Consider the following 72,089-nt stretch of genomic DNA (forward strand, 5'->3'; position numbering starts at 1 on the left):
GCCGGGTGATACGCCAGTATGGCGATGAAGAATACAAGCTTCCAATGTGCGTTCACCGCGATGCCGCCAAACACGTATGCGACCATCATGATGCTGTAAACAGAACCTGGATTCATCCGAAAAAATGACGTTTTACCATTCGTGCATCTAGGTTCGTCGTTGAGTACACCATCGCAGGCGCTCCTGTCTGTGATGCAGCGTCAAGGGTAACCGCAGCCATGGTCTCCGAGCTGATAGTCCATGCTGCTGCAAACGTCGTCGAACTGTTCGTGCAGATGGTTGTTGTCTTGCAAACGTCCCCATCTATTGACTCAGGGATCGAGACGTGGCTGCACGATCCGTTACAGCCGTGCGGGTAAGATGCCTGTCATCTCGACTGCTAGTGATACGAGGCCGTTGGGATCCAGCACGACGTTCCGTATTACCCTCCTGAACCCACTGATTCCATATTCTGCTAACAGTCATTGGATCTCGACCAACGCGAGCAGCAATGTCGCGATACGATAAACCGCAATCGCGATAGGCTACAATCCGACCTTTATCAATGTCGGAAACGTGATGGCACGCATTTCTCCTCGTTTTACCAGGCATCACAACAACGTTTCACGAGGCAACGCCGGTCAACTGCTGAATGTGTATGAGAAGTCGGTTGGAAACTTTCGCCATGTCAGCTCGTTGAAGGTGTCGCCACCGGCGCCACCTCTGTGTGAATGCTCTGAAAAGCTAATCGTTTGCATATCGCAGCATCGTCCTCCTGTCGGTTAAATTTCGCATCATCTTCGTGGTGTAACACTGACACCTTAAATACAGCTGGACGAATTTCTTTATTTTTGAAGTTGTACCTCCGTATCTACTGTACAGAGTTTGATCATCGTTTTACCCCCAGCGGGAAGATAAAGCAGGAAGCCGACGCACTTTGTTCGTTCCGAAATCCAACCTCTGCCCCGACGTCGGGTCAAAGATCGACGCGCGTACGAGCGGCGCCGTCGAATAGACCCGTTCCCGTTATGTACGGCTGTGAATCGGAGGCGAGGCGATGACGTAGAGCATTTCCCAGGCGAGCGATTCTCGATAAACATCGCACCAGCGCCCGGCATCGACGGCAGCGCCTATCGAGCGCCCCCCCCCCCCCCCACTCAAACCCCTTTCACACCCTGCGCGCCGCCCAAGTATTGTTTGCGCTTCCGAATTCTGGCGTGCCATCGCCCGCGCAGCAAAGGCGGTATTCGCGCCGTGCTGCCGGCTTCCGCCAAAGAGGGCGCCTTTGGCAGTACCGAGCTTCGCGTCGCTCCTTTAATCTTAATTCCCTTTACTAATGAAGAGCTCTCCTTCCCGTTGTATTTTCTTCGTTGATACAAAGCAAACCTTTGTCGGACTTCGAAACAAGACAAATGCCCTTAAAATTAAGATGCTTGCTGCCTACTAAAATTACCTCACGCAAATATTTTTTCACCATTCTTGGCGATATGTTCAGTGTCAGCTGGCGAGGCTTCCTCCAACGTAACTCCATATGACATTACAGCGAGGGACGGCAGAGTGCGGTTCTACAGTTCGTGTGTGCTGTCGCAGGTGAAATCAGATGTGCAGGTGTCAATATGTAGAGTGGCTTCGCGCAGAAACATGGAACCTCATTAACAGTCTATTAACATTGATTAACTGTACAGTGCCACAGAATGAGTTTACATTAACGTATTTTAGGTGCAGTGAATTTTCAGACGAAGTACTTTTATTTGTTTTGATTGTGTAGCAAACTTTCAAATATCTGACTAAAGAACTCAAATGGTTCAAATGGCTCTGAGCACTATGGGACTTAACGTTTGAGGTCACCAGTCCCCTAGAACTTAGAACTACTTAAACCTAACTAACCTAAGGACATCACACACATCCATGCCCGAGGCAGGATTCGAATCTGCGACCGTAGCGGTCGCTCGGTTCCAGACTGAAGCGCCTAGAACAGCTCGGCCACTGCGGCCGGCTCTAAAGAACTCTTGGGTATTATACCATTCAATTTCATCCATGTCACATCTGTCATGCACCTGTATTTCAACCTTTAATAATGGCTATATAGCTAAAAGTGTCCAATAATGAAAAATTGGAAAGGGTATTCAGATCCACGCTACAACAGCCTGTGAGGCAGACTATTGCTAACCAAAGGCTTTTATTTTATGGCAAAATGTAAAAGTCGCAAGGTAAGCTGCTGCAAATAGCTTTATAATACCTGAAAATGACTACTAGACCGAGACCGAAAGAAAAAAAATATTTTAACAGCAGCTGTTGATATGCAAAGCGATCTTTTGCACACACTTCGAATCTTCATACGATGTTTCTTATCATAGTAGGAAGTACTATTAGTGTTTCGTTAATCATTCGCCTTTGACGCTGCATTAAGCACTAGGATGAGATGGGCTAGATGGTAAGTGTTAACTAATTTTAACCAGTGATTTAGGCTGTCGAGTGCGGAAACAGCCGGTATACTCTATTTCATTGAAATTATCCGAACGCTTACTACCGGACATTGATGTGGATCTGTCGATCGTCCGCCTTTATTACGGCTTGAACTCAGTGGGGACACTTTAAATCATGAGTCTGAATATCTGTGGGGGAATAACTACCCATTTTTCTCAAGAGCCGAAAGCAGAGGAGGTAGTGATGTTGGACAGGGTCTGGAGGGAAGTCGATGTTCTGTATCATCCTAGTGATGTTCCACTGGGTTCAGGCCAGTCTATTTTAAGAATACTACTGTCCACTAACTATTGCCATAAGGTATAGCGTGATTAATCACTCCAGATCACTCGTTTTCAGTCAACCACACTGACTACAGGAATGGATGGCTAACGAGCAACTGATAGATTAATCTATCCGATTATTTGAATTCACTGCACACAGTTGCTGCACTAGCTGGGCTGCTGGTAGCAGTTAGAAACTCACTCTCTCTCTACCCGTAACTACACAGTTTTGGTGTGGTTGTATCTTCCCTTCTCCGCTTCAGAATCACGTCACGAACAGTCGACTTGGGCAGCTTTAGAAGGACTGAAATGTCCCAGTTTGATACGCAAGGGACATTCTATGACTAGTCCACGTTCTAAGTCAGCGAACTATCCTGACGAACCCCTACTGCTGTTGCCGCTTTTTTACTGGCAACATAATACTCTTCGCCTCCTTTTACACTGGCGAATAAGCCTCTCGATGATCTAGGGGTAAATTCGACATTAATTGGGGGGAAGGAGGGGGAGGGGTCCGGATACTACTGATAAGATAGCGTATTTGGTGAAACGTGCCACCATCCAAATAACATTTTATACTAGTAAATGACAAATCCACAGAAAACTGTACATAATTATTACACTTCATAAGAAGGTTAAGATGATCCCTGTTTTGAATCCTGTCAAATCCAGCCCTTATTGGATACTGCTATGAGCTTTTTGAAAGACTTATATATATATATATATATATATATATATATATATATATATATATATATATATATATATATATAGGAATAAATAACGCTATGCTAGAGCAAATTTCCACTGACCAGGTAAGATTCAGAATAAGGTGCTGTTGTTGCGACCAAGTATAGTCGTGTGACGAGGGCCTCCCGTCGGGTAGACCGTTCGCCTGGTGCAAGTCTTTCGATTTGACGCCACTTCGGCGACTTGCGCGTCGATGGGGATGAAATGATGATTAGGACAACACAACACCCAGTCCCTGAGTGGAGAAAATCTCCGACCCAGCAGGGAATCGAACCGGGGCCCTTTGGATTGACAGTCTGTCACGCTGACCACTCAGCTACCGGGGGCGGACACCAAGTAGTGTCTTACATCCTTCTTACATCCTTCATAGAGAAAGAAAACCAAAAGAAGCTGAAAACATCCGTAACATCTTCTGACTTAACTGCTGCCCTCGACACTGTGTGGAGGGAAGGGTTTAGCTACAAATTCCTTCGTATCAAAAAATGCATTGCGGAGGCCCAACTGGTTACCAAAATGCTATGTAATTCGACCTTTCTGGTAATCACTGAAAGCAAGATAAGCATGTAGAAGAAGCTGAAAAACGAACAGCCCCAACGATCAGTTCTTTCGCCATTGCTGTTCAGCTTGTATCTATCTTTCATGATTTTACATAACATTTTTGACCAAGAGCGGTGTGACAAGTTAAGTAAAATTAGTAAATACAGTCTCAGTTGCACAGTCATTTATTAAAATACTACCGGTTTCTGCAGCTAGTAGTAGACATCTTCAGACAATGCTCTATAGAGGTAAAAATTGAAAGCACTGATTCACAGAGAGAAGTCACAAAACGTTAAGAAGATTTTACACTAAAATTACGTATAGTCAACATCATCAAGTCATGTGACTCATGGGCTCCCTCTTTCACCCTAATTAACCATGGCTGCTCAGCCATTAGCAGAAATTTTGCAACTGGGGTCAGCATAGCTGTTTCAGCTGTCATCAACGTCAGCCGGACTGGTAACGATACGTCATTATAATGTAAGGTTTTTTAAATGTTTTCTGACTTCCCAGTGTAAACCAGCACCTTTAATTTTTATATTTACAGTGCCTTATATAAAGATCGTCTACTATGAGGGGCCGTAGCCGGTCATAATTAAAATAAGTGGCTGATTTTCATTAATTTCATTTTTTGTCTCTCTGACACTCTGTCCAGAAATGCCGACAAGCTGGGTCTAGTACCAGGAAATGGAGACGACATAAGAGATCCTGACCAACGACTTGTCTATACTGAGCAATTACATCATAATCTGAGTACTTCAACCCAGGGTAAGTAAAGCAGAGGTGTCTGACTTCCATTTAAACAATCGCTTGGCAATCGTGAATTCGAACGTAAATTTTAAAGACAGAATTCTTCGTGACAGTTGCTGTCCAAAATATCTTGGTGTCGTCTTGGGCAGTACACTATCCTTCAGACAGCATCTTCTGAACCTGTCTTAGAAATTGAAGACTCGAAAGAACATCCTCCGTAAGCTATGCAGAACTATCTGGGGATCTTCAGCAACCATCCTTCAGCTTTGGGTTTGGTATACTCAAGTGTTGAGTTTCGTGCACCTGTTTGGAAGAACAGTCACAATACAAGGGCTCTTGACACCTAGCTGAATACTATATTGCGCATAAAATCGGGCGCAATCAGATCTACTCCAGTTCATTGACTTTGACTGCTAACCTGCATAATGCCTCCTGAGCTACACAGATCTAGTGCAGTTATGAGAGAATTCCACAAGACCTCCGAGAATCCTAGTCTACCCACGCATGGATAGAGAAGATCCAAAGAAGAGCGGCGCGTTTCGTCACAGGGTTATTTGGTAACCGTGATAGCGTTACGGAGATACGGAGATATTTAACAAACTCAAGTGGCAGCCTCTGCAAGAGAGGCGCTCTGCATCGCGGTGTAGCTTGCTCGCCAGGTTTCGAGAGGGTGCTTTTCTGGATGAGGTATCGAATATATTGCTTCCCTCTACTTATACCTCCCGAGGAGATCACGAATGTAAAATTAGAGAGATCAGAGCGCGCACGGAGGCTTTCAGACAGTCGTTCTTCCCGCGAACCATACGCGACTGGAACAGGAAAGGGAAGTAATGACAGTGGCACGTGAAGTGCCCTCCGCCACACACCGTTGGGTGGCTTGCGGAGTATAAATGTAGATGTACATAGTGACCTGCGACTGTTGAATCTAAAATCGCGCCGCTCAATCATGCGTGATACTGCTGACATGGATGCCAAGGATTTAAAAAACCTGTTAATGAATGGGAAAGTCGGTACGAAGCTGTAACAGCTGAGCACCCGCTTATCATCTTTACATGCTTTACACTTCCAAATGGATCCCACGTACGACGTAAAACCAGGACGGCCGTAAACAAAATCCGCACGGGTGGTGGCCGGTGCAGAGATGCTCTTCACAAGTAGAAAAAGTTGCCTAATCCAGACAGTGTGTGTGTGTGTGTGTGTGTGTGTGTGTGTGTGTGTGTGTGTGTGTAACAACTGATATGTCTGCCCTATCCATACGTTAAATGATAATTCACTTAATACCAGTACACCTTTGCACGTTACTAACACGCGTTGTCATTGGAGGCACGACCTTAAAATGTCGTGCTTTATGTTCCTCAGGTTAGTAAAGGACTCTCTTCTTTCTTACCCAGCCGGTCGCAGTCCAGGAGAAAGCAACGCTTTCTTACAAAGTAAAGCGAAATGTCTGTTGTCGTGGACTCAGTTCAGTTGTAGCTCCCAATGGGAGATAAGGAAAACTGGAACTGGTGCAGTAGTTTAGAAATTACGAGGTGCATTCAAGTTCTAAGGCCTCCGATTTTTTTTTCTAATTAACTACTCGCCCGAAATCGATGAAACTGGCGTTACTTCTCGATGTAATCGCCCTGCAGACGTACACATTTTTCACAACGCTGACGCCATGATTCCATGGCAGCGGCGAAGGCTTCTTTAGGAGTCTGTTTTGACCACTGGAAAATCGCTGAGGCAATAGCAGCACGGCTGGTGAATGTGCGGCCAGGGAGAGAGTCTTTCATTGTTGGAAAAAGCCAAAAGTCACTAGGAGCCAGGTCAGGTGAGTAGGGAGCATGAGGAATCACTTCAAAGTTGTTATCACGAAGAAACTGTTGCGTAACGTTACCTCGATGTGCGGGTGCGTTGTCTTGGTGAAACAGCACACGCGCAGCCCTTCCCGGACGTTTTTGTTGCAGTGCAGGAAGGAATTTGTTCTTCAAAACATTTTCGCAGGATGCACCTGTTACCGTAGTGCCCTTTGGAACGCAATGGGTGAGGATTACGCCCTCGCTGTCCCAGAACATGGACACCATCATTTTTTCAGCACTGGCGGTTACCCGAAATTTTTTTGGTGGCGGTGAATCTTTGTGCTTCCATTGAGCTGACTGGCGCTTTGTTTCTGGATTGAAAAATGGCATCCACGTCTCATCCATTGTCACAACCGACGAAAAGAAAGTCCCATTCATGCTGTCGTTGCGCATCAACATTGCTTGGCAACATGCCACACGTGCAGCCATGTGGTCGTCCATCAGCATTCGTGGCACCCACCTGGATGACACTTTTCGCATTTTCAGGTCGTCATGCAGGATTGTGTGCTCAGAACCCACAGAAATGCCAACTCTGGAGGCGATCCGTTCAACAGTCATTCGGTGATCCCCCAAAACAATTCTCTCCACTTTCTCGATCATGTCGTCAGACCGGCTTGTGCGAGCCCGTGGTTGTTTCGGTTTGTTGTCACACGATATTCTGCCTTAATTAAACTGTCGCACCCACGAACACACTTTTGACACATCCATAACTCCATCACCACATGTCTCCTTCAACTGTCGATGAATTTCAATTGGTTTCACACCACTCAAATTCAGAAAACGAATGATTGCACGCTGTTCAAGTAAGGAAAACGTCGCCGCTGGCGGTAAAATTCCGTCTGCCGTACGGTGCTGCCATCTCTGGGACGTATTGACGATGAACGTGGCCTCATTTTAAAACAATGCGCATGTTCCTATCTCTATCCAGTCCGGAGAAAAAAAATCGCAGGCCTTAGAACTTGAATGCACCTCGTAATTCATAAAACTAATTTCACAATATAGGTAGGTGTGATTCATTTTCATGTCTGCCAAAATGAATGGATAAAAGAAGTAACATCGGTCAATACTGGGTAATCAGCTACTGAATAAATAATGTTTCTCCTTTACGTGTGTATGCAGGCAATCATCGTAGGTCGTACCACTCGCTCCTTCCGGCTCCTGGATTTCTCCCTTACTGTCTGCGCACGTCCTGTCCGCCTCACCCCCACCCTCACCTACCTTGGCCTCACCATTGACCGTCACCTCACCTGGATACCTCATCTCCGCTCCATCCAGTCCAAAGCCCACAACCGCCTCCGACTCCTCAAACTCCTCTCTGGCCGGACATGGGGTTTGCACCCCTCTACTATCCTCCACACCTACAAATCCTTAATCCGTCCCATCCTCTGTTATGCCAGTCCCGCCTGGATATCTGCTCCCACCAAATTCTATAATTCCCTCCAGATCCTTGAGCGTCATGCGCTCCGCCTCGCCTTCCGTATCCGCCTCCCGTCCCCCACGCGGATCCTCTATGATCTCATTCCTTTCCCCCATCTGCTCCTATTCCTCGAACATATCCGCATCCTCTACACCTCCCGCCGTCTTGAACCTCCTCACCCCCTGGTTGCTCCTCTCCTCTCCCATCCCCGCCCCCTGCCACGTCTTCACCGTTGTGTCCCCCCTACCCTCCATCTCTACACCCTCCATCTCCTTTCCCAAGGTGGCTTCCGTCAACTCCCCCTCCCGGATGATGCCCTCTCTCCCTCCATTTATCCTTCCTATCAACTCTGATCCTCACTCTCCCTCCTTTCCTCTGTCCTTTCCCTGGGCTCCCTCTTCCCCCCCCTCTTCCGTCCTGTTTTCTCCCCACTAAACCTCTCCCTACCTCCCTTCTCCCCCCCAGTCCTTTTGTATTCCCCTCCTCTGCCTACCCCACTCCCTGTCGCGTCTGCCCCCCACCCCTCTTCTGGGTCCTCATCCTCCATCAGCTCCTTTCCCGGTTCCCCCCTTCGCTTTTACTCTCCTTTCCCCCCTTTCTTTTGTTTTCCCATCTTCTGTCCAGTTTCCCCCCACCTGCTCGCGACTGTGGTGTCACATTTGCCAACTTTTTAGTGCAGTGTTCCAGTGACTATTCAGTGTTGTTTGTCTTTCTCGTGTTGCGAACAGAAACCATGCTGTCGCTAGGTGTGAATTTTATGTCTTTTGCGAACAGAATCCAGACTGTCGCCGTGTTTTTTAATTGTCTATTGTTTTCCCTGTCTGCTTCGTATGTATTTTTATTAGCATCATCATCCCTCTGTTGTTGTTTTAAGTTCCACGATTTCTTTTCGCCTTGTTACTCTCTAAGTCTCCGATTTTATCGCCTGTTTTGTTATTATTTGTTCTCTTGATCTTTGTCACAAAATCTGTCGGCTGAAGAGCGGCATACTAAGCTGCTGCCAGCCCGCCCCCTTCGGGGGGAATTGAAATTCAATAAAGGAAAAAAAAACAAAAAAAAGTGTGTATCTGATGTGGATATCCTTACACATTGTATTCTCTATAATTGCCTGCCAATGTTGTACTGTGAAATAAAATTGTGATGTTCCACTTCACAATACAGATGGAATGAGTAGGGACAGGAATAAATGTTAGAGATGGCCAGTCACTGGTAAATATGCCATCGCCTTAGATACTGTCATCTTGCAATGTTCTTTACATTTTCTCTCAATAAGTGTTGTTTTTAACGTACGAAACGTAGTAAAGTATGGTAATGGCACATAAAATACTTATTTGAAATGTCGTCTCCGCATGTCATTAATAATTCCAGTTTTCATAATTTTAATTAGTACCCTCTCTAGAGACTGTGTCGCAGATTTATATTCTCAGTTAATGATTACCTGAACGCTCTATGAGTAACAAAATTAAACAAAAATATTTCGAATACACAGTGGGTATTGACGTGAGGATATAGTCTGAAGAAATGAATTTACGAGCAATTTTGGACGGTCATAACATCGGGGATTTCCTACAACTTTCATTGTTTTGATTGCGTTTCAGTCTATAAAAGATTTCCTAAATAGGTTCGTATGTGGGTAACGGAGAATAAAAAACAGATGTATTTAATTTCTAATCGTACAGAAAAATTTTATAAGTAATGTGAATGAATAAACTGCCGCAAATAATGCACACATAATTGGCAGATGGAGAAGCCACACAGAGGACGAAGGTTTTTCGTACGGTACTTATTACGAACCGTGCTCAGTTTTCTTGCGTTCGCTATTACGTGTACTTTACAGAAACATAACTCTACTTATCTTGTTTGCAATCCACAATTTAATTGATGATAGAAGAAAATATAAAAATGCAATAAATGCAGCAAGCGAAATATTACAAATGTCTCAAAAATGGGATTCACAGGAAGTGCAAAATGGCTAAGCAGGGAGGGCTAGAGGACAAATGACAGGATGCAGAGGCATATTTCACAAGGGATAAGATAGACACTGCCTACAGGAATATTTAAGAGACTTTTGGAGAAAAGAGAACCACCTGCATAAATATCAAGAGCTCAGATGGAGAACCAGTCCTAAGCGAAGACGAGAAACCACAAACGTGGAAGGAGTACATTTAGGGTCAATATAAGGGTGCTGTACTTGAGAGCAATATTATGGAAATGGAAGAGGACGTAGATGAAGATGAAATGGGAGGTATGATACTACGTGAAGAATTTGACAGCGCACTGACAGTCCTAAGTCAATAAAAGGCCCCGATAGAAGACAACATTCCAAAAGAACTACTGATAGCCTTGAGAGAGCCAGCCAACACGAAACTATACTAGCTGGTGAGCAAGATGTATGACACAGGTGACATACCCTCAGAGTTCTTATAATAATTCCAATCCCATAGAAATCAGATGTCGACAGGTATAAAAATTACCGAACTATGGCTGCAAAATACTAATACGAATTCTTTAAGATGAATGGAAAAACTGACTAAAGCCGACCTCGTGGGAGATCAATTTTGATGCGGCCCGCCACGAATCCCTTTCCTGTGCAAACCTCTTCATCTCAGAGTAGCACTTGCAACCTACGTCCTCAATTATTTGCTTGACGTATTCCAATCCCTGTCTTCCTCTACAGTTTTTGCCCTCTACCGCTCCCTCTAGTACCATGGAGGTCATTCCCTCATGTCTTAGCAGATGTCCTATCAGCCTGTACCTTCTCCTTATCTGTGTTTTCCACATATTCCTTTCCTCTCCGATTCTGCGTAGAACCTCCTCATTCCTTATCTTATCTGTCCACCTAATTTTCAACATTTGTCTATAGCACCACATCTCAAATGCTTCGATTCTCTTCTGTTCCGGTTTCCCCACAGTCCATGTTTCACTACCATACAATGCTGTACTCCAGACGTACATCCTCAGAAATTTCTTCCTCAAATTAAGGCCGGTATTTGATATTAGTAGACTTCTCTTGGCCAGAAATGCCTTTTTTGCCATAGCGAGTCTGCTTTTGATGTCCTCCTTGCTCCGTCCGTCATTGGTTATTTTACTGGCTAGGTACCAGAATTCCTTAACTTCATTGACTTCGTGACCATCAATCCTGATGTTAAGTTTCTCGCTGTTCTCATTTCTACTACTTCTCATTACCTTCGTCATTCTCCGATTTACTCTCAGACCATACTGTGTACTCATTAGACTGTTCATTCCGTTCAGCAGATCATTTAATTCTTCTTCACTTTCACTCAGGATAGCAATGTCATCAGCGAATCGTATCATTGATATCCTTTCACCTTGTATTTTAATTCCACTCCTGAACCTTTCTTTTATATCCTTCCTCGATGTACAGATTGATGAGTAGGGGCGAAAGGCTACAGCCTTGTCTTACACCCTTCTTAATACGAGCACTTCGTTCTTGATCGTCCACTCTTATTATTCCCTCTTGGTTGTTGTACATATTGTATATGACCCGTCTCTCCCTAAAGCTTACCCCTACTTTTTTCAGAATCTCGAACAGCTTGCACCATTTTATATTGTCGAACGCTTTTTCCAGGTCGACAAATCCTATGAAAGTGCCTTGATTTTTCTTTAGCCTTGCTTCCATTACTAGCCGTAACGTCAGAATTGCCTCTCTCGTCCCTTTACTTTTACTAAAGCCAAACTGATCGTCACCTAGAGCATTCTCAATTTTCTTTTCCATTCTTCTGTATATTATTCTTGTAAGCACCTTCGATGCATGAGCTGTTAAGCTGATTGTGCGATAATTCTCGCACTTGTCAGCTCTTGCCGTCTTCGGAATTGTGTGGATGATGCTTTTCCGAAAGTCAGATGGTATGTCGCCAGACTCATATATTCTACACACCAAAGTGAATAGTCGTTTTGTTGCCACTTCCCCCAATGATTTTCGAAATTCTGATGGAATGTTATCTATCCCTTCTGCCTTATTTGACCGTAAGTCCTCCAAAGCTCTTTTAAATTCCGATTCTAATACTGGATCCCCCACCTCTTCTAAATCGACTCCTGTTTCTTCTTCTATCACATCCGCCAAATCTTCACCCTCATAGAGGCTTTCAATATATTTTTTCCCACCTATCTGCTCTCTCCTCTGCATTTAACAGTGGAATTCCCGTTGCACTCTTAATGTTACCACCGTTGCTTTTAATGTCACCAAAGCTTGTTTTGACTTTCCTGTATGCTGAGTCTGTCCTTCCGACAATCATATCTTTTTCGATGTCTTCACATTTTTCCTGCAGCCATTTCGTCTTAGCTTCCCTGCACTACCTATTTATTTCATTCCTCAGCGACTTGTATTTCTGTATTCCTGATTTTCCCGGAACATGTTTGTACTTCCTCCTTTCATCAGTCAACTGAAGTATTTCTTCTGTTACCCATGGTTTCTTCGCAGCTACCTTCTTTGTACCTATGTTTTCCTTCCCAACTTTTATGATGGCCATTTTTAGAGTTGTCCATTCCTCTTCAACTGTACTGCTTATTGCGCTATTTCTTATTGCTGTATCTATAGCGTTAGAGAACTTCAAACGTATCTCGTCATTCCTTAGTACTTCCGTATGCCACTTCTTTGCGTTTTGATTCTTCCTGACTAATGTCTTGAACTTCAGCCTACTCTTCATCACTACTATATTGTGATCTGAGTCTCCTGGGTACGTCTTACAATCCAGTATCTGATTTCGGAATCTCTGTCTGACCATGATGTAATCTAATTGAAATCTTCCCGTATCTCCCGGCCTTTTCCAAGTATACCTCCTCCTCTTGTGATTCTTGAACAGGGTATTCGCTATTACTAGCTGAAACTTGTTACAGAACTCAATTAGTCTTTCTCCTCTTTCATTCCTCGTCCCAAGCCCATATTCTCCTGTAACGTTTTCTTCTACTCCTTCCCCTACAACTGCATTCCAGTCGCCCGTGACTACTAGATTTTCGTCCCCCTTTACATACTGTATTACCCTTTCAATATCCTCATACGCTTTCTCTATCTGTTCATCTTCAGCTTGCGACGTCGGCATGTATACCTGAACTATCGTTGTCGGTGTTGGTCTGCTGTCGATTCTGATTAGAACAACCCGGTCACTGAACTGTTCACAGTAACACACCCTCTGCCCTACCTTCCTATTCATAACGAATCCTACACCTGTTATACCATTTTCTGCTGCTGTTGATATTACCCGATACTCATCTGACTAGAAATCCTTATCTTAGAAAATAAATTATGGAACGGGCAACCTCCGCTTACAGGATTTGTAGACTTTGAGAAAGCTTTTGACAGTGTTGACTTGAATACTCTCTTTCACGTTATGAAGGTAGCAGGGGTTAAATACAGGGAGCGAAAGGCTATTTAGACATTGTACAGAAACCAGATGGAAGCTATAAGAGTCGAGGGGCATGATAGAAAGTGTTATTGCTCATCCCCGATGTTATTCAATCTATACATTAAGCATGTAGGAATTAAAATCCATGGCGAAGAAATAAAAAATTTTAAGTTTGTCGATGACATTGTAACTCTGTCAGAGACAGCAAAAGACTAGCAAGATCAGCTGAACGGAATGGACAGTGTCTTCGAAGGGGGATTTACGATGAATATCCACAAAAGCAGGTAATGCTCAGGGAATTAGATTAGGAAATGAGACACTTGAAGCAGTAGATGAGTTTTGCTGTTTGGGGAGCAAAATAACTGATGATGATCGAAGTACGGAGTATACACAGTGTAGACTGGTTGTGGCAAGGAAAGCGTTTCTGAAGAAAAGAAATTTGTTAGAATCGGGCATAGGTTTAAGTGTTAGGAAGTCTTTTCTGAAAGTATTTGTATGGAGTGTAGCCTTGTATGGAAGTAAAACATGGACGATAAATAGTTCAAACAAGAAGAGAATAGAAGCTTTCGAAATGTGGTGCTACAGAAGAATGCTGAAAATTAGATGGGTAGATCACGTAACTAATGAGGAGCTACTGAATAAAATTGGGGAGAAGAGGAATTTGTGGCACAATCTGCTTAGAAGATATTGGTTCGTAGTGCACATTCTGAGGCATCAAGGCATCACCAATTTAGTCTTGTAGGGAAGCGTGGTGGGTAAAAATCTTAGAGGGAGAGCTGTAGATGAATGCACCAAGCAGATTCAGAATCTTGTAGTTTGCAGTAGTTACTCGGAGAAGAAGAAGATTGCACAGGGAAGAGTAGGATGAAGAGCTGCATCAAACCAGTCTCGGGACTGAAGACCACAACACCAACAACAAATCCACTTCAGTTATTGACTGTTCGTAAATTATTGAAAATTGACAGCAAATATTTGGTTTGAACATTTTTCACATATAAATTAGAAATCCATACGGCGTACGTTTTAACCATCACGTTTGACCGTCAAGTGTAGCGGCTACAGTATTATCTCAGACCTTTCTCTCGCATACTCAGTCTTGCATTATGCGTGCAAACATATTTCTCAACATTTAACGAACTGACGGGCCACATTTAACACTTTAGAGAGCAGCGGAAGTTCGTGGAAATGGTTACTGAATGTAGAACAATCTCCGGGATGTATCATGGAAATTTCGCTCCTATTGCTGCCAGAACCTGATTTGTGTCTCAGAAACACGGCTGCAGAATTTATACCGATGTCCGACTATGAGGTGTTTGCTGAAAAGTAATGCATCCGAATCTTTTATTGTGTTCTATCACTTGAAGTATTACAAACCATGCATATTACTCGCTCGACTTTTCCGCTTGGCTGAGGCAAATAGTAATCTTCTGCCGCTTGAGGGCTCCGAAGTGTAGCGTGTAACATGTCGGTCTATAATGTAACTATTCTCGCGAGAGAGACACAGCATGCTGTAACCGAATTTCTAACCGCAGAAAGTTCATCCACGCACGAATCACCCTCTTCATCAGGTTGACATGGTCAGACCACACGCGAGAGCTGCGACATTTGCAAGAATCCGACACCTTGGGTTCATGCTATCCATCACCCTACCTACAGCACCAACTTGCCTCCATCACAATTTCATCTATTTCCAGAACTTAAAGAACATCTTCGAGGACTCCACGTTGATAGTGACAAAGCGATGCAAGCATAATTGAGGTAGTGGCTTCGTCAGCAATGTCAATCGTTCTATAATGACGGTGCCAAACACCAGTCTCTGTTGGGAGAAATGTAGAACGTTGATAAAGTTTCTTATTTAAACAGCTGTAAGAAAATTCACATAAAAAATTCAGATGCATTTATTTTCAACATGCCCTCCTAACTTCTCCACTACCATTGCAAAAAAGTCAAAATACTACTCGTTTCCGCACCAGTTGCCTATATGGCGATGGATCATACATCAATTATGCGTACAGCATGTATCATAATTGTATTTGATTTGACATTTCTGTTAAAGTTTCACTCTCTCTTGCAGTGCCTACAGACTGCCACTCTCGACTATTATTTTAGTTTTCTGTTCTGCTCTCATTGCAGTAGTGTACGAGAAGGGCAGTGGCTGTTTTAGAAAGTGATGTTTCCTCCTAATGATCCCATCGTGCTGTCTGTGAGGATGTGTGAGTGCTTGTGGATCAAATGTTGTGGCTACACGCGCCGTAGGGGCAAACATTTCTTCAAAATTCTTAGGGGTCCGCACTGACGAGAATTTAAATTGAAAAAAAAAACACATTTAGGAACTCCTAAAACAACTTAGTTCAGCCACAACTGCGCTTAGAATCGTTCCAAATCTTGGGGAGAGACAAGTCAGTAAGTTGACCCGTCTCGCCTGTTTTCATTCGGTAATGTCACGTGAAATAATGTTCTGGGGTAACTCATGTCTAAGAAAAAGTTCATTGCTATAAGAGTAACATGTGGTGCTCACCCACGATCATCTTGTATACATCTGTTTAAGGAGTTGAGTACTTGACTACTCTCTCAAGTATATTCACTCTCTCATGATTCATGAGTCATGAAGTTGGTTGCAAATAATCTACTAAAGTTCAAAAGGAACAATAAGGTACATAATTAGAATACCAGAAAGAAAAATAATGTTCATTACTCCACGTTAAGGTTGTCTTTAAAACAAAAAGGGGTGCACAATGCTGTAACAAAAATGCAACGTGCCAGAGAATATAAAATGTCTGACAGGAAGCAAAATAATATTTGATACCAAACTGGAAAAGTTTTTCCTTGACAATTTCTTTAGCTGCGTTGAAGAATTTCTATTACCGTAATGTGTTAAAGGTGGTGGACAGGAATTACTAACTCATATATGTATATCTCCTTCTAAAAAAAAGCTTAGAAATGTTCAGAATGTAACCGTATATACAAATTAATTTTTGATGTGAATGTAAAATGACTCGCTTCACATCATTATGATGTATTGTGCAAAATTTTCCGTCGAACGTGCAACTAACTATCTAGCTAAAACTATATCTGACCAGTTCGTTATACAAGTGAACGTGGTATCACGCCATAAGTTCATCGACTTTGGATGTGGAATCTTAATCGTTGTAAGCTGTACGGTTACACAAGAATATTGACTTGTAGTTATGGAATATTCTGTGGCAGTCATCTCATGCATACGCACACTTGTGTGTGTTTTATTATTCGACTGCAGCTCACTTATTCGTGGGAGATGTTAACAACAATCACGAACTTCAGTTTCCACGTTCCTGCCGTCGTAAACTGTAGCCTGGTAAAAGGTAGCTTCAAAAGCAATCTTAGTCTACCTGTCAACAGCTTCAGAACTGCATAGAAAATTGCGTTATAGGCTGATCACTCCTGCCACATTTCCAGCTACTTTACGTAAAACATCTCATTAGGTTCAAAATGATGGATCAGCAGGATTTTACGTTTCTGAAATCCATAAATTTCATATATATGTTGACATATTTTACTCTCTCGTTAACAAACGTAGTATCTTTGTGCTATTAACAGCTGCTTTTATCTGTGGGAAATACTAAGCAGATGATTTTTCATTTGAAGTTTTGTACGTTTCGCAATGTGTCTGTGATCTAATTAGTGTACTTGTTATTTTTTTTAAGGCACCATTGTTCGTTGCGCTGGTTCTTGGCCTTCCATAGACTTTATTTTGTTTTAATTTTGGCTATCCTGAAACCTAGATTTACTGCTCATTCTATCTCTAACTGCACCTTTACGTTTCTTATCAAGTAGGATTTTTTTTAATTGATGAAAAATGAGCCCATTCTGCTTCCTCTGGCAAACTAGATACCTTGGATGCGTTTAATTGTTGAAGCGAAAGCTCACATACATACTCCTACGTTGGCAGGATTCCGTCGTATGGGGATTTTAACCATCTGGTTTATATTGTTTGAGAGCCACACAAGAATCTTACCTCCTTGAAACATATCTGAAGGTCCAGGAAGCTGAATATCTTATGCGGACCGTGACCTGTGATATTGATCAGCACGCACATTATCGACTGGAATGTGGAATCCGCCGCGGAATGTCAGCGACCACGTTGGACATTCCACGAGCAGTATGGACGCCTATAACGTTATAGCACACAGAGATCACATTACGGCTAACCAGCCCTAAGCCGCCTCCCTGTAACGTCTACGGTAAGTATGCTCCTGATTCGTTAAATGTGGCCTCCAGATTGGTGACTGATCATTACAAATGAAGAGTGTATTCCACCTTACAACTAAAAATTACAGTATGCAACTGCAGTACGGGAATGGTCGACTCCTAAATTTCATGTTATGGTAGTACTATGGTATGCAGAGGCTGCGAGTGTTGCTTGAAAGAGCTGTAAAGAGATAGGACACTTTAACTTTGTGTAATGGTAGCCGCGATCCATCTAAAGTATGCTGGCAAGTATGACTGTAAGTATGTAAATTTTCCAAGAGCTCGTTGCCTCTTCTAGATTAAAGACTTTTCTCGAGGTTTTTGTAGTCTTTTTTATGATGCAGTCAATGAACAGAAGCACTTAATTGACTCTTCATAATATATTTCTCACTACCTAACATTAATCGTCTGCAGAAATAACAAAGTATGCTACTGAAATGTCGCAGATGTCAGTTCTGTCAACAGTCTGAGTCACATTGACAGGCTGACAACTGCATACGTAACACACGCGTTTACACGACGTTTCCTGACCTGTGATTGACGGTTGAAGCATTTTAATCCATAGTTCGTGACGTCACTTTTAGAACGCCGCTGCATTGAGTTTTAATTCAAGTTTACTGTAGTTATTTTTAGCTTGTCCCGTGAATGATATTAGGTGAGTAGGTTTCCATTTTCTCCATAAAATAATTACGAGCTGGCCATTTACAGAGATGGATATGCTTTTAATGTATAACAAAATTTTATAAATGCATATGAACCACGTACAGATACCAAATTCATACATGGAGTAGTAATTATCAAGCATTAACAATTTCCATTTGATAATCCCATTATCCGCCAGCACCTTAAATTCCCAAAAGAAGTGGTGAAATAATTTGATGGTAGCACATTTCACTCCTTCCTGTGACAGACTAAGGCTGAGTTGATGACAGTGGAGGCTACTATTTTTCCGAGTGTTTTATTTATGCATTTAGCTGTTATTTGGAAACAATGTCCGAATCTGCACAAGTGACTTCGTAAGAGAGTAACTGTATTATCTGGCTGTTGAGAGCAAGCCAAATTTTTTAGTGTCCTACACACTGTTTCAGAATGGACACCACATTTCAACCTTATTTTCGGTTTATATGCAATCAGCACTTTCTGTATATACGTGGAAACTCCACAGAAAATTATTCCACACAACCAATCAAAGAAGTGTGCAGCCAAGCCAATTTTCTTACCCTTTCATCTCAAAATCAGCAATCACACTTGGAACTCAATGTGCGACTTAGTGATTCCTATAGCTTAATGTGCGATTTTGTGATTCATAGCACGAAATGGCTGCTTGATATGTATGCCAAATGTATTTACAAGATACTGTGTTACATTGGATAATATGAGCATGGTCGTGTTAAAAACAGCGAAAATGGTTGAAATGGCTCTGAGTACTACGGGACTTAACATCGGAGGTCATCAGTCCCCTAGAACTGAGAACTACTTAAACCTAACCAACTTAAGGACATCACACATATCCATGCCCGTGGCAGGATTCGAACCTGCGACCATAGCAGCCGCGCGGTTCCGGACTGAAGCACCTAGAACCACTCGGCCCCCCTGCCAGCTAAAAACAGTGAAAAGAAAATTTATCATTGTTGAATGAAATGAAAACTGAGAGAAATGTCATAGTTTTGCGTATTTTGCAACTGGATTTGCACTCCACAATTTGAAACTAAAATCAGCTTTTGTTTGTACTACCTGTACAAAGAGAGTCTACGTTTTCATAGTGATGCTTTAATTAAGTCATATAAATTAAAATGTTTTGTGTTCTAAACTAGATGTCTAATTTAATTTTCTTTAACTTTGTACACGGGTAAATGGCAACAGTAGGATAAATTGACTATATCTCTTGTGGACGACGCACTGTTCACTTACCTCGGCTACCTCTCTCTCTCAAAGCTGTTGCTCTTGTGAGTTCTCGATTCGCGCAGGGGGAACAGCATCGATAAAGACTGCTTACAAGTCGATTATGAAGATGTCTGAAATCAAATTCTGTAGTGTTCTCGTATTATAGGTTTAGTAAAATTAACTATTCGGTAGCTGTGCCTCGGAAATCCTTTGTCTTACTGCTATTTAGAGAGATGATTCTTACTCTCAGTTAATGTGCTCGGCATTGGGCGCGTTTTCTAGAAACGAAACCAAATGCAAGAACTGGAATCAAATAATGATAACCGGTTCAGCCACTAATGTTTTTTACAGATGCCTTTGTCGTATTTGATAGATTCATGAAATTTTACCTGTTTTGACTGTAATGGATTATCAACAGAACCACTACGAAAGTAACACGTCACGATCTCATTAATCGCAGAAATATTTGTTGATTTGCAGGACCCACAATCATTGTCAGATGACAATGTGTTACTTTCTTAGCAATAAACCGGCAAACTATCTCAAACCAAGCAAAATAAATCAAGACAACTGTGAAATTTTTTTTCAGATACTGATCGTGTGCTTCAGTTGGACGACGTAAAATTTCATTGACTCAGTTAATTGTAAAATGACTGGCATGGAAAGAAGCAGGAAATTTGCCGCAGTCTTATCCTGTAGTCTTAAACAGGAACGAACTTGTAATATGTGAAACTTTAAGTCAGAGATCGACTACTTCCTAACGGTCTAGGAATAAGAGACACGTAATTTCACATTGCGTGTAGATTTTCTAATGCGAATGTTGTTTATACAGAATACTTAGGTTGTGACTATTTTTATATACACTCCTGGAAATGGAAAAAAAGAACACATTGACACCGGTGTGTCAGACCCACCATACTTGCTCCGGACACTGCGAGAGGGCTGTACAAGCAATGATCACACGCACGGCACAGCGGACACACCAGGACCCGCGGTGTTGGCCGTCGAATGGCGCTAGCTGCGCAGCATTTGTGCACCGCCGCCGTCAGTGTCAGCCAGTTTGCCGTGGCATACGGAGCTCCATTGCAGTCTTTAACACTGGTAGCATGCCGCGACAGCGTGGACGTGAACCGTATGTGCAGTTGACGGACTTTGAGCGAGGGCGTATAGTGGGCATGCGGGAGGCCGGGTGGACGTACCGCCGAATTGCTCAACACGTGGGGCGTGAGGTCTCCACAGTACATCGATGTTGTCGCCAGTGGTCGGCGGAAGGTGCACGTGCCCGTCGACCTGGGACCGGACCGCAGCGACGCACGGATGCACGCCAAGACCGTAGGATCCTACGCAGTGCCGTAGGGGACCGCACCGCCACTTCCCAGCAAATTAGGGACACTGTTGCTCCTGGGGTATCGGCGAGGACCATTCGCAACCGTCTCCATGAAGCTGGGCTACGGTCCCGCACACCGTTAGGCCATCTTCCGCTCACGCCCCAACATCGTGCAGCCCGCCTCCAGTGGTGTCGCGACAGGCGTGAATGGAGGGACGAATGGAGACGTGTCGTCTTCAGCGATGAGAGTCGCTTCTGCCTTGGTGCCAATGATGGTCGTATGCGTGTTTGGCGCCGTGCAGGTGAGCGCCACAATAAGGACTGCATACGACCGAGGCACACAGGGCCAACACCCGGCATCATGGTGTGGGGAGCGATCTCCTACACTGGCCGTACACCACTGGTGATCGTCGAGGGGACACTGAATAGTGCACGGTACATCCAAACCGTCATCGAACCCATCGTTCTACCATTCCTAGACCGGCAAGGGAACTTGCTGTTCCAACAGGACAATGCACGTCCGCATGTATCCCGTGCCACCCAACGTGCTCTAGAAGGTGTAAGTCAACTACCCTGGCCAGCAAAATCTCCGGATCTGTCCCCCATTGAGCATGTTTGGGACTGGATGAAGCGTCGTCTCACGCGGTCTGCACGTCCAGCACGAACGCTGGTCCAACTGAGGCGCCAGGTGGAAATGGCATGGCAAGCTGTTCCACAGGACTACATCCAGCATCTCTACGATCGTCTCCATGGGAGAATAGCAGCCTGCATTGCTGCGAAAGGTGGATATACACTGTACTAGTGCCGACATTGTGCATGCTCTGTTTCCTGTGTCTATGTGCCTGTGGTTCTGTCAGTGTGATCATGTGATGTATCTGACCTCAGGAATGTGTCAATAAAGTTTCCCCTTCCTGGGACAATGAATTCACGGTGTTCTTATTTCAATTTCCAGGAGTGTATATTCATGAGATGTACTTGTCTACTCAAATATGTGGATAAATTCTCTTATCTTTCAGTACGCTTTCATTTTGAAATGTTATTTTCCGCATCTTTAGGAGTGAGTCACAAAAGAAACGGTATTGCCCACTGTCCAAGTGCCGAAAGAGATTTGCTCTCGCAAACGATGTAATTATGCAACAGCACGTTAGGTGTCATTTTACTAGAGAATGTGCATTTTCATTTCACTCTCCGTATACTCGCCAAAAATCATGTTAATGAGGATCGCCATTATCGCTTAGAACCATGAGAAATTAATTGCTGGTTCCTCCAACATCACGGGTTAAAACCCTGTCACTGTATTAACACCTCTTGTAGAGCTTCATGATCCAACCTCCGACCAAACTACACCACGAAGACTCTTATACAGACACATAAAATAGACCGTCAATTCTGTTGCAGCGTGTTGTCTCCCAGTTATAAATAATTCACGCACTCCACTTCTAATCAGGAATTTCAGTAATTTTCCCTTGGAACAAAATCAACATATATAAAGGCAATTTTCGGAGTACGCCAAGGAAGCGTGGTAAGACCGTTACCTTTTACGGTATATAGTAGAAAGACTCGGAAGGTCCTTAAGACTACTCGCAGATTATATAGAAAGTGGCAACGGCAGAAGACAGTATAAATTTGCAGAACTATCTGCAGAGGATTGATGAATGGTGCAGATAATGGTAGTAGACACCGATCGTAAATAAATGTAAGGTATTGCGCGTACATACGAAACAAAATCCACTACTGAACAACTGCAAATTTACGACAAATTTCTGGACACAGCACCTGCGGTAAAATATCTATGAGTAACAGTCCAGAGGGACCTTATGTGGAAGAACTACATAAAACAAACTGTAGGAAAGCAAATGACAGACTGATATACACGGGAATAACCTTACGGAAACATAACTTATCCACAGAAGAAGTAGCTTACAACGCGTTGGTTCCACCGATTCTTTGGTGTTGTTCATCAATCTGGGATTCTTAATACATAGGACTGACACAAGAGATAGACAATATGAAAAGGAGGGCGGCGCGTTCCGTCACGGGATCTTTTAGTTGATTCGACAGAGATACTTAACAAATTCCAGTGGAAGACGCTATAAGAGAGGCATTGTGTATCACGGAGAGATTTGCTATTGAAATTTCGAGAGAGCATTTTCCGGGAGTAGGCGGACAACATATTACTTCTCGCGAAATGACCATGACAAGAAAATTCAAGAAATTATAGCTAATACGGAGGCTTACCGTCAATCATTCAGCCCACGCGCCATTCGCTAGGGGAACGTGGAAGGAGAAGATCATTTAGTGGTAAAAAAGTACCCCACGCCATACATGGTTAGGTGGCTTGCGGAGTATCATGTAGATGTTGAAGCAGAGGTTGTAAAGCAGATGTTGTATCTGGAAGGCCTCTCCAAAACAATGATAATTGGGACTCTCTCTGCCTCTCTACCAGCTCACCTGATGTTTGACATGACGTCCCTGGCTCAGCAATGGCTTAGAACTTCACCAGTACGCTCATACTTGAGGGATAAGGAATGAAAATTTAAAAAAAGGAATGTGTGTAACGATCCCTTCAAGGCAATTTTCTTATCTCGTTACGTGGTTAAAGTTTCCGTTCTTTCCTTGGTAGTGGCTTGTCATCTGAACTCTTCATGCAGCTGCTTCTGTTTTCTCCAAAGATGTTATTAACTTTCCTGTAAGCAGCGTCTATCTTTGTCCTAGTGATGCGTACTTATATAGCTTCGTGTTTATCATGTAACCATTCCTGGTTAGCCATTTTTCACTTCCTACTGGTTTCATTTTTAGACACGTGTATTCCTTTCCGTCTGCTTTATTTGCTGCATTTTTACACTTTTTCTTTCATCAGTTCAACTGAGTATCTCCAGTGTTATCCAAAGATTTGCACTAGACGTTGTTTCTTTCCCTGTTCGCCCTTCTCTTGCGTTCATCATCTCTCAAATCTACCCACTCCTTTCTGCTGTACTCCTTTCATCTGTTTCCGTCAATCATTGCCTCATGCTGCCTTTGAAACTGTTGTTTCAATTTATACAAGCACTTCCTGTAATTTCCAACCTCTTTTCCATTCTTTAAGTTTTGATCTGAATTTCATACCCTATAAGGTGGTGGTGGTTAGTGTTTAACGTCCCGTCGACAACGAGGTCATTAGAGACGGAGCGCAAGCTCGGGTTAGGGAAGGATTGGAAAGGAAATCGGCCGTGCCCTTTCAAAGGAACCATCCCGGCATTTGCCTGAAACGATTTAGGGAAATCACGGAAAACCTAAATCAGGATGGCCGGAGACGGGATTGAACCGTCGTCCTCCCGAATTCATACCCTATAAGTTATAATCAGAGTTCACATCTGCCTCTGGAAGTGCCTTATAATTTAAAACCTGGTCTTTGTCTTACATTATTCACTCGTCCGCCCTCATTGACAATGCTGCTTGCCGAACTATGGCGTCTCCTTACACCAGGAATCTTCTGGCGCCATTGGCGATGATTTTTATTCAAAATTTAAGCAGCCACTACAGTCGAAACAAGGAATAAAATTATTTTGATTACTAGTCGAAGACTGTAATCTATACCTTGCTTATATCATCTATTAGCAGGATTTACTGCATTATGTGAACTCAGGGACAGAAAAAATGAAGCCACTTGAACTTTTTTATACGCTCCTTTCTTATTCTTCTTTTCTACCTAGTCCTTTGTAAGTACTTGCTTATGTTTATAACTTTATTGCGCTATTTTATGGAAAATGGGTTCTGTGGTCACATACACACAAATAACCCAGCTGAAATGGTTCAAATGGCACTGAGCACTATGGGACTTAACATCTGAGGTCATCAGTCCCCTAGAACTTAGAACTACTTAAACCTAACTAACCTAAGGACATCACACACATCCATGCCCGTGGCAGGATTCGAACCTGCGACCGTAGCAGTCGCGCGGTTCCGGACTGAGCGCCTAGAACCGCTCGGCTACCGCGGCCGGCCAGCTGAAACGGATTCCTATCGAAACCAAAGAAATTTAAAAAAATTCCATCTCACTTTTGTATCAATCCTTGTCCACTTTTCTCTCTGCTAAAATGAACCTATCGATGGCGTTTATCTCTCTCTCTCTCTGCTCTCTCTCTCTCTTTCTTCATCTCTACAAATGCCTCCGGTACGACTTTTGGGCAGTCTACATCACTATATACGTATCTACATACTGCACAAGGCACCGTACGGTGGAGGGTACCTTGCACATTCATTTCCTTTCCTGTCCCATTTGCCAGTAGAGCCCAATGTCTAATCCCTCCGTACGAGCCCTAATTTCTCTTATATTATCTTGATGGTCCTCAGGCAGATGTACGTTGGTGTCAAAAGAATCGTCCTGCAGTCAACTCAAATGCCGGTTTTTATAGGGGAGCTTGGTCTATTAACATGTTTTCCTGTTATTACCCTACTTTTATCTTTTAAAGTTGACGAGAAGTTTCTGTGTCTTTTGAACGCAAGAATATGGAAACCCTGAACAGTTGTCATCCTTGTGCACAACTGTTTAATTTAAACAAAAAAATGGTTCAAATGGCTCTGAGCACTATGGACTCAACATCTTAGGTCATAAGTCCCCTAGAACTTAGAACTACTTAAACCTAACTAACCTAAGGACATCACACACACCCATGCCCGACGCAGGATTCGAACCTGCGACCGTAGCAAAGAAAATGGCTCTGAGCACTATGGGACTCAACTGCTGTGGTCATAAGTCCCCTAGAACTACTTAAACCTAACTAACCTAAGGACATCACACACACCCATGCCCGACGCAGGATTCTAACCTGCGACCGTGGCAAAAAAAAAAATGGCTCTGAGCACTATGGGACTCAACTGCTGTGGTCATCAGTGCCCTAGTACTTAGAACTACTTAAACCTAACTAACCTAAGGACATCACACACATCCATGCCCGTGGCAGGATTCGAACCTGCGACCGTAGCAGTCGCGCGGTTCCGGACTGAGCGCCTAGAACCGCTCGGCTACCGCGGCCGGCCAGCTGAAACGGATTCCTATCGAAACCAAAGAAATTTAAAAAAATTCCATCTCACTTTTGTATCAATCCTTGTCCACTTTTCTCTCTGCTAAAATGAACCTATCGATGGCGTTTATCTCTCTCTCTCTCTCTCTGCTCTCTCTCTCTCTTTCTTCATCTCTACAAATGCCTCCGGTACGACTTTTGGGCAGTCTACATCCCTATATACGTATCTACATACTGCACAAGGCACCGTACGGTGGAGGGTACCTTGCACATTCATTTCCTTTCCTGTCCCATTTGCCAGTAGAGCCCAATGTCTAATCCCTCCGTACGAGCCCTAATTTCTCTTATATTATCTTGATGGTCCTCAGGCAGATGTACGTTGGTGTCAAAAGAATCGTCCTGCAGTCAACTCAAATGCCGGTTTTTATAGGGGAGCTTGGTCTATTAACATGTTTTCCTGTTATTACCCTACTTTTATCTTTTAAAGTTGACGAGAAGTTTCTGTGTCTTTTGAACGCAAGAATATGGAAACCCTGAACAGTTGTCATCCTTGTGCACAACTGTTTAATTTAAACAAAAAAATGGTTCAAATGGCTCTGAGCACTATGGACTCAACATCTTAGGTCATAAGTCCCCTAGAACTTAGAACTACTTAAACCTAACTAACCTAAGGACATCACACACACCCATGCCCGACGCAGGATTCGAACCTGCGACCGTAGCAAAGAAAATGGCTCTGAGCACTATGGGACTCAACTGCTGTGGTCATAAGTCCCCTAGAAGTACTTAAACCTAACTAACCTAAGGACATCACACATACCCATGCCCGACGCAGGATTCTAACCTGCGACCGTGGCAAAAAAAAATGGCTCTGAGCACTATGGGACTCAACTGCTGTGGTCATAAGTCCCCTAGAACTTAGAACTACTTAAACCTAACTAACCTAAGGACATCACACACACCCATGCCCGACGCAGGATTCTAACCTGCGACCGTGGCAAAAAAAAAATGGCTCTGAGCACTATGGGACTCAACTGCTGTGGTCATAAGTCCCCTAGAACTTAAAACTACTTAAACCTAACTAACCTAAGGACATCACACACATCCATGCCCGAGGCAGGATTCGAACCTGCGACCGTAGCGGTCGTGCGGTTCCAAACTGAAGCGCCTTTAACCGCGCGGCCACTCCGGCCGGCCCGACCGTAGCAGTCCCGCGGTTCCGGACTGCAGCGCCAGAACCGCTAGACCACCGTGGCCGGCTTAAACAAAAGAAAATTGAATTAACAAAAGACAATGAAAATTGTAATTGACAGTAAAACATGAATTTCTATAGTGTGTTGTTCACAAATTCATGTCACGATTTATATATTTTGTCACTGTAACGTCTTTGAAATTTATCTGTGGTACATGTGTACCTTTGCTCCTACGTTGGTGCTATGAGACGGAGACATTTCGTTACAGTAGTGGTTGTGAGTTAGTCATCCTACGACCAGGTTTGTAAAAACAATCTCTTGTGTGTCATGGTGTAGTAGAAACAAGTTGATTTTCTCCAAATTGTACCTAATGCCCAAGCTTAAAGTGCACGAATTTTTTTCAAATAGAATAAACTATCAAGAAGAATATGTGGGTTTTAATCTTAAAATCAAAACTTGAACCATTACTAAGACTATATCAATAGAAATCTTCCTAGACAACGCTGCTGAAAATTAGTAATAATCGATTTTTCATACAAATATTCTCTTACTCTAATTCATTACTGCTGCAAATTCAGTGGTGATTTACTACAATTGCACAGCCACATTCTTTATTGTACGTGATGTAGTAAGTTCTGACATCTACCGCAAATTAGCAATGAAACGAATTTAGTGTGAAAATAAGTTCCAGATAGAGACTCGAACCCATATTTCATTCTTTACGCGAGTGGTGGCCGTAACTGCTTCGGCTATCCGAGCACGCTTTCCGTCCAACACAAATTCCATCTCGCTTTACCCAACTTACGTAGCGCCCCTGACCACCACGCTAATTCTTAGCTGCATAACTGTGGATTCCCCTCAGAGTTCCGTAAAGAGTGTGCATTCGCACCAAAATGATATTATAGCCATGTAGCCGTATACAGGGTGATCCATTGATCGTGACCGGGCCAAATATCTCACGGAATAAGCGTCAAACGAAAAAACTACAAAGAACGAAACTTATCTAGCCTGAAGGAGGAAACCAGATGGCGCTCTCGTTGGCCCGCTAGATGGCGCTGCCATAGGTCAAACGGATATCTACTGCTTTTTTAAAAATAGGAAACCCCATTTTATTACATATTCGTGTAGTACGTAAAGAAATATAAATGTTTTAGTTGGACCACATTTTTCGCTTTGCGATGGATGGCGCTGCAATAGTCACAAACGTATGCTTCACAATATTAGACGAACAGTTGGTAACAGGCAGATTTTTTAAATTAAAATACAGAACATAGGTACGTTTTAACATTTTATTTCGGTTGTTCCAATGTGATACATGTACCTTTGTGAACTTATCATTTCTGAGAACGCATGCTGTTACAGCGTGATTGCCTGTAAATACCACATTAATGCAATAAATGCTCAAAATGATGTCCGTCAACCTCAATGCATGTAGCAATACGTGTAACGACATTCCTTTCAACAGCGAGTAGTTCGCCTTCCGTAATGTTCGCACATGCAATAACAATGCGCTGACGCATATTGTCAGGAGTTGTCGGTGGATCACGATAGCAAATATCCTTCAACTTTCCCCACAGAAAGAAATCCGGGGACGTCAGATCCGGTGAACATGCGGGCTATGTATGGTGCTTCGACGACCAATCCACCTGTCATGAAATATGCTACAGTATTCAATACCGCTTCAACTGCACGGGAGCTATGTGCCGGACATCCATCATGTTGGAAGTACATCGCCATTCTGTCATGCAGTGAAACATCTTGTAGTAACATCGGTAGAACATTACATAGTAAATCCTCATACATTGCACCATTTAGATTGCCATCGATAAAATGGGGGGCAATTATCCTTCCTCCGATAATGCCGCACCATACATTAACCCGCCAAGGTCGCTGATGTTCCACTTGTCGCAGCTATCGTGGATTTTCCGTTGCCCAATAGTGCATATTATGCCGGTTTCCGTTACCGCTGTTGGTGGATGACGCTTCGTCGCTAAATAGAACGCGCGCAAAAAATCTGTCATCGTCCCGTAATTTCTCTTGTGCCCAGTGGCAGAACTGTACACGACGTTAAAAGTCGTCGCCATGCAATTCGTGGTGCATAGAAATATGGTACGGGTGCAATGGATGTTGATGTAGCATTCTCAACACCGACCTGATATGAAGGTCGATATACAGAAACACGTTACTCAGATTCTACCGGAACTGCTGCGACCAGCTGCCGATCACGTCGTTTTACAGGTGACACATCTCGTCGACGTCTCTGGTTAAATAAACTGTGTAAGTGGCGGTTAATGATAAAATTAACATTGGTCGTGTCTCACACGGTTGACCTTTTATGACCACGTTCCGTTGCCAGTCAGTTACATTTGGAAACATTTCTATACGTCTTGCTTGTATTCACAGAGCTATATTTCCACCTTGCGGTCACAATTGGAACAATTTTTTTCCAGCGTAACTCGTTTCCGCATTAATGCATCGGAATGTCTACCACGGTGCACTGTCATACGATAGTTACAACCCGCAGTGGACCTTCGTGAATTACTGCACTTTGATTATAGTCACCAGGCACATTCCTAGAGGAGTTAATCAATATATTGCTTCTTGACACGTGCATCTCGCGAGAAACCATGAGAGTGAAATGAGAGAGATTCGGGTTTGCACAGACACTTGCCAACAATCGTTCTATCATTGCATCATTCACGTCTAGAAAAGCACAGTGGTCTCAAAGTACCGTCGTCTACATACCTTAAGGTGACTTGCGGAGTGGAGGTATAGGTAGAGATAGATAAATACATAAAGAAACCTTGGATTCTGGAGAAAGAAAACTCAAAGTGTTATGAAAAATTTCAAAAGTTTTGGAGGTATCATGTGATAAGTTCGAAATTATTTCCCGTTGAAACCTAAACCTAGAACGTAGCGTTACTCAGCGCTGGTTCTAACATAAGTTAAGAATTTATCAAATGGACAACTTTACCGAATGCGAAAATTTCACGTACTTCCGGCACGAATTAAAATGAAGAACAAAATTTCGATATGCTTAGAGACGTTATAGGGATCTACAACATGAATGAATATGTGAATTTAAAGCTTCTAATCTGATTTTTGTAGAAAGAGAGAAACTACGATGGTAATCCCAAAAGTAAGGTCTCCTATTTTTTATAAGTACATAGACCTGTTTATTTCTACTGTGGTTTACATCAGTTTACTAATTGAAAATTTAGCTGTTATTCGACATAATCACTATTTCTGTCGATGCGTTTTTGTAAACACCGCGGCAGTTTTTGTATGTCCATGTCATACCAGCTCGACGCCATGCTGTTCAGAAAGTTATGAACCTCTGCTTTCACCTCATCGTCGGAGCTGAACCGCTGGAACCGGAATTAATGCTGATAGGTACTGTGAGACTCTGAAAAAACTCAACCGGACAATTCAGAAACGGAGAAGAGGAATGTTGAGGAAGGGCGTACACATTCTCCATAGCAACGGTCGCCCACACATCGCTCGGCAAACCGTTGCTCTCCTGCAACAGTTTCAGTGGAACAGAACCACCCACCCTATAGTCCTGACTTGGCGCCAGTGACAATCACCTGTTCCCTAGGTTAAAAGAACCTTTGGCCGGAAAGCGATTCAGCTCCGACGACTACGTGAAAGAAGAGGTTCATAACTTTCTGAACAGCATGGCGGCGAGCTGGTGTTACATGGTCATACAAAAACTACCACAGCGTTTACAAAAATGCATCGACAGATATGGTGATTATGTCGAAAAATATCTAAATGTTCAAGCTGTAAACTGATGTAAACCGTTGTAGAAATAAACAGATCTATGTACTTATAAAAAATAGGAGACCTTACTTTTGGGATTACCCTCGTAAGACGGTTTGCTGTTGCCACGGATAGCAGAGAGCTTCTGCAGACAGCACCTGTTGCGTCAACGTCGTAGCTTCTGACATTAAAGTAGAGTAAGAACCAATAGGGCAATTATCAATCATCAAGCACAATCTTACTTAGCCGAGCATTGTGGGAAACACTCAAAAGATGTGGAGCTCCACTAACACACTTCCTAGAGTTTCGATGAAGCAGAAATATTATCTTCTGAAGATATAAAACGAAATCCTGGTGAAAAAGAAAATTAATTTCGCTTCCATATTTTTACTTACTTACTGAGCTCCAAAGGTGTTTGTGACTTTCGTACTGAATCATTGTCGTGTCGTGCAAGACACAAGTCTGTCTTGATCGGCAGTGGCTTCTGATTGCTGCTTCGGGTAGCGGCGATGCAAGTGTAGCGGCAAACATAGGGACTTAGAGGCGCAGGCTTACGGAGGAAGTGGCAGGGGAGACACGTGCAGAAGACTTGCTGGGCGGAGCAGGGGGAGGGTGGGGGAGGTTCGGGGCAGGAAGGCGCAATTAGGGGCACGTGCCACGTCGCAAAGCGTGCCCCCCGCGGCTCCGCCGTCTCTAATAGCGGGCCTCTGAGGCTCCAGTCTGCCTGCCACCGAACGCGCTCAGAGCTCCAGTGGAACAGCAGGCTCCACGCCGTTGGCGAAGAGAAAGGACGCCGTCCTCAGAGGGTAAAGCCGAACGACTTGTTTCGGGACTGCGTAGCGTCAAGCTCCAACCACACTCATAGAACTGCTATGACTATCATAAACAAGAACTTTATATGTGTGGCGTCTGTTTCTTTCAGACATGACCGAAAAAATAGATACCACGTGTATAACATATACAGGGTGGTCCATTGATCGTGACCGGGCCAAATGTTTCACGAAATAATCATCAAACGAGAGAACTACAAAGAACAAAACTCGTTAAGCTCGAAGGGGAAATTCAGATGGTGCTATGGATTGCCCACTAGATGGTGGAGCCATAGGTCAAACGGATATCAACTGCATTTTTTTTTTAAATGGGAACCCACATTTTTTATTACATATTCGGGTAGTACGTAAAGAAATATGAATGTTTTAGTTGGACCACGCTGTAATAGTCACAAACGTATAAGTACGTGGTATCACGTAATATTCCGCCAGTGCGGACGGTATTTGCTTCGTGATACATTAGCCGTGTTAAAATGGACCGTTTACCAATTGCGGGAAAGGTCGATATCGTGTTGATGTATGGCTGCTGTGATCAAAATGCCCAACGGGCGTGTGCTATGTAGGGTGCTATGTATCGTGTATCATCCAAGAGTCCGGACCGTGTCCAGCCACATGTGAAACGTCAAGCACGACCTGCAACCAATGAGGATGTCTAAGTAGGTGTATTAGCTGCTGTCTCGGCTAATCCGTACATCAGTAGCAGATAAATTGCGTGAGAATCTCCTCGCGATCCGAATTCTTAAGCCAATGTCCCCATTTCCCGTGACACACAATTTTCACCGTCGCACCGCATCGTTGTCGGTGAAGAATGCCCAGAGTAAACTGTTAGAGAAGAATGGTGACATTTGCTAGACCCAAGTTCGCCAATCTCTTACCCAGCAAAGAAACGCTGAGCTCACTGATTTGTTCACCATTTAGGACTATCTAGGGGGGGGGGGGGGCACGTATGATCACAGTTCTGCCTGTCATCTTAGGGTCAGATCGACTTTTATTGGATTTAGGTTCAACCTTTTATGCAAAAAACACTGTTTTTTCTTGTTATCCAAATATGTTTAGGCACCGCTCTGCCGTCATCAGTGGGTTTTGTTTATTAAACAATAGTAAAAGATAGACATATTTTAGATAACAACTGTAAAAAATAGATATATTTCTAAAATATGTCTATTTTTTACTGATCTTACAAAATGAGGCCTACATACAATTTTGTTCGTTTTCGTTCTTACCTTGATTTATACATTACATGGTTTTGCAGGACTCTCAGTATGGTGTCCTGCGCTGGTAGCTTGTCATCTGCAGACAAAAAGGACTCTACTGGGGTACACTTGCATGTGGCACCCGACTATGATAGTAACATTAAAATAAACTAAAATGAAACTATGATACTACAAACGATGTATGTCTCTGATATGTTTTGTAAAGCGGATCCCTGACTGTGCTCTACCTCAGAGCCAAAGATTCTGTTTCTACTTTGAGATTGTAGTGGTGGAGTAACAGAGCGCTTGGGGCACAGTAGTCGGTAGCTGTCTGTGAGCGAAAGAACATGGAGTATGGAGCTTTTGTGGTGTGCTATGTGAAGCCACCAAGTGTTATATTAATGTAGGAGTTACGAGAACATGTAATCAGAAGTGTTCTCGTAAGCAAGGTAAAGATGATAAATGTTTATGATTCTCGTTTCACCAGCGAGTTAGTGTAGATGAGTTGGCTGATAGTTTGTAATTTTTGGGTAACCCCAAAATGTACGTAAAGTGATTTGATCAAAAGGGTAGTTAGATATTTCCCTTTTGTAATGTTTCTAAGATTTCTCAACACAGGAATGTGTAATTTGATGATTTGCATTAGTGAGGTCAGATAATACTTGGCATATAAATCTCATTGTTTGTGAATCAATTAGTTTAAAGAAATGTAATTTTTCTGAGTAATGAAATTTCAATTGTCAGATGTTTTGTAAAGCCAAACTTACCTTGGAATATGATTTTACTAAAACTCAATGCCAGTGATTCACGGAAATCAGGTACTGTCCAGGTCATCTATTTTTAAGAGACGTTGAAACTTTTTTTAAATGTTTCACTTATAACCCAAAAGTATTTCATGTGCATTTCAAAGTATTGTGGTCAGCATTGCACACCGCTGAGCCTGTAGCTAGCATATTTTTATTTTTTTTGAGAGACCAGAATTTATCGCTTTCAACGTTGCTGCTTTAGAGGTAAGACAATTCATTTTATTTGCTATGTGCACAGGGACTAAAGTTATCAGCATTGAACATGGTCAGAGGATTCAGTGCCTAAGGGGCTAAATGTATTTTGCTGTGACTGTATTCCTTTTTTGGTATTCGGAGTTGCATTGTGCAATCAATTCGTGTAAAGTTTCGCTAACCGTAACACAGAGTAAGTACACCACTTGCAGTTACAACACGCCACATGATAACACCAGTTTTATATCCATTATTACTCATGTTTTGTTGTGACTGATCGTTCTTCCTCCTCGTTTCGAGGGCACTGCATACACGTATTAAATTTACTTTGTGTGATTTCGGTTTTGCTAACGCCTTTTCACTTCGCAAAAGGGTGACTACACGATGGTGTGTCCTAACCCCTTCGGCGTTCATTTGTTACCGAGTTAGTTTGGTGCAGAATTTGAATTTTATTTACCTTTATCTCCCTTCTCTCTCTCTCGCGCTAACTCTCTCTTTCTGTGTGTGTGTGTGTGTGTGTGTGTGTGTGTGTGTGTGTGTGTGTGTGTGTATGTGTGTGTGCGTGTATTTGTGTATAAGCTCCTTTAGCTATTCGTGTTGCCTTTTCTGTAAAGTTCCTTTGATGTTTTATATAATGTGTCTTTAAAAAGTGTAGTGTATTCATTTAAAACCTGTTTGCCCTCTGTTATTGTCTTCTGTATGTGAAAGGTTTTTTCTATTGTTGGTTTGTTGTACAGACTGTGGATGGATTTCAGTAATTTTAAATGTGTTGCAAGGTTATGGGTTATTATGTGGCCAGCAAATGTTCTATGGGTACTATTACTTTTCAGTGCTCTGAGTTGTTATGAGTATCGTGTTTTAAAGATCCCGCATGTTTGCCGTACGTGTACTGATTGGCAAGTGTTGCGGCTGAGTTCACATATTCATTGTCTGTTGAATTTCTCTGTCAGTGTCTTCTGCGTTCTGAGTTTTTCTGTGTTGTTATCCTATCTGAAATCCATATTTCTTCAGTATGTTGCCTACTCTGTGGACAATTTTATTATCACAGGTGAGTAGATGCCATTTTGTTTTATGTGTGTGTTGTTGGACTGTTGTGAATTGTATGTTGTCATTGTTGGTGTATTGTGCTTTCTGTGTTGTGTAAGGTTTTGTGTGTGTGTGTGACGCGTTCGTTCTTTTTCCGTTCACAAATTTGTTGGTTTAGTTTTTGTATCATATAGGGCTCGTAACCAGATGCCTCTGCTACTTGTTTTTTGTGTTTAGCTCCTGAGTGTAATTGTGTTTGCTTATGGGTGTTCAGTCTGTGGAACATGAATCTGAAGCTTGCTTGTTTGTGTGCCATCGAGTGGTTCGATAGGTTGTGAATGGTGGTGCTCGTGATTGTCAATTTCTCGAACGCTATGCAGCCCTGGGTGCTGTTTTCTCTCGTATGGTGAGATGCAGAAAATGTATCGTGTTTTCTGTTTCTGTTTCTAATGTGATGTGAGTTTTTAGGTGTAAGTCGTTTATTTCATTGTGTAGCTGTTCTATGTGTGCGTGTATATGGTTCATCAATCAGACATATTACGTCATAGGCGTAACGGTACCAATAAATATCTTTGTATGTTTTCAGTTTTATTATGTGCGTTAAGATCTTGTTCTCTAATTTGTTCGTGTATATGTTGGCTAGGAACTCACTAATTTGTAATCCCATTGGCAGTCCTTCATGCTGGGAATATAATTATTTTTTGAGTGTGCCGAAACATGTTTGGGTAGAAAGAAAGAAACAGTGTTTTGTATAAAAGGTGGAACCTATATCCAATACACTAAGCAGATTAAGAAGCATGTGGGTTGCAGTAAGTACTGGGAGATGAAGAAGCTTGCACGGGATAGGGTAACATGGAGAGCTGCATCAAACCAGTCTCAGGACTGAAGACAACAACAACAAATATCCAATAACTTTAACTGCCAACACGCATAAAAATACAAGACCAGCAAATGCTAAAAATGAATAGTTCGACTTTCATTTGCTTGGTTGTGAAGAATAAACAGTTTATTTCTCCTCTGACAGGTTACGGAAGACGCCAATAGTTTACCGATGGAGAAGCTGACAACTTTCAGGCCTCATGGCATACTTAATATAGAAAATTAAATGTAAGGCACCCACGGGACACGACGCCCAGTAACGTAGCGAAAAAAAAAAAGGTAAGGGAAGATGATAAGAAGGAATGTAGGACAGGCCTCACACAAGTAAGTGGATATGTAATGTCAGATATGTACCAATGTTTTCGCCTCCCACGTACTCCCCTGTAGTGGAATACGCTTTGTATGGAAGCTCTTCACGGATATTTGTGAAACTGCTTGCTGATTGCCAGTTGTAATCTAATCCTTATTATCCATAATACAACAGTAGTATTCGTCTCTTAACGAGATGACGTGTGCAATTACTCCAAGGAACCGTATCCTTGTAAATTACGACATTTTTCTCTATTTCCACTATGATAATGTGTTTGATTTACTGCATGTTGCTTCTTATTTCTACCTCGTGAAAGATCCTACTAGTACAAACCTGAAAATTTCCACCCTCCTGAAGCCCAGTCAATGTTCATCGAAACATTGGCTGTGGCTCCTCCACGGCTATATGCAGAGCTGATTCACACGATGATTAAAATATAACACATAAAAATGGTTCAAATGGCTCCGAGCCCTATGGGACTTAACATCTGAGGTCATCAATCCCCTTGACTTAGAACTACTTAAACCTAACTAACCTAAGGACAGCACACACATCCATGCTCGAGGAAGGATTCGAACTTGCGACCGTAGCAGCAGCGCGGTTTCCGGACTGAAGGGCCTTGAACCGCTCGGCCACAAAGGCCGGCAGATATCACATAAATTGTCCTGAAAGTTGAAGTACTCCATTCTGTTCAGTCAGAACATCGAAAGGTACACGAGCAAGTCTTCATTGTTAAATATATAGGCAATGACATAAACCTGGACAATGACATAGAATAGAAACCAATAAATGTCAGCTATTAGAACGTGGGCGTAAAAACTAGTCTATTTACCTGGCCTTTCAGCTCATACGGAGAAGTGCCAAACTAATGTGGTATTCAGTGTCACGGCCGAGTCTCTAGAATCGATATATTTTCAGGAGCCCTACAACTCTTATTTATTTAAGAAATGTCGTATTACCACTTTGAGCTACTGGTACCAGCAACTGAGGGCGGTAATATGACATGTTTCAAAAATATAGAATCGACCTCAGCAGCCTCTTCCCTGTCGTCTTCTGCTCCTGCACCGACCATACCTTCCCCTGTTTCACCGGCAGCGCCATTACATTTACGAATAGCTCGTAAATTTCTCGCAGTATCGCACCGAACGATAAAACGCTGTATTTTCCCCTCATATTCTTTCGCATTGGGGATTAAATTTGTTGATAAAACTTGCCCCTGGTTTTACATGAAACTTTTTTGCTATTGCATTTTCCCCTTTACAACGAATCCAAAGTCAAGTTTCTGCACATCCTGATGTTACAAAAGGATGAAGCAATTGCTACATGGTAATGATACTGATGGAAAGTTTCAGGCATAAAGCAGGAAACGGGATTTTTTAATACGAATATTAGCTAGCATATGTTACATTTTTACATGTAAGGAGGTTCGATTTTTGCCGATACAAGTCTTTCTTTATTCATCCCCACTGGAAAAGAATCACAGATTGACGGATTTGTGTTTCTAGCCGGTCATTCACACGTTTGGGGTTTCAAAGACCTTGAAACTGATCTTGGACCAGCTGCAATCCTCATTTAATAAATATAGGCTGGCAGCCTACTACACAAATACGAGTGCAGAGTTGATTCCGTGAGAAATTACTATCCACGATTTTCTTGCACAGTTTCTTTACATCTATATTAATTAAGTCAATAGTTTAAAAACAGCCACTGACGCATGCATTGTTGCCAAGGAATTTTCAAGCTCATTTTAGACACATATGACCTATGGTGAAAGTTACATGTTTTTGTAGCTTTCCGCGCGCTCTCCGTTGCTGACGACGAACAGGAGCAGCACTGTCATTAAAACTGCGACGCTGTGAAGAGGCAGGGCACAAACGTGAAATGTTGCATGAAGTGTTATCAATGAAAACACACACAAACCTAATGTAATTTCTACAATACTGTAAAACTTAGAGCAGTGTTGTACGTGTTATCAATAATATTGTATAAAATATTGCACCAACAACCGACGGAACAGTCAATCAATGCAATTCGTGAAGCGTATTAGGTGCTTGGTTAGGCATATGACTAGCATTTCAACGAAATCGCAGGAGGTAGGTAGACGTAACTCCATCTACATTTTTCGTATGAGGGAAGATCATACAGCGCCATACTCATTCAGATGTGTCAATTGAATATAGGTAGCTTGTGAGATCACACCAAGCTCCGCGTATGGAAAGACACCCACGAGTAAAGTTGGTATTTCAAGAGTGACTATATATATATATATATATATATATATATATATATATATATATATATATATATATATATATATAGGGTTATTACAAATATATATAGGGTTATTACAAATGACTGAAGCGATTTCACAGCTCTACAATAACTTTATTATTTGAGATATTTTCACAATGCTTTGCATACACATACAAAAACTCAAAAAGTTTTCTTAGGCATTCACAAATGTTCGATATGTGCCCCTTTAGTGATTCGGCAGACATCAAGCCGATAATCAAGTTCCTCCCACACTCGGCGCAGCATGTCCCCATCAATGAGTTCGAAAGCATCGTTGATGCGAGCTCGCAGTTCTGGCACGTTTCTTGGTAGAAGAGGTTTAAACACTGAATCTTTCACATAACCCCACAGAAAGAAATCGCATGGGGTTAAGTCGGGAGAGCGTGGAGGCCATGACATGAATTGCTGATCATGATCTCCACCACGACCGATCCATCGGTTTTCCAATCTCCTGTTTAAGAAATGCCGAACATCATGATGGAAGTGCGGTGGAGCACCATCCTGTTGAAAGATGAAGTCGGCGCTGTCGGTCTCCAGTTGTGGCATGAGCCAATTTCCGCGGGCTACGCGTGAATCTTGCCCGCACTCGTTCAACCGTTTCTTCGCTCACTGCAGGCCGACCCGTTGATTTCCCTTTTACAGAGGCATCCAGAAGCTTCAAACTGCGCATACCATCGCCGAATGGAGTTAGCAGTTGGTGGATCTTTGTTGAACTTCGTCCTGAAGTGTCGTTGCACTGTTATGACTGACTGATGTGAGTGCATTTCAAGCACGACATACGCTTTCTCGGCTCCTGTCGTCATTTTGTCTCACTGCGCTCTCGAGTGCTCTGGCGGCAGAAACCTGAAGTGCGGCTTCAGCCGAACAAAACTTTATGAGTCGTGACCATATGTCAATGAATGGAGCTACAATGCATTTATGAAATCGCTTCAATCATTTGCAATAGCCCTATATATATATATATATATATATATATATATATATATATATATATATATATATATATATATATATATATTATTTTCGATTATTCCCATTTAAGAGAGCGTTTGAACTTGAATTCCTTTATGATGATTGTTTATGTTTTTTCTGAGCCCAAATTTTCTTCATGTGTTCACTGTGTTGTTTCTTTCGCTCCGCTGTCCATTTGCATCCTGTTCTCTTCTGTGTTGTGGTGTCAAATTTATGTTTTTTGATGATGTTCCTGAATTCAGTTCTATTTTCTGCATAATTTACTGTTATGTGTGCTTGTCTGAGGTCCTCTTCAACTTCTTTTATCCATTTTGTTTTTCCCCTGCCTGAGTTGATGACTTTAAGAATTCGCTTTGAAATTCTGTTTTCATTCATCCTGTGGATATGTCCGTAGAACTGCATTCTTCTTTTCCTTATTGTATCTGTAATCTTGTCTGTGTATTTATATAATTCTGATGTTGGTCTCTTCTTCCAGATTCCTTGCTCTTGTATCGGGCCAAAAATTGTCCTGAGAATTTTCCTTTCTTGTTTCTCTATTTCTTTGATTTTAGTTTGCCCACCTATTTGTGTTGTTTCAGATGCATACAGTGCCTCCGGAAGTACGACGGTGTTGTATATATATATATATATATATATATATATATATATATATATATATATATATATAATATCTGGTACACATGCCTAAAACGTGCAGGGCCACCGCGAGCACGCAAAAGTGCCTCAACACGACGTGGCATTGACTCGACTAATGTCTGAAGTAGTGCTGGAGGGAGCTGCCAACGTGAATCCTGCAGGCTGTCCACATATCCGTAAAACTACGACGGGGTAGAGATCACTTCTGAACAGCACGTTCCAAGGCATCCCAAATATGCTCAATAATGTTTACGTAAGGAGAGTTTGGTGGTCAGCGGAACTGTTTAAACTCCGAAGAATGATCATGGAGAAGTTCTGTAGCAATTCTGGACGTGTGGCGTGTCGCATTGTCCATGTGAAACTGCCCAAGTCCGTCGGAATGGACAATAGACATGAAAGGATATTGGTAATCAGACGTGATGCTTAAGTACGTGTCACTTGTCAGAGTCATATCTAGACCTATCATGGTCCCATATCATTTCAACTACACACGCCCCACACCATTACTAAACCTTCATCACCTCGAACAGTCTCCTGCTGACGTGCAGGGGCCATGGAATCATGAGGTTGTCTTCATAACCGTACACGTCCAAACGCCCGATACAATTAGGAGAGAGACTCATCTGACCAGGCAACATGTTTCTAGTCGTCAACAGTCCAGTGTCGGTGTCGACGGGCCCAGGCGAGGCGTAAAGATTTGTGTCGTGCAGTCATCAAGGGTACACGAGTGTGTGATGTGTTGTTGAATGATTCGCACGCAGACACTTATTGATGCCCCAGCATTGAAATCTACAGCAATCTGAGGAAGGGTTGCACTTCTGTCACATTGAATGATTCTCTTCAGTCGTCGTTGGTCCCGTTCTTGCAGTTTCTTTTTTCTGGCGCAGCGATGTCGGAGATTTGATGTTTTACCGGATTCCTGATATTCACGGTACACTCGTGAAATGGTCGTACGGGAAAATCCACAATTCATTGCTACCTCGGAGATGCTGTGTCCTATCGCTCGTGAACCGACTGTAACACTACATTCAAACTCACTTAAATCTTGATTACCTGCCCTTTTAGCAGCAGTAACCGATCTAACAATTTCTCCAGACACTTATTGTCTACCGAGCGAGGTGGCGCAGTGGTTAGACACTGGACTCGCATTCGGGAGGACGACGGTTCAATCCCGCGTCCGGCCATCCTGATTTAGGTTTTCCGTGATTTCCCTAAATCGCTCCAGGCAAATGCCGGGATGGTTCCTTTCAAAGGGCACGGCCGACTTCCTTCCCCATCCTTCCCTAACCCGATGAGACCGATGACCTCGCTGTCTGGTCTCCTTCCCCAAACCAACTAACCAACTTATTGTCTTATATAGGCGTTGCCGACCGCAGCGCCGTATTCTGCCTGTTTACATATCTCTGTAGCTGAATACGAATGCCTGTAGCAGCGTTTTTGACGCTTTGGTGTATGTATATATTGTGACGATCAAAGACCCAATTTTTTTCAATGTGGATGCACACGAAGTCCGTATTGATTGGAAGATCCGGGTTCAACTACCTGTCCGGCACATATTTTCACCAGTTGCCATTGATTCATTTCAAGACACTAATACGGCTAATGTGTTTGAAACCCTTTAAAATGAAATCTGTGACTTCAAAAGGGACATGCTCCAACTAAATTACAATAAATTAGGATATAAGTTTGGAATATAGCTGTCTGTGTAAATCACAATGTTCTGCCCTCCAACATATGCCGTATAAATGTTACTGTTCAGAAGAGTCTTTTCACTGAATCTGAATATTTTTAAATAGGATGAAGGAGCTGGGCGCCCATGCAGCCTATTATTATAAACTGGTCATAAATTATAAACGATAGTCATTAACGTAAAAAAAATATGATGCATGAAACTTGTTTTAACATTTGGAAAGGTTACATTGTTTCAATGGAACCAGCAAGGAATCGGGAATGTTGTACTGTTGTCATAAACGTACACAAACTGATAAAAAATATCAGGACATCAGTATGGGACCTGTCCACACTTCACCTTTATGATGACTAGAACTTTGCTGGGTACATTTCCAATAAGTTGTGTGAATATCTGTGGAGGAATTGTATCCCATTCTTCCTTAAGACTCAACACCAGACAATACAGCACTTTGGACTCTTTCGTCCAGAGCGAGGTCGACTTTCAGACTCATGCTGAAGGTATTCCATTACATTTAGGTTGGAACTCAAAGCAGGCCAGCACATTTCAGACATAATAGACTCACGGGTACTACATTACACAGGGTGCATTTTTATTCTAACACAATCGTCGTCCCTGAACTGTCGCTCTACTGAACGCAGTCTAAATGCTGCAGTATTTGTTCATATGCTCCTGCATTCACAATTCCTTATGCACACTATGAGGACACGTTCAAATAGTTCAAATGGCTGTAAGCACTATGGGACATAACAACCGGCCAGTGTGGCCGAGCGGTTCTAGGCGCTACAGTCTGGAACTGGGCGACCGCTACGCTCGCAGGTTCGAATCCTGCTACGGTCGCAGGTTCGAATCCTGCATCGGGAATGGATGTGTGTGATGTCCTTAGGTTAGTTAGGTTTAAGTAGTTCTAGGGGACTGATGACCTCAGAAGTTAGGTCCCATAGTGCTCAAAGCCATTTGAACCACGTAACATCTGAGGTCATCAGTCCCATACAACTACTTAAATCTAACTACCCTGACATCACATACATCCATCCCCGAGGCAGGATTCGAACCTGCGACAGTAGCAGCAGCGCGGTTCCGGACTGAAGCAACTAGAACCGCTCGGCCATGAGGACACGTCCTAATCATGAAAGACACTGCAATGCCGTAAAACTACTGGCACTACACATGCTGGCCCACAATGTTATCCAGACAGTAGCCAAACCCAGGCCCTTACATTGGATTTCAACAACGAAATGCATGATTCATCACTCCAAATCAGTTCTTTCCTGTCGTCCACTGTCGAGTTGCGTCATTCTTTACGCCACCTCAATGGACTCTTATCACTGATTATGGAAATGTGTGGCTTACGAGGAGCTGAGAAACCATTGCCCAGTCATTGTACTAGCTAGACTACTATTAGCGCTTTGGAACTCAAGGGCATTTCCTTCAGCTGATTTCATGCGATTTTTCCACAATGCTCGATGGTTCACATTCAAGTCCGTTTAGCTCTCCTGACCGACCCATTCTGATGTTACTACTGTTATCGTGACTACACAGTACACCACACCTCCTTTTATACTTACGAATCAGCCTCTCGCTACATTTTGTGGTCAATTTGCGCTGCATTTCGTAGGAGTGTCCAGATACTTTTAATTAGATGCTTTCTGCGGTGATCGATTATGTAGCTACACAACAAAGGAGAATTAATTAAGTTAGCTGAACCAGCATTTTGTTACCACACAGCAGGATCGTCTTTCTGGGATTAGAAACTCTTGATTCAGGTTTTCCGAGTTCGCGAATTAAACTTGGTTCATAGTAAGATTTCTTCTTCTGCAAAGCACGAAGGTGTGTTTTTACTCTTTTTTATGTTTCCGTGCCTTAGTGTGTTAAAATGAAGCCCCTATAGAATGACATTATTGTCCGTCTGTCTGGCTGTTATGAACCCATTTTATCAGGAACCGTTAGACGTATCAAGTTCGGTGTTCCCTTGGAGGTGTAAAAATATTTTGCTTCTAAGTCAAACCGATCAAAAGATACGGTCATTAATGTCACATATTTAGATATTAGAAAACACACCCATCAAAACTTATAGGGTGCTTCCTGTTGATCTAGAATCCTGAAATTTGGCAGGTATCGAAGTGTCGCAGTAAAATTAAAGGAAAAGTTCCAAAACTGTCAACTTTTTATTACATTAGACGGGGAAATGTATTTCTTTTCATTTTTTTCTGTCTATCTGTTCAGGATGGCATATCAAGGCCAAATTTATGTCAGATGTTAAAGTCGATGATCCCTTGGCGGAGTAAAAAGTTTGAGCTTTCAAATCAATTGGGATGGCAAGATTCGACCATTTACATCAGATATTCTGATACTCGAAAACTGACTTATCAATACTCGAAAACTGACTCATCAAAAACTATGAGGTGCTTCCCGTCACCTAGAATCGTGAAGTTCGGCAAGAAGTAACGTTTCTCAGTAAAAGTGAAGCAAACAATCTGAAACTTATTAAATCTCCATAACATCACATAAAAGTATCTTTTTGCAATTCGGATGTACATTGCACTAATTACCCGTCAAAAGTTTATAGACGAACATTAGGCAAGCAAAAATAAAAAAAATAAAAGTTTTAGTCATGTTTAAGTAAGTAAATAAAAACTGTTTCTTTAACCTTCCCTCTCTAAACATGTGACTGAGGTGTCTTTTTCGCTTCTTTTTGTAAGTTGGGGGTAGTCTATGGAATTACTGTAGAGATTTTGATACAGTTTTGGAATTCCCGGTACCAATATCTTGCCAGTATCGATGACGATATCAGGCAAAAATCGTTATTCTCGATCCCCAGGATGGTTAAATTATATATACACATCTTTAAATTTTTACGGAACCTTCAATGCGCGATTCCTACTGACACGTGGCCAATTTCCTGTTCTGTACCCAAATATGGATCTATCCCTTGAAATGGGGCTGTAGATAATTTCATGGGCATTTCTCTAGTATTTGAAAGTCATGAAAGCGTAAGCTCCTTCGTACTGTTTGAAATTAAAAGCACGTAGTGTCATTAGAGATGCTGTGTCGCCTTAAGGCTTGCTTGCGCCATCTTTGCTTACTCGGCAGTGGTGTGTCACGAGTAATAGTACGGTATAGGCCGAGAGGTACGGTTGCAGTTATATTCTGAGGAAGTGAACATGTTCATTCGCTGATTAATTATTTGAGATGCGGAGAATGAAGCATTTTAAGAAGAATATTTTATTGTGATTATTTCGATGAGAGGCGAGGATTTAATTTAAGGTAAGGGAACTTAGGTCTTGTGCTTCATTGCGCCATCTTTCAGTTATGCATTTTTGGTTCGGACATCCAGAGATTTGAGTGTTGTTGTTGTTGTTGTTATTGTTGTTGTTGTTGTTGTGGTCTTCAGTCCTGAGACTGGTTTGATGCAGCCCTCCATGCTACTCTATCCATACAGTAAAACTGCATGCCCTCGGGAAAAATTACGACTGTAGTTTCTCCTTGCTTTCAGCCGTTCGCAGTACCAGCACAGCAAGGCAGTTTTGGTTAGTGTTACAAGGCCGGATCAGTCAATCATCCAGACTGTTGCCCCTGCAACTACTGAAAAGGCTGCTGCCCCTCTTCAGGAACCACACGTTTGTCTGACCTCTCAACAGATACCAGACTGTTGCCCCTGCAACTACTGAAAAGGCTGCTGCCCCTCTTCAGGAACCACACGTTTGTCTGACCTCTCAACAGATACCCCTCCGTTGTGGTTGCACCTAAGGTACGGCCATCTCTATCGCTGAGGCACGCAAGCCTCTCCACCAAGGACAAGGTCCGTGGTTCATGGGGAGGGGTGGAGGGGGGTGGGGGGGGGGGAAGATAAACGGTCATGCATAATTTTCGATTTGAATATGTTGGCAGGAATAACTGCTGAATATATAATATTATTTTTACGTGTTACATTTATCAAAACATCTCATGTGATGTTACGGAGTACTTACGTTTGTCTGCTCGAGGACTTTAATTTTCTATGTATTAATGTTTGTGAAGCAAAGAAAGAGATAATTTTTCAATATACTACTTTTTTAATCTGAAAAGTAGTTACATTTGTTTTATAATGTATTCCAAGTTATTGTCCTCATCCAATGTCCATGCCAAAGAAAAATAATCATTTGCTATCAACCAAGTAGGCCTTAATAAAGAAGTGAGAGAGAGAGCACATTGCACGTCATGGTGTTTCCACTGTACAACAGGTAAGCCAGAACTAGATAATAAGAAAGGGAACATAGAATTTTTTCCAGACCAGTTTATGAGTTTAAAAGTTCAATGATTCAAAGAGCTGAATTCATACGAATGTTTAAAAAGACGGCAACCTATATAGACATTTTCAAGAAGCTTTCTCGCAGTCAGACTTTGTACCACATTTTCGCAGTTATGTCTTACGTTCGAAGTTTATTAATTGCTATCTTGAAAGTTTACACTAGTTGCCGGCAAGCGAAATTTTTATTTTATGAGAGCAGTCACATTGTTTTATTACGATAACTTTCAAATTTACTGTTACTTTGAACGGGCATTGTTTTATTTACGTAACTTTTATGTAGAACAGTTGGTTGTCTTATGTTTTATGTGTAAAACTATAACTTGAGCACAATTAATTTATATTGATTATTCATTTTTTTTTAAATAGAGGTGGAGCCCCTCCACGCCCACACCGGCATGATGGCCAACACAAAGGTCTACTGCCATCTCTGCACAAGGGTTAGTATTCACTAAAGTGAGGTGTCGCAGGATGTAGGTACTGCGATGTTTGCGTACGTCTGGTTAAGATTAACCATTAATACGCGCTCATCTGGATATAGATTGGTCGAAATCTGACGAAGGGTAGCGGTTTTAAGGATAGAGGAAAAAAAGTGCCAGCCGGCCGAAGTGGCCTTGCGGTTCTAGGCGCCACAGTCTGGAACCGCGTGACCGCTACGGTCGCAGGTTCGAATCCTGCCTCGGGCATGGATGTGTGTGATGTCCTTAGGTTAGTTTGGTTTAAGTAGTTCTAAGTTCTAGGGGACTGATGACCTTAGAAGTTAAGTCCCATAGTGATCAGAGCCATTTGAACCAAAAAAAGTGCCAAGGCAAGAGCCAAGGGAAAAAAACCTCTGCGATAGTTAGGTCGGATGGTAAGAGCAGTAGCGGTTGTCTTGCTGCCTTCTATAGGTTGTGCAAGGATAGGCTTTGTTAGTAGTGGGTATCATGCATGTCGATACCTTGACGTTGTGCGTTTGTGCTGCTCGGCGGCTGGCGCTGGGTGCTGGTACAGAGTCCTCGTTCATCGTCAGCAACCTGCAACAGTTAGGTTTGTTATCGATCTTGTGTCCTATAGGTCATATACCGGAAGCACAGTGTGAGGGAATGTTGGCAGTTTGTTTGTGCGTCTGTGGGCGAGTTCGTCGGCGTCCCTGCTGTGACCTGTTGGTCGGCTCTAATAGCAGCTGGTAGTTGCCAGTCAGTGTTGCTGATATGCAGGGGCTTACCGACGTTTGTCGCTGTTTGCGTATGTTAGTTTACCATAGGTGGCTATGCCCTAGCTAGCAGTGTCTTTGGCCGCTTGTGCTTCCACCTGTGGTTGTGATCGTAGTTTCCCAGAGTGAGGATGAAAGGATTGTTCGAGTGTCACGAGTTCCTGTGGCGTGTTTTTTGAATACTTCCTTGAGGGTATCAAGGCGGTATTCATGGTGAAGATCCACGGTGCGTGTGTAGCGTGGAGCGTTGCTAATGATTCGTAGCACCTTGTTCTGTATGATCTGCAGGCGGCGCAGTCGTGTAGGAGCTGCATATCCCCAGACGGGAGCTGCGTACGTCATCAGAGGTCTAATCAGTGTCATGTATATGGACCTCGACACCCTCCTATTCAGTGTGCTTTCCCTGTTGAGCATTGGGTAGAACTGTTTGAGCCTCGCGTGCGCTCGGTTGGCAACGTATTCGATGTGGTCCCCCCATGTAAGTTTTCGGTCCAGCCAGACACCAAGGTACCTGACTTTCTCTCGGAAACGTATGGGGGTGTATATAGTGTTATTGGTCTACAGTGTTGCTGTTTGCGCAGCAGTTTCGGTCTGCGTGTGAACAGAACTGCTTCGCACTTGTCGACGTTTACTTTAATACGCCGTCGCTCCAGCCAAGGCTCAGCTGTTCTGAGTGCTGTCTGTATTCGTGAATTGTTGTTCGACGGTTTCCAGTCTTGCGCGAGGATGGTTGTGTCATCCGCGTAGACGGCTAACGTCGTGTTTTTTGTCGCTGGGAAGTCATTAATGTACAGGTTAAACAAGATGGGCCCTAGGATACTTCCTTGGGGTACTCCAGCTTGGATACCGTGTTGTGTTGATTGTTTATCCTGCACGTTAGTGTTGAAACATCTGTTCGTGAGATATGAGTGTATGAGACGTACGAGTCCGTCCGGGAAACCAGCTTCGCTTAGTTTGCGTATGAGTCCGTTGTGACAGAGACGATCGAAAGCCTTTTCGATGTCTAGGAACAGGGCCCCTGTGGCTTTGTTCATGTTGTAGCCGTGTGTTATATGTTCGACTACGCGGAGGAGTTGTTGTGTTGTCGAGTGGTGATTCCTAAAGCCGAATTGCTCCGGTCTTAGGGTGTCGTTGGTGATGCAATGCCTAGTGATACGTTTTAGTATTACCTTATCAACAATCTTGGTGAGCGAGCACAGCAGACTGATGGGTCGGTAATTTTGTGGGAGGGAGTGGTCTTTCCCTGGCTTCCTAAACATCAGGACCTTGGCCGCCTTCCAAAAGTCAGGGAGGTGTTGGTAATGATTATTCACTTGAAACTGCGTTATTTTTGTAGGGGAATTGTACAGGTTGTTCTGCTGCTGCGGTTATAGGGATTGTCAGCATGTCATCTGTAAAGTAGCTGGAACGGAATGCGTAAACGGTTTTTGATTTTTGAGTGTTCGCTTCCTTCCATCACTCTTTTGACAACTTCGATGCAGCATCATTGTGCCAGGCTTTTCATTTCAGATAGAATCGGTACACTACGTCCACATTTTGTTGTTGGACGCATTGCAATCTCTGTCTTCCTTTGCAGTTTTTGCCCTCACTGTTCGCTATACTACCGTGGAGCTTATTCCTTGATGTCTTTCTATACGGTCTTCCGTGTTTCTTGTTAATGTTTTTCATAAGTTACTTTTTGCCGATTCTGTAGAGAAGCTTTTCATTGCGTACCATTTCACCTAATTTTCAGCATTCTTCTACAGCACATCTCAAACGCTCTAATTCTCTTTAACAGCCCATGATTGACTAACACGCGAAACTGTGTTCCAAACGTACACTTTCATGCATTTCGCAGTTTCGGGAGTAATTACTTTCGTGTATTTTCTCCCAGAGTAACTTCGGCGGATGTTCTTGTTTTGAGCCTACGCGGCCCCATTTCTGGGATCTGGCGAACGCTCTCCATTCCGGGACGAGCGCTGTCGGAGGAAATAAGCAAGCCGGCAGCACTCGGGCCGCGAAAGCCCGGCGTCCCCTGAGTGCAGTTGCGTCGCGGAGGCGGATGACTGGATGCGGCCTCCGGGGTGCGGTGGAGGCGGCGGCGGCGGCGGCGCCTGGGGCTGTGGCGAAGCCCGCGGCCCTCGAGCGGCGCTAAGTCATCCGCGGGACGCGACCTGGAACGCTTCCAGAAGGCAGCGAGTTTCAATCGGGCCGGCGCTTTTTACACGCACAAAGAATCCAATCAGAGAACGCGATATATCAGGGCAGCGGACGCTGCCGCCCTGCCACCGGAAATCCGCCCCTTATTCTTCTGCCGCAAGCTCTGGCGGCCAGCGCCCGCCATCTGTGGTCCAGCTCTCTCTCTCTCTCTCTCTCTTTCTCCATCTATCCATCCATCCAGTCAGCGAGAACTCTGTTTTAGTCTGATACTCTTCAAATTAATTACACTACTGGCCATTAAAATTGCTACACCAAGAAAAAATGCAGATGATAAACGGGTATTCATGGGACAAATATATTATACTAGAACTGACATGTGATTGCATTTACAAGCAATTTGGGTGCATAGATGCTGAGAAATCAGTACGCAGAACATTAACTTTTGGTCGTAATAACAGCCTTGATAGGCCTGGGCATTGAGTCAAACAGAGCTTGGATGGCGTGTACGGGTACAGGTGCCTATGCAGCTTCAACATGATACCACAGTTCATCAAGAGTAGTGACTGGCGTATTGTGACAAGCCAGTTACTCGGCCACCATTGACCAGACGTTTTCAAATGGCGAGAGATCTGGAGAATGTGCTGGCCAGGGCAGCAGTCGAGCATTTTCTGGATCCAGAAAGGCCCGTACAGGACCTGCAACATGCGGTCGTGCATTATCCTGCTGAAATGTACGGTTTCGCAGGGATCGAAAGAAGGGTAGAGCCACGGGTCGCAACGCATCTGAAATGTGACGTCCACTGTTCATAGTGCCGTCAACGCGAACAAGAAGTGACCGAGACGTGTAACCAGTGGCACCCCATACCATCACGCCAGGTGATACGCCAGTATGGCGATGACGAATACACGCTTCCAATGTGCGCTCACCGCGATGACGCCAAACACAGATGCGACCATCATGATGCTGTAAACAGAACCTGGATTCATCCGAAAAAATGACTTTTCCATTCGTGCACCCAGGTTAGTCGTTGAGTACACCATCGCAGGCGCTCCTGTCTGTGATGCTGCGTCAAGGGCAACCGCAGCCATGGTCTCCGAACTGATAGTTCATGCTGCTGGAAACGTGTTCGTGCAGACGGTTGTTTTCTTGCAAACGTCCCCATCTGTTGACTCAGGGATCGAGACGTGGCTGCACGATCCGTTACAGCCATGCGGATAAGATGCCTGTCATCTCGACTGCTAGTGATACGAGGCCGTTGGGATCCAGCGCGGCGTTACGTATTACCCTCCTGAACCCTCCGATTCCATATTATGCTAACAGTCATTAGATCTCGACCAACGCGTGCAGCAATGTTGCGGTACGATAAACCACAATCGCGATAGGTTACAATCCGACATTTATCAAAGTCGGAAACGTGATGGTACGTATTTCTCCTCCTTACACGAGGCATCACAACAACGTTTCACGAGGCAACGCCGATCAGCTGCTGTTTGTGTCTGAGAAATCGGTTGGAAACTTTCCTCATGTCAGCACGTTGTAGGTGTCGCCACCGGCGCCAACCTTGTGTGAATGCTCTGAAAAGCTAATCATTTGCATGTCACAGCATCTTCTTCCTGTCGGTTAAATTTCTCGTCTGTAGCACGTCATCTTCGTGGTGTAGCAATGTTAAAGGCCAGTAGTGTAGTCATATTTGATTTCCAGTTTAGACTATAAATCTAAGATGTTAATGAGAAAATCGAGATCCCAAAGCGAGCTGCTGGAAGGCGAGATGTATTATGGAATTAGTCTCTTCAGCTACTGCTCTGAAAATTTAGCATACGCAAACAATAAACTGCAGCTTCTTTGTCTTACTTAAAACCGTACATGAAGAGGGAGGGAGCTAACTTCACAACTAATAAGCGGTAAGCTTCTGGTTGGCGGAAACGCAAGTTCTTGATAGGGGTTCCTTCGCAAAATATTACTTAATTAATTACTTAATTATCAATTTTCCAAAATGATTTTCAACTATTACTTCTGACAAAAAATTTATTGTATTCTTTTGTACAGGTTTGTTTATTGAGTAGATACTGGACATCATCTGGAAGCTAAAAACTTTACAAGAGGTTTTAACTCAATACTCATTGAGATTACAAACTTGACTCTTCATTGAAGACCATTGGGTAGTTCTCCGAGATCCCGCTTGGCACACAGCGCGATGTTCGTGTTTCTATGTAGTACCTGATGTGATGTAGGGATGTCTGGTTGTAAGCGTATTGTCATACCGCTGGCTTGGTTGCTGACTATCTTTGCGAGCGGCTGCATTGCAGAGTCGAGCATGGGACACGGAGCTGCCATATTCTGTTGTGGGTAGCTCTGCGTGGAGAAAAGCATTATTATGGAAGTTCAAGTGTGGCTGCAAGTGCTATTATTGTGAAGTAATGAGATACGGAAGTCCGTTCAGTGAAAAGTGCGTAGTAATTAAGTATGAGCAGTGCCGCCGATAACGCACTTAAGTACTCGCCCGTTTGCGCCTCGTACCATCATTCGCGTCGTGTTCGGCCTCTCAGAATGAAACTAATGTGAATCGAGAAAAGCGTTTATCGCACATTAAAGCAGTCAAGTGCCAGTATCTTGTAGCGGGCGTGAGAGCATGCGTTCGGTCATCACGTTTCCGCATCATCACCAATAACCCGCCTCGCGATGGTTACGAGCACGCTCGTACAAGGGAGAACTGTGAACAGAAAATTGACTTTTATGAACAGTGTTATATTATTAAAAGTGTCTAGAAGGATTGTTACCAGACATCTGTGTGTACGTGACGAGAACAACTTTCGTTCGACAGCCGGCCGCGGTGGTCTAGCGGTTCTAGGCGCTCAGTCCGGAACCGCGGGACTGCTACGGTCGCAGGTTCGAATCCTGCCTCGGGCATGGATGTGTGTGATGTCCTTAGGTTAGTTAGGTTTAATTAGTTCTAAGTTCTAGGCGACTGATGATCTCAGAAGTTAAGTCGCATAGTGCTCAGAGCCATTTGAACCATTTTTTTTTTTTCGTTCGACCATTCGGCTTCCGCGCCATCAACAGTCACTCGCGTCGTGTCGGTTACGCGTACGCTCGTCCAAGTGATAATTGTGGACAGATTATCATCATCATTGTCTGTGTATGTATCACAGAAGGTTCGGCCAGAGAAAGACTGTGAAATAAGTGTGACGGTGTGAAGTACAATAGTCGTGTGACTGGGGCCTCCTGTCGGGTAGACCGTTCGCCGGGTGCAGGTCTTTCGATTTACGCCAATTCGGCGACTTGCGCGTCGATGAGGATGAAATGAGGATGATAAGGACCACACAACACCCAGTCCCTGAGCGGAGAAAATCTCCGCCCCAGCCGGGAATCGAACCCGGGCCCTGAGGGTTGACATTCTGTCGCGCTGACCACTCAGCTACCGGGGACGGACAGTACAATCGCGGCAGATATTAACATCGTGAAGCATACTGTACAATATTAAGGGAATTAAGACCTCACCAAATTAAATAGAATGTTAATCGGCATCAACACTTACGACTCAGTGTGTAAACAGAGTAACCAGCGTTTTTATTATCGTCTCAGAATATAATTGTTCATACCAGACGTTGGTCTGTGTTGTGTTTAGTGCTGAGTGGCTCCCCGAAACCCGCTTGCGTATTTATAAACATAATTTCAGACAAGTCATCAGCAGTGTGGAGCAGAAATGATACGACCGCCGCGGGAGAACCGGGAGTGGACAGGGCGCACGGTCAAAGAGTGAACAGTTTAAGGGTCCCCCACCAGTTGTAGCCCCCAGGGTGTTACATGCTGACTAACTCCAACCGACGCACGTTGCCCAGGGAGTACCTCAAACCAATAATAAAATACACAAATATTTGAATTTATGCAGGATATGATAAACGTATTAATGACGCATTCCAACGGTGTTTAAATACGACGATAGTCACAGTGAAATAGCTGTAGACACACTTGTTCATTTATAGACAAGGAGGATGCAGGAAACATCGAAGCTCTAACGCGTAAGAGGAAAATGGTGATTTACTGTACTACATTACGCTTAATCACACGAGGCTACTAGTTCATTACTGTGAAAGTGGGTTAAACTGAATCGGTGCGTTATGAAAGTTCAGAAACTTCGGTTATTAGGCTATGCAGTCGGTGAACACAAGAATATCTGTGAGAGATATGATTAAGCAACAACATCACCACCAGCTTAATATTCCATACGGATGCAATGAAAAACCGCATACCTTCGTTCACTTTTTTCTTTCATTTAAATTTTCTTCATTTATGTTCCAGTTTATAAGTGTGAACATGTACTGAGGAATTGTTATGTAACTTAGCAGTTATTATTGTCTATGTAATGATATGTAGGAGGCGTGTTCAATAACTGATAGAATACATTTTTTTTTCTCGGAGAATTTCGGTTGACATAATTCAGAATTTATAGTGGGGCGTCGTGGAATGTTCCCACTTTAGCCCCTATAGTTTCAGAAACTCCGACAGGTGGCGGCGATATAAGTAGCCTTCAAAATGGCGTTTGTAACGGATGTGCGTTCCAGGAAGAGAGCTATCAATGAAAATGAAGATCACACCTCGTACGTCGCCATCGCAGTGTACGAAATGATTTCTTGATTTACAACCATACAGATCGCCCTACAGCACAGCACATGTACCTTACAAGCTGACACTGGCTTTCTTTTGGCGGAAAACCAGAGCATCGCATTTATTTATAGGCGCTTGCAGAATGTGTACGGACACCGGCAGTGAAGAAAAACACGGTGAGTAGTTGGGCGATGAGTCTGACATCACCGCAACAAGGTCGCTCAAACCTGTCCGATCCCGCGCGCCGGTTGCGTACAGCTGTGACTACAGCAACGTTCGCCTCCGAAGAAAAGGTTTAAACATGTTAAAGTCGTGGCGAGGATATTATGCGACTGTGAAGATGTTATCCTGTTTGAGTCCTGCCTCATGGTGCAACGGTCAACACTGAAGTGTATTGTGCTGTCCTCAGGAAACTGAAGGAACGCCTCCAGCGTTTCCGTCACCACAAAAATGCAGACATTCTCCTTCTCAAGGCCTCACGCAAGTCTGCGCCCCCAAGAGGAGCTCACAAAACATCACTGCACCGTTCTTTCTCATCAGCCCTATAGCCTGGATCTCGCACCTACCGACTTCCATCTGTTTAAAATTTTAGACAGATGTCTTTTAATGGATCAGGCCCAGTAGGGAATATTTTATCGTCCCAACGAGGATGCGTTCTGCAGAAAGCAGTACGGGGATGATGGAGAGGTTATTGATGAAGCAAGATGTTGGCTCTGAAGTCGATCTGTAGAAAGGTATCAACGGCCATGCAGGCCCTCACAGTACTGCGGCGTAAGACCATCACATTCAACGGAGATTACGCTGAAGTCGAACCAAAGCTCCGGGAGTAGACACCATTCCGTTGAAGCTACTGATAGCCTTGGAAGGGCCAGCCCTGACAAAACCCTTCCATCTGATGAGTAAGATGTATGAGACAGGCGAAATACCCTCTGATATCGAGAAGAACGTAATAATACCAATTTCAAATAAGCATGTGTTGACGGGTGTCAAAATTACCGAACTATCAGTTTAATATGTCACAGCTAACAAGAATCCTTTACAGAGGATTGGAAATCTGATAGGAGCCGACCTCGGGGAAGATCAGTTTGGATTCCGGAGAAATGTAGGAGCACGGGAGGCATTACTGACCCTGAAAATTCCCGTAGAGGATTAAGGAAAGACAAACCTACATTTATAGCATATGTAGACTTAGAGAAAGCTATTGACAATGTTGATTGGAACACACTCTTTCAAATTTTAAAGGTGGCAAGGGTAAAATACAGGGAGCTACAGTATTTACAATTTACGCAGAAAACAGATGTCAGTTATCAGTGTCTAGGGGCAGAAAAGGGTAGCAGAGGTTGAGAAGGGAGTGAGACACGTCGTAGCCTATCCCCGATGTTATTCAATCTGTGTAGTGAGAAAGCAGTAAAGGAAACAAAAGAAAAATTTGAGGGAGGAATTAAAGTCCAAGGAGAAGAAATGAAAGCTTGAGGTTTACCGATAACTCTGAAATTCCAGCTGATACAGCAAGAGCAGTTGAACAGAATGGACAGTATCTTGAAATGAGGATACAAGATGAAAAACATGGCTCTAAGCGCTATGGGACTTAACATGTGAGGTCATCAGTCATCTAGACTTAGAACTACTTAAACCTAACCAACCTAACGACATCACACACATCCATGCCTCAGGCAGGATTCGAACCTGCGACCGTAGCAGCAGCGCGTTTCCGGACTGAAGGGCCTAGAAGAGCTCGGCCACAGCGGCCGGCGCAATAAAAAATTAACATCAACAAAATCAAAACGAGGATAATGGAAAGTAGTCGAATGAAATCAGGTGATGCTGAGAGGATTGGATTAGGAAAGAGGACACTTGAAATAGTAAATGAGTTTTGCTATTTTGGAGGCAAAATAATTAATGATGGACGAAGTAGGGAGGATATAAACTGCAGACTGCCAATTGCAAGGAAAGAATTTCTGAAGAAGATAAATTTGTTAACGTCGAGTATAGATGTAAGTGTCAGGAAGTCATTTCTGAATGTATTTGTATGGAGTGTGCCCATATATGGAAGTGAAACATGGACGATAAACAGTTTAGTCATGAGAGGAATAAGAACTTTTGAAATGTGGTACTATAGAAGAATGCTGAGGTTTATGTGGGTAGATCATGTAACTAATGAGGAGATACTGAATAGAATCGGGAAGAAGAGAAACTTGTTTTACAACCTGACTACGATTAAAAGAAGGGATCGGTTGGTAGGACACTTTCTGAGCCATCAAGCGATCATCAATGTAGTACTGGAGTGGAGCGTGAGGGATAAAAATCATAGAGGGATACCAAAAGATGAATACAGTAAGCAGATTCAGAGAGATGTACGTTGCAGTAGTTACTCGGAGATGAAGAGGCTTGCACAGGATACAGTAGCATGGAGAGCTGCACTAAATCAGTCTTTGGACTGAAGACCACCAAAACAGCAACATCTAAAAGAATTATGGACAACATGGTGTAATGTGATCCTATATAAAGCTATCCCACTTTAAGAAAAAGTAGAGTTTGGCATTACTTTTAAGTTCTCATATATTGGTAGAAAAGGCAGTTGTAGTCAACAAGAAGAAGAGTTTCTCAACAGTGAATGGTGCAAGGTGGAATTTGAAAAATGAGGACATGCAGTTCGGATGAACAGAGAGTCTACCAATGGGATTCGTAAGTATTAAGGTGTCGGTAGCGAACACGGAGTCAATTTTAGAAAATTTAACTTTTTTGTAGAAAGAAGAATAGTTTTATTTGTGGCGGAGAGAAGAGAAGTTGGTAGATATCAAGGGCAGTGTCGTTACACGGAAAACCCTGTACAAGTACAAAGAGAGGTAGGTTAAAATTAAAACATTCTGGAAGACGATTACTACACAATTGTTGCTATAATTACTATTACTTCGAGTACAAGATGCATCTAGAAGATGAACGCGGCATAGGTAGTGAAACTGGTGACGACCTTGGAAAATAACACATAAAAATGCAAGAGATTAGATATTTCGAGATCATCGCAGAAACAACGGGAAGAAGAAGATACCGAAATGCATCAAAGAGTCAACAGCACGAAGCAGTCATGTTGGGAGGGAGCTGTTACATCGTGATTTATTCAAACAACAAACCGACGTCCCGTGATAGTTAATACGAAAGTGAAACTGTAAATTTTGCTTTACTATGTGAAAACTGACTGAAATTTTTCTGTGCGTCGCATTGTTAGTTATTTTCAAAAAGCTGGAGTAAAAGGTGTGAGGACCTAAGCTTCTGACTATTTGGTTAGTAGTTAAACACCGATGTAAAGTCGTCATTGTTGTAAGTCTAAAATCTGTGTCTAAAAGTTTACTAGCCCTTCGTACCCCGTCCCACATCGTATTTAGAAATTAGTTAAGAGTTTTATGTACACCCATCTTGTTACTACACGGCGTGCCGGAGCAGCCACGAACTTTCACTTCATTTTTTGCGATACTCGTTTTTCTTGTTTTATATATATGATTCAGTAGCCATCGCCCGTTGTTAACTGAAAACTTTACTCCAAGCCATTGTGGCTTGGTGCAGCAAACAGTGGTTAACGCTTGTTCAGATTATGTTGAACAGCGCCGCGCGAAGTGGACGCGTGGTCCTAGGAGCCATGTCACGGATTGCACGGCCCCTCCTGCCGGAGGTTCTCGTCCTCCCTCGGGCATGAAAGTGTGTGTTGTTCTTAGCATAAGTTAGTTTAAGTTATTTTAAGTCGTATGGAAGCCTAGGGGCCGATGACCTCACCAATTTAGTCCCTGAGGACTTCATACACATCTGAACATTTATGTTGAACAGCAGAGAACCCCATTAGTCATATTATACCTCAATGGCTTTTAACTATTTTTGTATCTGTGTCAAAGGCTTTCTACCGTAAAGAAACTGCGAAAATCTAGAAACAAAATCGTGAAATGTATAAAAGGACAATAAAAGTGCCGATAAATGCGACTAGTCGCATACGCAATACTTGTTTATGTCCTTAAACTAGTTTTAGATCATTTTAAGGCCCGTATTCAGTAACAGTTACGTATTTCGTTTCTTAACATGATGCAGGTCACTGACAGTACGACGCTAAGAAACATATCTTCTCGGGTTTCAAGCGAGTTGGCCCCTTTGATTGGTGCCAGATGCTGCAATCCTATCTAATAAAAGTGGAAAGCCGAGCCTGCCCCGGCAGTCAGTAATTTTTACTCCTGACGACGATGGTGGGGACTGCCGTCGAAAGCTCCAATTGGCGCGGCCTGAGAACCGACAAGATTTTATTCAGACATGCCGAAGTGAAAGACTTCGAGGACACGAAAAAACAGTTTAATGCATACAATCACTTGCGTAGAAAAAAATAAGGCCTCTCCTTCATAACTTGTTATACAACTACCACTGCTGGCTACACATTAGCCGGCCGAAGTGGCCGTGCGGTTCTAGGCGCTGCAGTCAGGAGCCGCGAGACGGCTACGGTTGCAGGTTCAAATCCTGCCTCGGGCATGGATGTGTGTGATGTCCTTAGGTTAGTTAGGTTTAACTAGTTCTACGTTCTAGGGAACTAATGACCTGAGAAGTTGAGTCCCATAGTGCTCAGAGCCATTTGAACCATTTTTGCTAGACATTAAATTTTCTTATCTTCCAGCCAGGGTCAGCAGCATCATAGTATGATAACAGAAATATATTTTCTGCACACCGAGATGATGCTGAAAGGGGTAGAAAACTATGGAAATGAACAATTATTTCATAAGTGGCAGGCCACAGCTATTTCTATTTTAATTCAAGTGCAACACACTAATGTGTTCTACCCTATCCATAATGGATACGATTAATAGATTTTATTTAAGCCTCAGACTAAAGAAAGAACAATTATTCACTTTCTAGTACTGCTTGAACTACCTCAAAATCTCGAGCAGGTTTAAATAACTGTGTTAACCTAAAAAGCCTGAGAGTTATGCAAACCTGTAGAATTTGGTATGCGGGTACCGTGAATTACAGAAAGAGCTTGAGAAGGATGGCTGAGTTTCCCTCTTCCACTGTAGATTAAGGACAACTTTCATCATACATTAAGCGCAAGCACCTAGTCACAGCGCCGACATCAGTAAGCCGGGATCTGATTCCACGAAAGCCTGCATCTCAACGAAATTCATAACCCGGGCCACCGGAGTGTATTGCAGCGCGCTCTGGCGAAATTAGTATTCTCGTGCATCGTCTAGCTGGCTGCGTACTAGCCCGATCCTTGCGAAGAGAGCGGGCAGTCCTTAATGTGCACATCGCACTAATAGGATACGCAGGGGGAGGGGGAAGAAGGGGGAGGGGATGGGTCTTAGAGGAAAGGGGGGAAGCGAGGAAGGGTGGGAGGAGGGTCGGGGCGTCGGGACGCCAGGCGGCGTCGGCGTCGGCGTCGCTTCGGTTATCACCGGCGGCTTCCCTTCAGACGCGGCGGCCCGGCCGGGCGAGCGCTCTTATCACGGGGCTCAACTTGAGGGACCGCCGCAACTCGTTAAAATAATCTCCGCCGGAATTAGTTGGCGCCGGCCGGGGTGCGCCGCTCTGGCCGGCTGGCCAAACAGTTACGGCGGAAACGGAGCGCGCAGTTGAGGCGCAATTTGTTACAAATATCCGGAGATGGCCTCCGCCCGCGGTGGCGGCGGAAAAAACGGTGCGGAGACGGAAGGAGAGGGGTGCAACTAGCGACGGCCGAGTTGTGCTGCTGTGGCGCTGTAGGTGATGTCCACTTGTAACGCCGGAAATGCATATCCTCCTATTTCCATCTATTGTACTGTAAATTTTTTCCTTATTTTGTTACCTGAAGATATGACATTTCTGTGCCTTTATATATTGTAATTGTTTTACTATTTGTATATATATATATATATATTTATGCATTTATGTCGATGTATGATTGATTTGTTGTGTAAAGATTATTTGTATTTATACGCTGGGTCTGGCCTAGGGAAAACTATACTATCGAACGAATACATCGATAGGTCGTGTGGAGAACGAAAGTGTTTAGGATCTTTGGTAGTGATAACTCTGTCGCGTGGAGCGCGGGCAGAGCAGGGGAGTCTGGTTGGAGTAGTGCGATTGAGCAGGTGTGTTGTGTGACGCTCCCGCAAGTGGCCGGGCTTTCGGGGTTTGGCAGCATGTAATTGCGATCGACTGGCTATGGTAGTTTCTAGCACGGTGTCGCGGACGGGAAGCATTAGCTGGCACACATCAAGAGCCCGTTTCGCCTGGTGACCGTGTCGAGAAGAAGGCGCGCCAGCATCCAGCTTCTGCAACAGCGACGGCCGACAATGAGTGACTGTCGCCACCTCCTCGATCGGCGACTTCAAACCTTCAATCAACCAACAAGGAAGACTAAAAGCACGTAAAGTTTCAGAACTGTATGGCAGACCTCAGCTTTTAAAATTGTTGTATCACAAAATTACAGCAACTTAGCATGAACCTTTGTTGCTCGTTGTCCCAATTGCATTGCCAAGCAGGGTCCCTTCCTTTTCCGGAATGAATCCGAGTGTCGTTGAAATTCAAACGGCAGCATTAAAATAATATAATTCAATTTCACTGCCTTAATTTCAAAGTTCAGTTAAAGTATTCATAGCTGGCTACAATATTTAGATTACACAAGCACAAATGAAGAGTGCGAGTTTTGTTACCATATTTTAGCTTACCTGTGACTGCAGCTCAGCTTGGTACGTACTAAATTTTACTTTTGTTAATTGTTCAGAATCATTTAATTCAAGTTCAAAGTTAAATCTCTTATTTCTAAATTGCGTAGATTCAAGTAGCTTTTGAAATGATTGTTGAGGCAGTCCAAGACTAACCGTATTTTACTGAATTTCGATGTGCTTCAGAAAGAAAGCTCACTATTAATTTCAGTCACTAAATTAACTTTCAATTTTCCGGTTTTATTAATTCTTTTGCTAAATTAAGTCCGAGTGCAGCGAAATTTATTACTTCTGACAAACTTTCAGTTTTCACACTACACGTGTCAACCTCCAGTTGCCATGCTTCTAGTGATAATTATATGTGTAATAACATTTCTTTTTCAGTTACTATAGTAATTGTCCTTAGGACTGGCGACCGTAATTTCCCCCAAATCTCAAATATCTAATTACCGCTAGTTGATTGTTAACGTAACGGCCGCACATTTACTTTCTTTATTAACTTTACCCCTTTTCAAAATTAATTTCCACCAGTTTCATTTGCATTTTTCCTTTCATTTAGATGTAACCCTTTGCTCCCTCTTTACCGACAGATTAACTTCGGTGACGATTGCTTTTCCCAAATTTCCATTAGGTGCACGTGGTTTAATTTTTCACTGTCATTAAGGTCGATAAGTGAGGGGGAGGTTACACACTCCAGCTAGACTGAAGTTAGAGAGAAGGAAATTCTCTATAGTTGGAACTACGCCATTTCGAGCAGTTGGGTAATGCGCCCACTCGAACAGTAAACGATTGTGAAAACACACTTAGCATCAGATAAACCTGAGCAAATGGCATCTTGGTAGATGATTGTTGCAGTGTCTGTGTGTTTATGACTTGCATTTTTTCATATGACTTGTCAAGCCAATGGCAGCACGACATCTCTTGCCGCAATTGTCACAAGTGTATCTGGCTGCTGAGGCAGGAGCAGTGGTAGCATTGCGAAGCTTTTTCTGCCTTAATCTGTCTAACAAGCCTTCGTCATGCTTCGACATTCCAGATGATATATCATCACGCCTCTCTGGTCTCATGCTAGCCCGTGCCTCCCATCTGTTTGTGTCGATTCCAAAGTTCTCCATATCTCGTTTACACGAGTCCTTGAACCTCAATACAGGACGTCCTACAGGTCTTTTGGCTATAGAGATCTCTCCAAGCATCACCTCACTTGGTAACCTATCAGGATCCTTTCGGTGGACGTGTCCCAGCCAGCGGAGTCGTCTTTGCTTCAAGATAGCTGAAATACTGTTGCAGTTAGTTTTAGATAGCACTACTTCGTTGGTCTCTCGGTCCTCTTACGTTACTCCGAGGATGGATCTCAGGCACCGTATGTGGAAAGCATTAAGGTTCAAATGGCTCTGAGCACTATGGGACTCAACTGCTGAGGTCATTAGTCCCCTAGAACTTAGAACTAGTTAAACCTAACTAACCTAAGGACATCACACATATCCATGCCCGAGGCAAGATTCGAACCTGCGACCGTAGCGGTCTCGCGGTTCCAGACTGCAGCGCCAAAACCGCGCGGCCACTTCGGCCGACGGAAAGCATTATTGTTTGGCATAGGTAGTCCATGTTTCCGGTGCATACAAAAGGAAGCTGAGGACGCAAGTTTGATATACAAGAATTTTGGTGATCAAAGAGGTTTTGTTGTTTTTCCAAACACGTGTACAGAGTTTGCCAAAAGTTGTCGCAGCTCTTCCAGTGACAGCATCAATTTCCTTGTCAACAGACATGTTTGATTCTATAGTAGATCCAAGATAGCAGAAGTTACCTACGACTTGCAGAGAAGGGCCATCTAGTGTAATATTCGGCTTTGTATTAGCACCCTGAATCATAATTACGGTCTTACTGCTGTTTACACTCATCGAGAATAGTTGGCATGCGTGACTAAATCTTGATACTAGCTTTTGCAGGTCTTCTGCGGAGTTCGCAAAAATTGCTGCATCATCAGCATACAGGAGTTCACGAGCGACTATCTCGTAGCGCTTTGTCTTACTCTTCAGAAGACTAATAATGAGCATCAAAACGGATATAGGAATTATTGAACACAGGATTGTCGTAACGAGACTGAATACCATAACTCGCAAGTCCTCCAAAATTAACAAAAAATAAACCTATGCAAAACAGCAGATAAAGATTCGCTTGACGCCTTCCAGAGAGACAATCTACACTCCTTCCAAAGCAGCAATGTAAGTGTCGCTCAGATGTGGCCTGAACTCAAAGGAATAGTATCGATAGCAGTTGAGGGGTTTATAAAATATAAATTAACAAACGACGGAGCTGACCCTACTTGGTACACAAAACGGGTAGGAGCATTGTTACAGAAACAACAAGAAAAGCATGCCAAATTTAAACAAACTCACAATCCTCAAGACTGTTGATACGGAAACAGGAGATTTAGTGGAGACTTCAATCAGAGAAGCTTATCTTAGTTTCCACAACGAAAATTTGTATCGAAACCTGGCAGAAAGTTCAAAGAGCTTCTGGTCATATGTAAAGTATGCTGGCGGCAATACACAGTCAATGCGTTCTCTGCGCGATAGCAGTGGAAGTACTATAGATGACAATGCTGCTAAAGCAGAGTTATGAAACATAGCCCTCCGAAATTCCTTCTCCGAAGAAGAAGTAAATATTCCAGAATTCGAATCAAGAGCAGCTGCCAACATGAATAACTTAGAAGTAGATATTCTCGGAATATTGAATCAACTTAAATCAGTTAATAGAAGTACGCATTTTGGTCTAAACAGTGTACAAATTAGCTAACTGGAAATTTGTGGTAAGGTCTTATGGGACCACACCGCAGAGGCCATCAACCCCTAAGCCTACACACTACTTAATCTAACTTAAACTAACTTACGTTGTGGACAATACCCACACCCACGCCCGAGGGAGGACTCGAACCTCCGACGGGGGGAATCGCACGGACCGTGACATGGCGCCATAGATCGAGCGGTTACACATTTGATTCAAATGGCTCTATGCACTAGGGGACTTAACATCTGAGGTCATCAGTCCCCTAGACTTAGAACTACTTAAACCTAACTAACCTAACGACATCACACACATCCATGCCCGAGGCAGGATTCGAACCTGCGACCGTAGCGGTCCAAACTGAAGCGCCTAGAACCGCTCGGCCACAGCAGCCGGCCGCTACACATTAGGTTCCTTTCAAAGCATGCTTAGGCAATAGCTCCATACAACCGCTCGCTCCACGAAAGATGGTACCCAAAGATTGTAAAGTTGCACAGGTGACCAGTACACAAGAAAAAACTAAAAAAACTAAAAACTAAAAACTAAAAAAAACTAAAAACTAAAAACTAAAAACTAAAAAAACAAAAAAAACTAAATTATAGGCCCATAACATTAAAGTCGATGTGCAGCTGGATTTTGGGACAGACGTTGGGTTCGAACATTATGAATGATCTCAAAGAGAACGCTCTATTGACACACAGCCAACAAGGATTTAGAAAACATCATTCTCGTGAAACACGACTAGCTCTTTACTGAGACGAAGTGTTCAGTGCTACTGACAAGAGATGTCAAATTGATTCCGTATTCCTAGAATTTCAGACGGCTTTTGATACAGTACCACGCAAGCGGCTTGTAAACAGATTGCGTGCTTATGAAATATCATCTGAGTTATGCGACTGGATTCGTAATTTCCTGTCAGAGAGGAACCGACGAAAGTCATAGGGTAAAACACAAGTGATTTCTGGCGTTCCCCAAGGTGGCGTTATATAGGCTGTCTGCTGTTCCTTATATATGTAAACTATTTAGGAGACAGTCTGTGCAGCCGTCTTAGGTTGTTTGCAGATGATGCTGTTGTTTAACATTTAGTAAAGTCATACGAAGAACAAAACAACTTGCAAAGCGATTTTGAAAATATATCTGTGTAGTGCGAAAATTGGCTTTTGGGCCCTAAATAATGAAAGGTATGAGGTCCTCCACATGAGTGCTGGAAGGAATCCGTTAAACTTCGATTACACGATAAATCTAAAAGCAGTAAATTCAACTAAATATCTAGGAATCACTTACCGAGAAATAGGAGAGAGAGTGTGTCACTGACATGATACAGGATTCGGAGTGGACATCGTTGAAACAAAGCCATTTCTCGTTAGGGCTGAATCTCCTCACGAAGTTTCAGTCACCAACTTTCTCTTCCGAACGCACAAATATTTTGTTGAGACCGATTTAAAAAATGGTTCAAATGCCTCTGAGCACTATGGGACTCAACTGCTGAGGTCATTAGTCCCCTAGAACTTAGAACTAGTTAAACCTAACTAACCTAAGGACATCACAAACATCCATGCCCGAGGCAGGATTCGAACCTGCGACCGTAGCGGTCTTGCGGTTCCAGACTGCAGCGCCTGTAACCGCACGGCCACTTCGGCCGGCGGACCGATTTAAGTAGGGAGAAATTTTCATCGTAATAAAGTAATGGGAATCAGAGCTCGCACGGAAAGATAGAGGTGTTTGTTTTTTCCTCGTGCTGTTCGACAGTGGAATAATAGAGATTTATTGAGAAGACGGTGCAATGAACATTCTGCAAGGCACTTAAGTGTGATTTGCAGACTATTCATGAAGTTGTAGATGTACAACGAGATGCCAGAGCATTATGACCACTGATCTACTGTCGATATAAACCCATGCAGGAGACAGCAGCGTCACCTGACGTGTAGTGACTGCCAGACAGACACACGCTCGTTGCATATAATGTCAGTGAGTGCGCTGTCCATGTGTAGAATGGTGAAGGCGCGCGATCGACCTGTCGTGAGTGTCTTTAACACGTGGCGAAACCACGGCGACACCACGACGAGAATTCATGGGGTTTGGCAGCCACCCCTTATTACAGATGTCGGACGTCGTAGGCTGGAGGGTCAGGGATTTTCTCTTCCTCGTGATGGCTGGGTGTTGTGTGATGTCCTTAGGTTAGTTAGGTTTAAGTAGTTCTAAGTTCTAGGGGACTGATGACCATAGATGTTAAGTCCCATAGTGCTCAGAGCCATTTGAACCATTTGTCGTAGGCTGGGTAGGCTGGTAAAACAGGACTTGCGGCGAACTGTGGCAGAACTGACAGCAGACTTTAATGCTGGACGGAGTACAAGTGTGTCTAAACACACAGTGCGCCGAACACTGCTGACGATGCACCTCCGGAGCCGACAAGGAATGCACGTGCCAATGCTAACACCACGACATCGGTGACCACGACTGAAATGGGAATTTGATCATCGACACTGGACAAACAGTGGCAGAGCGTTGCACGGTCTGATGGATCCCGATATCTTCTTCATCATGCTGATGGGAGGGGGTGTGTCCGTCGTCTTCCAGTACAGCAGCTCCTTGACACCCTGAACTGCGGGACAGAGCGATTTTATTTTTCATTTCATTTATTGCATATTTAAAATGTTTTTTCCCTATTCTAAAAGGCTGGTGGTACATTTTTCAGTTTTACTTGTTGGAGTACATTGTTCCATTTTTTAACAAAATTTGTTTTGAGCATTAAAAAAAGACTGATAATAATGAGTTAAGACTGGTATACAACCAACATAATTTGAGGAAAAGAAAACAGGAAGAATCTATTCATTTAAGAAGAACCTAACAGGTGATAGGAGAGGTTTTTAATAGAAGATTTCCTACTACCTGGATATTACAGGTGGAAGCCAGTCCCAGATGGGGCAGCGATTTGCCTAGATCTAGGTACAAGTTGTATTGAACTATGTCATTTTCAATTTTTCAACGGATATAATGAAACAGAACATATTTCTCATATTAATTTTACTGTTGTAGTGCAGTTTCTACTAACGTTATGAAAAATGATCTATTGTGGGAAATTTACAGCTAAGATGGCATTTGAGAGTAGTACGACATTCTTGAATTACTACTAGCGATGACATGGCTTTTCGTGTGGTAGAGGAGCCAGAGAAGCGTGTCGAGCCTTGTCACCCAAGAGACTATTAGCTCAGTGAATTTCTGTAATGTAAGTCGTAATGAAATTAGACTTACCATTTATTTACGTGTCATTTATCTATAATTACAGTCCTTACACATTTTCTATCGTTATTTAATGTTCCATGTAAATTTTTTATTTTTTCATTCTTCTGTTATTTACTTTTACATTGTTCTACGTTGTTGTCTTGTTGTGAGTTTGTTGTGGCGTCTGAGTCAGAAGCTGTGTTGTTATCGGAATCGTTCAGTGCGCTGTGTTTGTCTCGTAGGGTGATTCCCTATTCTCAATCTCACTTACGACCATTCCCGTCTGTATGCTATGTGAAGTGCGTATAAAATTTTGTCTGTGATGCTGTTCAGTTCTAACCAGGCATCCAGCTGTCTTATCCTCCGTCGTATGTCGCTGTCGTGCTGTTGTTGTCGTATGTGTCTCAACAAAATGTGATGTGTTCTGCTGTGCCGACTTTTGCAGTTGTGCGTGTGTCTGTGTCAATCCAACACGATGCAGATGTTGTGGGTACGGCTCATGCACTGCAAGAAAGTGACGAATCTATATATTTCACGCTCATTTCGGAAAGAATGTGTCTACTCTGCATCCTTTGTCTGTTGTGTCCCATCAGTCTGTCAGGCATCGTTTCGCCATTCATTAAGTTGTTTCTTGTCAGTTGTTGGCCCGTAATCCCCTGTACTTTGTCCGTTCGTCCTTTTTCATCCATTATGCTGCAGTTCTGACACGTACAGTAATGTCATTAGGTACACACCCAAGCCGACGTATAATGTCTGTATAGCAACACAATGAAAACCTGGTAAAGCTCCACTCATATGTGTTGTGCAGTGTCTCTAGAATGCCCGTCTGTTGCGTCACGTCGCACTTTTTAGTTCTGAGCGCACAGTGAGCACGTAATAGTGCCTAGAAACCATTGTCCATGCGAAGCTGTGACGTCCAACTGAGGGGGTTTCGCTTCATTTCCTGCAGCCCACGTGACGTAGCTGTCATGCATTTCCTTCTTCATAACGATTCTCGGCCCAATCTGCAGCGCCAACGAAGTCGCTGCTGCAGCGTTTCCGATGGAAAGTCATCATCCACCATATAACTCGGTCTTGGCCCCTTCTAATTTTCATCTCTTTACTCACATGAACCACTGACTATGAGGACACCATTTTGGCACAAAAACCGAGCTGCCGCCCAGTGTAGGAAATTGGCGCGAATCACAGGTGGCTGTCTTCCATGAAGAGGCTGTTGGAAAGTTGGTACCATACTACGACACATGTCTGTCTCAGAGTGCCACGCGGGATTAGCCGAGCGGTCTTAGGCGCTGCAGTCATGGACTATGCGGCTGCTCCCGGCGGAGGTTCGGGTCCTCCCTCGGGTATGGGTGTGTGTGTTTGTCCTTAGGATAATTTAGGTTAAGTAGTGTGTAAGCTTAGGGACTGATGACCTCAGCTGTTAAGTCCCATAAGATCTCACACACATTTGAACATTTTGTCTCAGAGTGGTGTCTACGGAGAGAAGAAGGTGGAAGGTTAAGCTAAATATTGCTAATAAACATTTTTTTTATTTTCAATGTTGTTTCTATTTTGCGACTCATCGGAATTTGATAAAAAAGACAAAAAAATGGGTAGCCCTCACATGTTCTGCCGTTCCGGATGCCTTTATCCAAACAACTGAACACCAGACCTGAAAACAAAAGAAATTAATTTTAGCCTCAGCTTCATACAGTGAGATAAAAAGAAAAAGCTGTACACTGCACAAATCAACTGAAAATAAAATAAGAATACTTTCATATCAGTTGACTGTGTAAAATAAACCATTGAACAGTGAACTAAAATATTCTTCCAGTAATATTACACGCGCAGCATCTTGTACAAATAACTTTCTCAACAGTCTTCAAAAGATATTAATAATAACTGCAATAGCCGTGGTGCGATTTTAAATTGGCCTGTGCAGCTTGAATACAATGCAATGACTACCACAATTTCATACCTTTCTTCTTTGTTACAAGTAGAAAGCCTGTCAAGGATGCCGTTCCTCTGCGCCTCTGCTGCAATCACGTCTGTCTCCCCGTGTACTGAATTCCATGGAACGCGGAGATGGGTGGAGGATTGGACATTCTTTGCAGTTCACGTGAAACAACGTTCTCCAGAATTATGTATAGAACAATTTTTTCCCACGTGTTGTCTTTCTCCCTTCACCCAACGAGTTATTTTCATTATCCTAGATGTACATTTCTAATAAATATTTTAGTGAAGCATTAAAAAAGACGTATGTAATTTTTACTGCGACTTTTTTTCTGATTCCAACCTAAATAGTCAAGTTTCTTTAAACTGAACTCTCAGGTACTCCAACGTCTTGTTAGGACCCTTGAACTCTCAAGGAGTCATCTCCACTAGCATTGTGCTTCGAAACCAGAGGTGTTATATCCTGCCGTGCAGCTATTGTTTTTGACAAATCTTCGTCTTCTTTTCCATTATTTAGGACGGTGAATTTTATATGAGGGTCTGTAGGTAACGGTATTTCTTTGGGAATATAAGTTCCCTAGCTTCAGTTTACTGATTTTATTGTAATTATATGATTTTCTTTGGGACCAGTTTCATTGACCCAGTTCCATCCTATCTCATTTTTGTAATCAGCCTGAATCTGGCATCATAACAGGTCATAGTCACACTCCAAAACAAACCACAAAGAAAGAGTTGCAATTAAATGTAATAAAAACTTTTAGGAAACAGTAAAGGGAACAAGCAGAAATTCGAGAATGGGATTAAAGATCAGAGTGAAGAAATAAAATCTTTACCGTTTGTCGATGATATTTTAAGTCTGTCAGTGACCATGAAAGACCGAGAACCGTTCTGCGGAACAGGTAGCATCTTGAGCAAAGGCTACAAGATGAGGAACGACAAAAATAAGACAATCCTAATGGAGTTTAGTCGAACCATATATAGAATTAGATTAGGGAATGAGACACTAAATGTAGTCGATGAGTTTTCTTATTTGGGTAACGAAGTAACTGACGATGGGCTAAGATTTAAATGCATGTGCGTTGCAGTAGTAACGCAAAGGTAAAGACACTTGAACTGGAGTAAAGACCATGACAACAACAACAACACCAACACAATAAAAATAACAGTGCAGCTGCAGAATAGCTCTTCCAGAAAAGTTGAGAGAATGCTAGGAGACATACTAAATTACACATTTATAAAAACGCATGAAATGAAAAGTGCTGGTGAGTATCTCTGCTTACCAGGTGTCATTCACCCTTTTCTATTTCGTTCAACTTTTATCTTTTCTACATGTCTGCAACGGTCTACTTCCCTTACCCTGTGAAGGTTAGGCAAAATAAAATTAGTCTGGAACGTATAGATTCACTTTAACGAAGGCATCCCAACTTACATTATCCGCCCAGGGTGTGGGTGATGTAAGTTGGGTTGCCTATCTTACGGTGCACGAAATATTTACTGGTGCAGATTTTACTGGTGCAGATTACATTTTATGTATTCTTTTCTAATTATGATAGTTGAAGCGAACATCTAGTTGGCGAGGGAAGGGAATTAAAAGAAGTGTTAAATGGACTGACAGTGCCTCCAGCCACATCTACATACATATTTGCAAGCCAGTTGCGTGGCGGAGAGTACATATACATCTACAAGATTACTCTTCAATTCACAATTAAGTGCCTGGCAGACGGTTCACCGAACGACCTTCAGGCTACTCTCCACCATTCCACTCTCGAATAGTGTGCAGCAAAATCAAACACTTCAGTCTTCCGGTGACATCTCTGATTCCTCTTATTTTGTTACGATCATTTCTCCCTTGTATTTGGGCACCAACAAATCATTTTTACACTCTGAGGAGGAATTTGGCTTCTGAAATATCATAAGAAAGTCCTGCTGCCACCAAAAATACTATTGATTCATTATTGCTCCCTCGTGTATCTTATCCATGGCACTCTCTCCCCTATTTAGCGATAATACGAAACGAACTTTTTCCAAGTCCTCCGTCGAGTCTGTCCGATGCGTATCCCACACCGGATATCAGTACTCCAGAAGAGGGCAGACAAGAATGGTATAAGCAGTCTTTAGTAGATCAATTACTATTTCTAAGCATTCAGCCAATAAATCTTTGTCTTTTGTTTGCTTTCCCTACGGTATTATCTCTGTGATCGTTCCAGTTTAGGTTATCACTAGTTTACAGCTTTTACGTTCGTGTGATTTGTCATCCACGCGAAATTTAAAAGATTATTCCTAGTACTACGAGAATGAATTCACACTTTTCATTACTTAGAGACAATTCGCACTTTTTGTAACTTACGGATGTCTTGTCTAAACCATTGTACAATTCATTTTCATTATCTGATGATTTTACAACACGGCAATGGCAGCCTCATCTGCAGACAATATTAGAGTGCAGCTCAGATTATCTCCCAAATCGTTTAGGTGGATCACCAACAGCACTGGGCCTACACTCTTCATTGGGGAACGCCAGGTATGACTTCTGTTTCACTCGATGTTTTTTTGTCAGTCATTACGAACTGTGACGATTCAGGCAGGAAATCACGAATCCAGTCGTACGATAGAGATGATATTGCGTAGTCACGTAATTCAACCAGTAGTCGCTTGTGAGAAACTGTCTCAGAAGCCTTCTAGAAATTTAAAATTACAGTATCAATTTTACATCCGATGTCGAGAGCTCTCCTCCGGAAGAATGAAATAAACCCTAGTTGTGCTCGTTGTGTTTTCTTTCTTGATCCAGCCGCAGACATACTGAGGGAAAACCATTTGTCTATTTGCCTTCGTACAAACTGTAATTTGTCTTGCCTTCGTGGTCCTTACGCGAAATGTTCGTTGGTGGTAGTTAAATCGTTCTGCAGTCAGCATCAGATGCCGGTTCTCTAAATTTTCTCAATAATGTTTCTCAAAAAGAACATCGCGGTCGCTCCAGGGATTCCCATTTCAGATCTCGAAGCATCTCCGTAATATTTGTGTCTTGATCGAGCCTACCAGTAACAAATCTAGCAGCCAGTCTCTGAATAGCTTCAATGTCACCCTTTAGTCTGAGCTGGTACAGATTACAAACTGTCGAACAGTACTCTAGACTGGGCCGCTCTAATGTCCTATATGCGGTCTCCTTTATAGGTTAACTGTTGTTGTTGTTGTTGTGGTCTTCAGTCCTGAGACTGGTTTGATGCAGCTCTCCATGCTACTCGATCCTGTGCAAGCTTCTTCATCTCCCAGTACCTACCGCAGCCTACTACCTTCTGAATCTGCTTAGTGTATTCATCTCTTAGTCTCCCTCTACTATTTTTACTCTCCACGCTGCCCTCCAATACTAAATAGATTAACTACACTTCACTAAAATTCCATTACTCAACCGAAGTCGACCACTCGCCTTACCTACTGCAATCCTTACTTGCTACTTCCATTTCATATCGCTTTGTTACATTGCACCTGTGTGTGTGTGTCATGCGGCAGACTACAATGTTGCATTTGAATATTATCTGTTTGTTTTTTCCCAATCATGTTTATTAACTTGCATTTTTCTACATTTAGAGATTCCTGCCATTCATCACACCAACTAGAAATTTTGTTTAGGTACCTTCTATCCATCCACAGTCAAG

Source organism: Schistocerca nitens, chromosome 1 (assembly GCF_023898315.1).
Source record: "Schistocerca nitens isolate TAMUIC-IGC-003100 chromosome 1, iqSchNite1.1, whole genome shotgun sequence".
Taxonomy (NCBI): Eukaryota; Metazoa; Arthropoda; class Insecta; order Orthoptera; family Acrididae; genus Schistocerca; species Schistocerca nitens.